This window comes from Rhyacophila brunnea, unplaced genomic scaffold, assembly GCF_057557595.1.
Source record: "Rhyacophila brunnea isolate RB1 unplaced genomic scaffold, BYU_Rbru_1.0 scaffold_7, whole genome shotgun sequence".
Classification (NCBI taxonomy): Eukaryota; Metazoa; Arthropoda; class Insecta; order Trichoptera; family Rhyacophilidae; genus Rhyacophila; species Rhyacophila brunnea.
Window position 1 is genome coordinate 17,083,737 of NW_028233339.1, and position 72,089 is coordinate 17,155,825.

General features: G+C 30.0%; 1 protein-coding gene across 1 annotated transcript; it reads left to right on the forward strand.

The window, feature by feature from the left end:
• Positions 1-24,166: 24,166 nt before the first annotated feature.
• On the forward strand, positions 24,167-36,680 carry LOC147064543 (trypsin-4-like). The gene is made up of 5 exons (XM_085957609.1): positions 24,167-24,228; positions 31,122-31,260; positions 33,609-33,725; positions 35,513-35,662; positions 36,534-36,680. The coding sequence occupies exons 1-5, from the start codon at positions 24,167-24,169 to the stop codon at positions 36,678-36,680; spliced, it is 615 nt and encodes a 204-aa protein (XP_085813735.1).
• The last annotated feature ends 35,409 nt before the right edge of the window (positions 36,681-72,089 follow it).

Genomic DNA, 72,089 nt, shown 5'->3' on the forward strand with positions numbered 1-72,089 from the left:
TTACTAAACTACATTACTGTTTCACTACACTATTATCATTAGGCTTAGTGGTCTGTTACAGTGATAAAAAGAATATATATACATTCGTAGACAAATATTTTTTCATCGGAAATAATATTTTTATATCCGTATAGATAGCGCTTACCACACACGTTTACTTTTTGGAATGCTTATTATTTTTATATAAAGTCTCAAACTTATATAAGTGTATTATAAGTTATAATATACTATATTAAGAGCTTTTAAGTTGAATTACTTTACCTGTGCTTTAAGTAGTTTGTTATTGTTGAGAACTTTTTTTGTTAAAATGCCAACTTAGGTACGCATCAAACTTAAACTTTGAACGGAGGTAAACATCGTGAGATTTAAAAGTTTTTTTTTTATATATAAATCTCATATTTTGTATTATAAAATATACAATTTTAAACCATAACTATATGAAATATTCAGTATTTTTATAACTAGAAATAGCCCGCGATTTTGTCTGCGTGAAATAAGGAAATATAATAATAAGACAAATAAACAGAAGAAAGAAATAGACTGATACGAAGTTATATTATACGAATAAATGAATGGATAATATTATGAAATAAACACAATGTTTCATATTACATCACCAAAAAAATGTCATCCACCGATAGCCTTAGGATAAAAACAACAAACAGAAAACTCTATGTTATATTTTTTTACATTAGAATGTCTAATATTAAATATATGATACATCAGTAACATATTATGATTTTGCCAAAAACTAAGTACAAAAGTATATTTATTTACCTTACAAGTCAAAGTAAATAAATTATTCAATCTTATTCCTTTAGAATCGGTTATAATAACAAAATAAATATACATATATATATATATATACATGTAAGCAGTATTTGTATTTCGTTGTATGACTTGATATTAAAATTGAACTAATAAGATATATTCTATTAATATAATTTTACAATGTTTTGTTATATTAAATTTACTTCAGCTGAATATGATTGTAACAAACTTTTATTTCTTTATAAAGTAACGTATTTCATTATAGAAATTGCTTATTTTCAAATCACTTAATTCATATTTAGAGAAAAGAGAATGAAATTTAGAGACGACGGAACGAAATCCAATTTCCTGGATCCAACAAATTTAAACATGTCACATAGTTAATATCCATTAATCATTGAGAAAACAGTTCTGATTTAACTAGAGCATTATGAATAGCGAATACTTCTTTTCCTTCATTGAAGCCGTGTCCGTAAGCTTGTACGTATGCAGTTCGCCGTATCACATTTCACCGCGAAATGTTGTATCGGTAATATATGGCCGTATATATAATACATTGGACACTAAAGACGCGCCCAGCGCGTAACGATTAAGGTGGCCATTCGATGTAATTAGCATGCTATTTAAATGTGGTAATTAAAAGTTATTATGTAGTCAGCAGTCAATGTGTTTAAAGAAAATCCAACCTCTTTGGGTCGTATAGTACTGACATAAAATTCATCTCTAAATAAAACACGGTTCTTGCCGGTTTACACTTTACAGGAAGCCAGCAGCAAACAAATTTTGAAAATAGCCAATATACTGGATTATTTGTTAGGTTAGGTTAGTGACACACACTTAATTTTCCGCCCCTGTGGGGGGGCGCTCCCATAAGGAGTAGTGCCTCCCAGCCGCTCGGTCTGATCCTGGTAGTCAATGTACCACCGGTTAGATGATTACGACCCTCGACAAAGCAGAACAATATTTAATATATGTAGAAGTCCCGCAGTTTGCTCTGACAAGTCCCACCACTTCTCAGGGTGAACTGTGGAGGAGATAAGTCGGTCACAGACCATGTACATATAGGTAATAAGATAATAGGATTAAATTTTGACTAAATACGAGTATCATATGCTTAGGTAAAGGGTTAATTAAGATAGATTAAATATAAAATATGATTTGGTTGTAAGATAATTGGTAATGTATAATTGTAATATAATGGTTAATGAAATGTAATATGCAATGGGTTAGCGAAATAATAAAGTGGGACATATGGACAGGCGTAATAGTATATGGTAATTAATGTTATTAAAGTAATATTAATATTAATCATATTATTATGTACATCGATATCACTATATGTTTGGTTGATAGACTGACATCCGTCAACCTTATATAAATGTGTAGCATATGGCGGTATCGGTTTGAATGGGTAAGAAATACGACCACCCCTAACGGATAAAAAGGCAAGATTCTAAAATCCGATCATCAGTCTGCTTTTGGATTCCGGGGGGCGTCTCTGTGACGCTTTGTTGCCCCGGGACCCACGCGATCTCGTCTGCATAACTAATTAGAAATAATTAAGTTAATGTTAAATAATTAGTTAATAATAATCAAGTTAATTTTAAAATAATTAATTAATAATATTCGAATTAATTTTTAATTAATCAGTAATAAATGTGGTTATTTTTGTGGACTTCGAGATATAAATAAATCAGACGTTTTCAAATGTATTTTTTTTGAATTTCGAGATTTAAATAAATGACTTTTCATAATTTACTTGTGAATTTCGGATGCGAACAATTCAGACCTTTTCCTTTTGGATAATTGTGGCTTGTAGAGGTTAAATAATTTTGACATTTGACTTATCGTGATTGTTTAACGAGAATCTAGTTATATATAAACATTATTTCACTGACATTTGATTATAAACTTTTGAATAAAGGGTGACCATAAGTTAAATTGTGTAACAACATTGATAATATACCAGTTATGAAGTTTAACCAGTGTTTTCTTGAGTTATCGACTTTCTTTCTCTACCGTAACTTCTTGGTTACTCCACGTCTATGAAATGTCTGCCTGTTCTTTCACATTAATGAACCTCCACTTCCAAGTGCCTGGGCTAGTCAGGAAGTCGGAGGCCTTCATTAGGCTAGGTTTTCATTCTTGAAGTCATGAATTTTTCCAAAATCAACTATGAAAATTGAGTTAATGTTCATAATATTGAATCTCATAAAATATATAGTATACGGTCATCTCTATCGGATACGAAATCTCACGGCGAACTGTGCCACGGTAAATATGTTACCTCATTGAAGCATGTCATTGAAACCGCACCTCACTATTTCAAAGCAATTCTAAACACGGCTACAACGTAAGCTTAAAAAACCTGCTAAACTTTTCCAAAATTTAAATCTTTTGATCACTATACTTTGCAGCTTACAAAATTATGAAGTTAACTTTACATGGAATGAACTAGTAAAAGTTATTTGGTTTAGATTCTAGGAAAAAATATAGTTTCTTCCCTCGTACAAACACAAATCACGACATGTATTTACAAACCAATCTGAAAATAATTTGATTTTGACCATATATGGAAATCATGTAATTATACCTTTGCATTTTCCAGTAAGCGAATTCCAACGTCAAACGCAGTCGTGATTGCTTTTGTAAATTGTGATTTGAGCCGTCAGCTTTACGGAAAATTAGTTTTCCTGAATACCCAATATACAATACATATTGGAATTATTGGATCGAGTTATATTTGGACTGAAAATGGTAAAAAGTAATCCGCCGTATTTTTTCAACAAAGAAGTAAAACTATTTTCAGTTATATTAAACAAACAGCTCGAGTAAATTAATGTAAATAAAACAATTAAATATTTTAAAACATTATTAACTCTCAATAGAACAACTATTTTTACCACAAATATACAGTGCTGGCAAAACAAGATTCAGATACTAAGGAGTGCCTTTCTCAAAATGAGACATTTACTTATAGACTTATTAAGCCTGAACGTAGATCTAGCGCTACAGGCTGTTATATTCGCTCAATTCTTTTCTATGCTAAACAATGAAATATCACAGAGAGTTGAGCCCTTACAGAATAGGCGTATCGTATCCTCAAATTTCCTTTTACTGACAAGTTGACTAATACTGATGTCTTCAAACGAATAACAAAGATCCAAGAAGTTCTGCGCCCCATCGTCAAAACTAGGATTATAGTAAAGTATTTCCCACTTATTGTTTATGTTTGAAATTCTTTATCGTTACTAATTGTTGTTTGTGGTTAAAGTATTCAGACCCCCAAATGCGCTCCATACCAATCTCGTCATACATCCTCTATCAATTAATTTCTGTTATCCGTGATAGGCATAGTTGTTGCCCCGATCGATTTACATCCCATTGATGAGGTTTTGGTTTTCGATGTTTTTATCTTATAATATTTTATCTTTAAACCTACTTTACGGATTTTATTTGCAAGCTCCTGCATACTATATATGATGTCTTTTGGGTATTTAAAGTATTATTAATCGAAAATAATGAACGATTTACAAGAATGTACAGAATAAAACATTTATAAAACATCCATTGATACTTTTCATCAATTTAAATAAAAACTTACGTGAATCTACGTTATTTAATTTCAAAATATTCTGTTTCATCTATATTGTCTAATGTGCCACTCTATTTAATATGACAAATACACAGAACACGCATTTTTTACTAATCTTAAGTTTGAACCGAGGGCCCACGGCTTCGTATCTATATAAATATGGCTACTCTACCCACTAGGCCAACCTGGGTACTAAACGACATATGGGTAGACATATTTACTATATTTTTTATAGTTTTCGTAAATTTATGAACATACAATCAATTAATATTAATACTATTGACTGAAGGTACTTGATGAAATTTGAATTCTAATAGATTCAAGCTCTGTACTATTCCATTCCATAATAATCTATTATTAGGTTTTGACGATTTATTATAATATGCTATCGAGTGTACTGTTATTAATAAGATAGGGTTTTTACAAATTAGGTTTTTTACTGACACTTCAACTATTCATAATTCGTTTATTGTATTTTTTGTAACCTTTGACTTGATAGGTAGGTAATGGAGTTTTTACCTACTTTATTGTATTGATTTATTATATAAGCTAGAGTAAAGAGAGTTCGTTGTCAGTGTGTGTTTACCTTTGGTGAGTGTACACGGCGCCTGAAGATGCCGAAAGGCGAAACCCGGGTCGCAAAAAACGACTTAAATGGAATAGTACAGAGCTTGAATCCATTAGAATACAGTAAATTATTTAATATCTTTTGTATAACTGGTTTGAAACTAAATATTTAAATAACCACAGTCTCAAAATAAATATTGTTACACTAAAATATCGTCATTCTATATCATAAAGTAGGTATTAATTATTGAACTTTCGTCATTGGGTAGGTACAATGAGGTTTTGTGTAGTTTATTAATATATAACGGTGGTGTCAAGTGTAATTGCTCTGTTAAAGCCTGGCGACTGGAGAGGATTTTGCGTCATTCAAACGATCTGGGTAAAATATTTTATTTTTATTTACTAGATTCGCTGAAAGTTAAATTCATGGTAAATTTCTGGCTACTCTTTTTTTGATCATTTTTATTTCTTAAATGAGTCGTTTTTTCAAATTCACCTTGTCCATTTTGTTTAATTTTGAAATATTCACAAAAAACTGCATGGAACCTCTACATAGAAAAAATAACCATCTTTTTCTTTGGGTGCTTTTAATATTTTAACAACAAAACTTTGCCAATCAAACACTTGAAAGTTTTTCGGAACATGATATTCTTTCCCGTATTGAGCAAAAGTTTTGAAACACTCACTCTATAACAATAGAAAAGATGCTATTTCAAAATTGCCACCAGACGGATAAGATGCATTTTGAAATTTGATGATATTTTTCAACTGTTATACTGACTACAAAAGACTAGTTATGGAAATGTTTATAGAACATGTGTGTGCCACTTTAAAGTGGAACACATTTATTAAGGACACATCACACATTTATTAATATTTAAATAAGGAATAAAATTGTATATTCAGTTTATTTTTGGTCGAAACTAGACAAGATAATTTTTGGAAATGGGCGACTCATAAACAATAGCAACATATGGGTATATCTATCCCTTAACACTGTTCGTCCATTTCCACGATGGCCGCGCGGCTTAAGCGTCGGACTATAGCGTCGTGGATCCCAGGTTCGAATCCTGTGTCTAGCAAGTACACATATTGTTTTTCAATTTGTATATGAGTCAGAGTATGGACCAAATAGGTTGAGTAAGTGGCTGACGTCCATTTCTCTTAAAAATAAAAAATATGTTAATACAAACCTCCACTCTGTGGAGGCCCATATAATCCAATTAGGATTGGACATGGTCGAAAGAAGAAGTGGCCTAGATACTGAGCGACTACTGGGCATCCTTCATAAACTTTATGTAGAGCTCTATATCCGTCGCATTTAGCAATGTGACCAGTCTATCCGAGTCTTAATATCCTAAAAGTATTAACTAAAACTGTGGACTGTAAATGTTTTAATAAGTCTTCCGAAAATTTTATTTTCGAATACTCGGATAGCCTTTATTTGTTTCTTCTTTGTAGAGGACTATTGGTTTCACTATCACGTTCTATATTCAAAAGTTTGCCTGCTTGGGCGGTAACTTATGAAAAAGAGAATTGCTTTTGAATGTCGAATTTCCCACCATATTGTTTACCGTGTATCTATTCTTCCTTGACATTCTTAAGAACTTGGTCTTTTCAATGGTATCCTTTAGGTTCATTCATTTTGCCGCATCCTCAAGAAGAAAATATCAGAAAGTATTATAAGTGGTTTTGTTTCCCCAAGCAGCACCAGATCATCCATAATAGTAATAGCCTAATACTACATGAAATTCGTTTAGTACGCCCTCTGCTGTGAGAACTCTTTGACAGTTTTCTCTGGAGAAAATTAAAAAAAAATATATTCGATAATAAGTCACCCTATTATAGTCGAGCTGTCATATTGAATATTTTGATATATTCCTTTTAATAATATGTTATATTCCGCTTCTGAATACTTCCGTTGAAACACGATTGAAAAAACCTCATATACATTTTACCCGATGTATAGTATGAACATGCAATAACAGATACCTACACATTCTACTGCTTGCTTTCTAAAGTAATCATTTTTAATATATTATTTTACAACGTTTTTCTTAGCTCGAATTCTTATTTGTCCAGTGGTTGTTTGTCCGGTACAAATCTTGCAATCGATTTTTAACTAACTTCCCGACTATCTAGATATTTGAAACTTTTAGAATACATCAGAACAGGATGACAATGCATTTTTTTTAATACTGTTAGCCATCTTTAAGTAGAATTGATTTCATTTTCAGTTAATTCTGTTTTGTATCAAAAGTTATTTCGGAAGAAATAAAAGTAAAAAGTAAAACAATTATTGGTTGCTAAGTGGGTCTTAGGAACTAAATTATTAATATTAATATATACGTGCGTTAATATGGAAATCAATATGATATTTCAGCATTATTTCTATCAAGTACAATTTTTTTTTGATCGTTTAAGCTAGTCAAGTCAAGTTTATATGATTCAACAGAAAATTTAAAAACGTTGTATATAAAAAGTTCTTTTTATCGTGTAATTATTTATAATTAAATAATTTCATTTATTAATTCGTAATAATATTATTTAAAGATGCTTATTGATAAGCAAAAACATATAGTTATTAGTATAATATACCTAGCCATAAAAATTAAATTAAACCAATTTATTATATATTATATTAGCTATACATTGAAAAAAATATTTTACTTCCCTTTTTCTCATATGACGCCGAGTATATCTGCTAGTTATAAATTGAATAGCATGAAGGTAGGTACAGGTAGCCTAGTCTTTGCTACACTAAAATTTCCAGAGCGTTGCTTTTTTGTGACAAAAAGACTGTGTATTAGGAGCTGTATTTTTTTCTGTACAAAGGAAACCGTGCAGCGTAATGATGGCCAATGATTCAGTGAAAACTTTTTCAATTCATTTTAAAAATGGGTCAAGCTTAATTTATGTATGGTATGGTTTAGCTTTTATTTTCCTTTATCGTGTTAATGCCAATTCATGGTGGAAATGAATTGTATTATCCATTTAAGTAAAATGCAAATTTTATCGTAATGATTCCGGTTAGCTTAATAAAATATTTAAATCTAAAATAGGTATGATGTCAATATGTGGTATGTAAATATGTCTTTTTTTTCTTAAAATATAATATTACTTTTATATCGATTATATAAAGCTAGTAAAAACAATGGTATAAACATACATAATTTTAAAAACTTCTGAGAAAATATATTATAAAATAATTACAAGATAAAAAGAACATTTTATATAGAACGTTTTAAATTTTCTGTTGAATCATATAAACTTGATTTGACTAGCTTAAACGATCATAGAATACTGAAAAGTTATGTTAACATTTCATTTTAATTTCCATAGTAACGTACGTATATATTAATAATTTGGTTGCTAGGACTATCCGCTTAGCAACCAATAATGGTGTCGAAATAACTTTTCACACAAAACAGAATTAACTGAAAATGAATTCAATTCTACTTAAAGATGGCTAAAAGTATTTAAAAAAATGCATTGGCATCGTGTTCTGATGTATTCTAAAAGTTTCAAATATCTAGCTAGTCGGGAAATTAGTTAAAAATCAATTACAAGATTTGTACCGGACAAAGAACCACCGGAAAAATAAGAATACGAGCTAAGAAAAACGTTCGCTAAGTTGAGCTAAGAAGAACAAATCTTTTTTGAAAAAAGTAAGACACCGCAGGAATCGAACCTGCATCTCTCAGAAGTGTTTTTAAAATAATGTATGTTCAATAATTAGAATGGTATATTATTAAATCTTGTGAATTGTTCGTTGAATAAAGAAAATGGTTAATGGTATAAACAATTTTTATTGCCAAAATTTTTTAATCGAAGAAAAAAGAATTACAAAATTGATACCAATAAAAATAAATGTCATTAAGTAGTACAGCAGTTTAGAAAGATAAAGTGTCAAAAATTTTCACTCAAATATTTAAAATATAAAGAATGCGCAGGCTGCGCAAAAGCTTTTCAAAATCACTGATGATGGCTCAACGATAAAAACGTACGGTTTTTACATATTATACGAAACATAACATGAGTACTAAATTTTTACATATAATTAGATAATTCATTTAACTTTTTAAAGTCGAGTAAAATTGAAAAGTTTAACAACTCTGGAAACTATGCAGCACTAGGTATTATTGTTCCACAGGCTCTCGTAGTCCAGTGTATAAGGCGATGGGGGCTCAGGGTTCGATTCCTGGTAAGATCAAAATATAGTTATATGTGAGTTTCTCAAAGCCTGGGTGTTAATATATTAATAACTACACTACTAGTTCACTGCACTACTGTCGATGGGCTTCATGACCTGCTGTAGTGCTAAAACAAATATATGAATACATGTTTAAATTCTAATACATGTTTAAATTCTAATAGGTTTATGAATTGTACTATTCCATTTGAGTCGTTTTTTGCGACCCGGGTTTCGCCTTTCGGCATATTCAAACACAATGCGCACTCACCGATGGTAAATACATACTGACAACGAATACAGTTAATTCTAACTTATATAATAAATAATTATTACAATAAGTAGATAAAAACTTTATATCAAGTTAAGATTCACAATAAAAATATACCATACAAAATATTATGAATAGTTGAAAAAATCCATAAAAATACACGTAAAATATGTATTTAAAAAATATATATAAAAAATTGAACTTTCTCTTTTTTTAATGTTGGCCCTTCTACAATATTAACATATCAGTGGGAATATTTTATATATTTAAAAAACAACAAAAAAATAATATTTTATATTAGGCAAATCATTATACAGAATCACAAACACTATAGAACTGTTATATCTTATTTTACAACGTTTTTCTTAGCTCGTATTCTTATTTGTCCAGTACAAATCTTGCAATCGATTTTTAACTAACTTTCCGACTAGCTAGACATTTGAAACTTTTAGAATATATCAGAACATGATGCCAATGCATTTTTTAAATACTTTTAGCCATCTTTAAGTAGAATTGAATTCATTTTCAGTTAATTCTGTTTTGTATGAAAAGATATTTCGACACCATTATCGGTTGCTAGTCTGGGGTCCTAGCAACTAAATTATTAATATATACGTGCATTACTATGGAAATCAATATGACATGTAAAGTACAATTTTTTTGATCGTTAAGCTAGTCAAGTCAAGTCAAGTTTATATAGTTCAACAGAAAATTTAAAAACGTTGTATATAAAAAGCTCTTTTATCTTGTAATTATTTAAATTAAATATAAACATCATTTTGAAAATACTAAATATAAGGATAAATCTTTAGGCCCATTGGGTACAATACAATATGATGAAATATTTTTACATTATGAGAACCATGATATGAGTGATATGACGTATACTAAAACAGAATGACCAATAACAACATTAATTGTAAATAAATTAGAATATGTGATATATCCATACATGAGTATACCGCAGTGAAATTAAATTTGTTGAGTATTTAACCTATTTTAAGTGTATTCAATTATTCAGGATGTTTGTTTGTTTGTCCTGAATCACATTATTTATTCTACATGAATAATTCATAGGTTAAGTTTTCTATTGTGAAAATCAAACAATTTATATTATATTATTAATTAAAATAATGCCATAGACATCAAATTTGAATTCTATTGGAACACAATATACCAATTATATCCCGGTTTAATAAAAATTATTTAATTTTCTATGTGGTAAATCATAATGTTCTATGTGGTAAATCAAAACATAAACTTGGAATGTTCTCTAGAATATATTCATTTAAAGGATTAAAATATACCCGTCTCTCTTCAGAACGTTTAAAAATAAAAATAAACGTTTTTTGCAGTGTTATCATATTAATAAATTTTAATTTCTAAGAATCACGACATCATAGATAATATAATTTATATGTTACATGAATCAGACATGGTATATCAAAGGACATATCCTTTATGTTCAAAGTTAGGGAAAGTTACGTGACCCATATTCACTTTGAACTAATCATATGGCCACAGAACATATTCAGAATTCAATTTGTAATAATTTCTCATTTCTGCAAATGCTACAAGTTCTTCAATTAAGGCTATTCCAGTGATATATTACTTAAGCAAGTGGCTTTCGTATCTATTGAAGTTTGCTATAAATTGTTAGTTCACAATTAACATTTCGAATCTACAATGATGTGTACTTACTATATAAAAGCATCAGAAATACGTCAAGTTATAATTATACAAGAATATTACTTATTTTAGCTTGCATATTACTTAATATGCATCAATCGACGAATTCAGTTTAATTCAAAGAATATCTTAATGGTTTTAGTGAATCAACCACTTCTCGTAAAAAAACTGTCAGAATAACTTCCATCATATGAGAGGGCATACCTTATTTCTATAGGAAAACAACTCACAATACTTTGCTTAGGATAATGGCATTTGAAAACATTGCACAAATTCTCATTTCAATGTTAAAAGCCTTGATTTTTTAAGAAAATGTGTTTATTTTTTTATTAAGTTCAAATGAACTTTGCAATGCACAATGAAGTTTTATAGTTTAAAAAATAATCAACTCAGACATTCCCGTTTATAATTGAATTAATAATTAATCTATAATAGGGTTAATTAATTTTATTACCCATTGAAGAAATTTTTGATTATTTATTTTTATTGAATTATAAAAAAATACCTTTATATATTGAATTGCAATAATAACCCAACACGTTGAAATTTTGTTTTAATTTCATTTTTAACCATATGTTATTGTACGTAGCTCTAAATATATTTGAATAATTGTAAACGTGGATATATTTACAAGCTTTTAAAAAAGTATTACCATCTGGCAGTAGTATATAAGTAAATTAATAATAGCAAAACAATAACTGTATAAAGACATTTTATTTCATGATAAATTCCAGTTACGGTTTAAGGCTCCAATCAATTAAGGAGTCCCAGAATTTAGTTCCAGTTCCATTTCCAGTTCAATTGTGCAGTAAAAATGACCTCCTCTGCTATACATTTAGAAAACGCCGCTTTAAAGTATGTAGGAATTAATGATATAATATTATATCAAATACCATATTAGTGGATACCAGAAAACCTGGACTGGAATGAGGCTATAAAGAAAATGTGGTAAAGTATGTGGATAGATTTTCACCATAGGGCATCATTAGAAAAGGGGAAATGGAAGTCTATTCTACCATCACCACGAGAGGTGCCCTGGTTTGTAGAGTCTTCTTTGACGAGGAATGAGCTTAAGTTAATACTGAGGCTAAGACCAGGGTACACCATGGACAAAAGATTTGATGTCCTCATGGGAAGAAGCGAATCGCAGCTCTGCAATGAATGTCATGTTTTAGAGGACATTGGACATATAGCACTACAATGCCCTAAATATGAACTTCACAGAGTACAGCTGCGAATTGCGGATATCTATGAGAATTTCGACGAATTCAAGGGTGTCCTGGTGGTGGGTAAGACGGAAGAGCTAGGCAAAATTGTAAAGTTATTTAACAGAATAGGATTGAGGACCTGATCGACGGATCCCCTTCTAGAAGAGAAGAGGCGATATGACAGCGAGTTGCAGTCAAAGCCTTGGTAAATTTACAAAAAAAAATATTATATCAAAGAAAAACATGTTTATACCAATGTAGTATTTTTCGTTCTTATATATTTTAACAACTTTATAAACTATGAAAAAACTCTGATTATATGCATTATAATGACACAACTTTCGTAACTTTTGTTGAAATATTCTCCTTTTACACTTGCTTTCTCAGGGGAATGTTAAACAAAGATAAAGTTTTACTAGCTTCAACAATCTACAACAGGGTCTGAAAAGTTTGGAAAGATATTTTCACATTTATTAGTGTTTTGTTGGTAAAGTGTTTCCGTTGTATTTTGATTAATAATGTGCCCGCAACTAGAATATATTTTACAAATTTCTGTATAGCCATTGTGCAAATATAATACTCACAAACAAAATATATTAGGCAAAAAGAAAAAAACCTAAATAAATAGCTAATAAGTGAAAAAAAAATATTCGATTTTGTCTGATTTAATAAAAATATATTACAACTTTACCAATAAAAGTTTGTATAAATAATTGAGAAAAAGTTACACACACAAAATTTATTGCTGACTTAGAATATCGATAATTTTATCTACTATTATACTATTTTGTAAACGTTTTACATTTAAATTTGAGAGACCTTTTAATGTATTCAATGAAGTATTGTAATATAAATAAACTTCAAGAAAATTTCTCTAAAACTTTCCGAGAATTCGTTAAATATTTTGTATAGGCTTTTATAAGTATCACAACATTTTTTAAATGAATACTATTATTGAACATATTATATAATTTAAAAATACCTCAGATTTATTAAAACTTTCTAGAAAAACATAATTGAAAAATAATTACAAGATAAAAAGAACTTTTTAAATACAACGTTTTTAAATTGTCCGTTGAATCATATGAACTTGACTTAACTAGCTTAAACGATCAAAAAAATTTGTACTTGATAGAAATAATACTGAAATGTCATATTGATTTCCATAGTAACGCACGTATATATTATTATTAATAATTTAGTTGCTAGGACCCACTTAGCAACCAATAATGGTTTTACTTTTTACGGATTTCTTCCGAAATAACTTTTCATACAAAACAGTTGTAAAAATCAATGGTACTTAAAGATGGCTAAAAGTATTTAAAAAATGCATTGGCATCGTGTGCTGATATATTCTAAAAGTTTCAAATGTCTAGCTAGTCGGGAAGTTAGTTAATAATCGATTGCAAGATTTGTACCGGACAAAAAACCACCGGACAAATAAGAATACGAGCTAAGAAAAACGTTGTAAAATACAACGCTAGGCAGGATGGTGCGGGTTCGACACCATTGATTTTCGGTCAATGTTCTTTAGCAATTGAGTCACCTTCGTCCTACTTATTAACTGACTGGCGCGTTTGCATTACCTGGCCATGTAGTAATTATATATTAATTAACAGGTCAGCAATGATTCGCTGCGGACCTTTTAATTAATATTTAATTACCACGTTAAATTAACATGCTAATTATGTCTAATGACCACCTGATGGGCAACGCACCAGTTGCATTGGACGCAGTGAATGGGGTATTACGATTTAAATAGACTGGTATTTATACATCTGAAGCGCATCACAAATTGCGTTAATATTAGCAATGGGCTTAAGTAATGTGAGTCAAACTGTTAGAAATAATAAGTACTAACCGACTTCAGTTACATTTGACATCTAGTTTATAAATATAATATAAAAAACCGTGAATCTGTTCATAAATTAATTTTCTCTGTATTTCTCCTTTCTCCAATTATATATTTCTACTTGGAGTATAATGATAATTTTCATAGTCCACTGAGATGCGCCGTTTGTAGTTTTCTGAAATATAACTAGGTACCAGTAGTGAAGGGTGGATGTAGGCTGTTAAGATCCACCATGAATAGTGCACATTAAACTTTGTTAGTCTAATTTTTTTGATTTTATTGAACTAAGCCAACAATTTACAGATACAGTATATATCCAATGATAATTACTCCGTATTCTTTCTCTATACTTCTCTAAATTTTAGAATACTTTTAAATATAAATGAAAGTTAAAAAACACTCTAAAGATAAGTAACATTTTTCTACAAAAATTTCTGCTAAATTTAACATTTCATAAATAAATAAACAATACATATGCATAGTGAGATACTAGGAAGTAAGTACCTTCTCGTTCTGATAGACAAACAGGGTTGACCGGGCTTAAAGTAAAGCAAGGTAAGAGCTTACATGTGACGCCCTTCTCGAGATCCTCGTAGAAGCCGCAGAGTGCCAGGTGGTTGAGGGCGGATGGAGGCAAGCGTCCCAGGGGACCTGCCCTCCGCAGCCTCTGGGCGATTAGCTCCGCGTCTCGTGCATTTCGGTCACCGGGCCTGCGAAGCAATATAAGTTCTCTCAATACCAACAAATCCTTATCCAACTAAAACTACGTACATATGAATATAGATATATCGTCAATACTCCAACTTCTAATAGTTTCATAAATAAAGTAATCCATTATCAGCCTATATATACATAATATAATATTCATAACATATAAACATTAATTATTATGTCAAGTACATTAAAAGTATATGAGACGTAGAAAATCTGTACAATAATATTATTATGTTGTTCCATGTGAAATAGGCGTATTGGTTCCATAAATAAACTATTCTGTTTATATATTTTAGTTCTGGTTATATATATATATTTAGATACTGCAAAAATGAATGTTTTATTTTTCCCCTGGCTATTCTGTTTCGTCACCGTTCTGTTTCTTCATATTCTGTTTGTTTATGTTCTGTTTTATCATGTTCTGTTTTATCCGGTTACCAGGCGTATTATAGCACATATCTCAGACTTCTCATAATTTCTGTGCAAAACTTTTCTATTTTTAATATCATTTTTAGGACTTGAAAATATAAATGTTTTTCATAGAAATATTTCACAGAAATATAACAATACTAGAGAAATCTATGCGAAACATAGCTATAATAAACTCATATGAAGGACAAACTCAATCAGGCATTGTGGCCAAGACAGAAACGCTTTGGAACGGTGTTACTGTCATTTTAAAGTAACGGTACCAATACATAAATAATGAGTCACTTATATACTGCCAGAAGAATCCGATACCATTTTACATGGCATGGATAATATATTACAGCTACTAAAAATGTCGAAGCATAAAACCAAAATACAGAGTTATCTATGTTCTGCTACGATTTCTTTACATGCAATAAAACCAGTGTTTCACGTACTGTATGGCATGTGGCCATATCTTGTTAGAACCACATATTTTCCAAATCTAAATCCTCTAGTTTCGTCCACAAAATGTCCGTTATCATTTGCTGTAACAAATGTCATTGCCCGTAATGGTCGCTCTATCGTCGCATCCAGACCAAAAACCGCACCAAACAGTAACTTTTGCAGCATTTAACAACCTCTCTTAAATCACTTGTAGTTTTTCCTTGCACCAATGTACCCATTGAGGTGAAAATGAGCCTCATCACTAAAGATGATTTTCCTTGAAAACCATCATCGGTTGCTTGCTTTTTCAAAACCCAATCGGCGAATCTGCGCCGCTACTTGTACTATAGTTCTTGCGTGAGCTGAATTTGATACGGATGTAAGTGAAGGTTTTTATGAAAATTCGCCGATAAGAGCGGTACGATAGGCCAAGTTGCTGCGATCTTCTTGAAATCGACATTTCTAGCTCTTCACCCACACTCTCATGTACAGCAGCAATGTTATCGCAAGGACGTGTTGGACGGGTTGTAAAAAGATATACAGTTATCAGACAATCTAAACTACTAACAATCTTTTAATTTCTTTAAAAATCAGCTTGCAAATGCGACCCTCAGTTGGGCGAAGATTTTTATGGAACTCTGACCTTAATTTTTGCGGAACGATCGTCAAAGATATGCCATTGATTGTACGATTTTTATGCATTGTGCAGTGAAGAAACGATCCATTATGTTAAACGGTAGACTTTCAACTAACGATATATCTAAAAATATTTGACAGGTAACAAATGACAGGATTGCGAAATTCATACGACGAGTTGGATAATAAGAATACTTTGTTTTCATCAATCAATAAGCAAATTTAGTTTTTTGAAGTTATACTTCTTTGGGCGCGTTTGGAAAATCAGATCAGAGTCTATTTTTGGCGTGTGACATGTAACACATAATTTATTTTTTCACACAAAAAAACACACTCGATTGGATTCAAACCAACGATTGTTTGGTTATCAGCCGAACGCACAACCATTATGCCACAGAATGATACTACAATCGTGACGATTATACAGTATCTCCTATATATTATATATTATTATCCTAAGAGATTTTGGAAAATACGTCAACTTTTTTATTTAAATACCACTTTGTTGATTATTAAAGGAATTCACTTCAACTTTTGCAGTCCCAAATCTGTTTCCATTTGAATTGGGCACAATCTGATAAAACGCGACACAATCACAGATAATATCGTTGTTAAATAGCGTTTTATATCCGTCACCATGCATTTTCGCTACTTTACTGTCTATCTACCGCAAATTGATTATAATGTCGCTTAATACTGTCTGTTTAAAAGAAATTTCACAAATCTAGATTAATATTCCACAAAATTATTCAAATCTGTAAGTAGCACATTGGCGTATTCTTGAGTTTTAACACAAAATAAATACATATTTCCTCACTAATTATTACGAAAATATAATCCAAAACCATTTCACTGCTTTTTATCTGTCAAACTAATAGACTGATGATTGTCATTTGTTTTCTTTCGCAAAACAAGTTCATTTGACGTGTCAGAATTCAAATTTAGAATTTGCAGAATTAATCGAAAAAATGTGACATTTCTATTAGCATGTTAAATAATCAATATCAATCAAGATGAGTTTTCTATTAATTAATAACAAATTTGATTTTTTAAATACTTCTTTGTGGCTGTTTACGCACTATTTTTTATTGAATAATTACCTAGGCTACTAATTTCTATAGATATAGTCATATTAAGTTGCCATTGCAAACAATGAAATAAATTAATACGAATTGTTATAGTTGACAAAAGTTGCTGGATGACGGCCTCTCTACGTTGATTGTATTCTTGATAGTCTTGAATTTCATCATCATCATCAATCCACTGCTGGACGAAGGGTTCCACAACGTGATTCTACGACTATCGGTTTAACGAATTTGTGATATTATAACTATTTCTATCATCCTTATCATCATTGACCTGAACCAATCCAATGCTGGATAAAGGCCTCCCATAGCCTGATTATTCTCCTTTCTGTCATATGAATTGCTGTATTTATCAAAATCGGTGATATTATATTTATCGACATATTCATATCGTCACCATCATCAACCACAATCAATCCACTGCTGGATGAAGGGTTCCGCTACCTGATTCTACTACTATAGGTTTAACGAATTTGTGATATTATACCTATTACTATCATCCTTATCATCATCGACCTGAACCAATTCACTGCTGGATAAAGGCCTCCCTAGCCTGATTCTACTCCTTTATGTCATTTGAATTGCTGTATGTATCAAAATTGGTGATATTATATTATATCTATTTATATTGCCATTAGCATCATGAGCCTGAATCAATCCACTGATGGATGAAGGCCTTTCTAATTTGTTTGTATTTCTGTCGATCATATGAATTGCTATATTTATCAAAATTGCATATATTATATTTACCCATTCATAATATCGTCATTATCATCATCAACCAAGATCAACCCACTGCTGGATGAAGGTTATCCCAACCTAATTCTACTCTTCTTAGTCACATAAACTGCCATTTTTTTTTTAAATTTGTGATTTTATGTACCTACCTATTTATATCGTCATCAACCTGTATCAATCCACTGCTGAATAAAGGCCTCTTTAAGCTGATTCCACATTTTTAGGTTTTATAAATTCCTGTTTTTTATAAGAATTGGTCTATTCTTCCCAGATATAATATGTATTGCTTTATTATTTATTAACATTTGTCTCAATATGAATATCCCGCACCGGGAAACTATATTGGCTAAGGTTAATTTTGAATTCAAAATTTGATTTGTAAATATTATTCTATTTTTTACATACATTTATTTTTTATAGACAATGAAACAAAACAATGTTTAAATTTGTTTTTTATGCTGCGAACCTTTTTCTGTTATGTAAATAGGACCCGAAAGAGATTAATATTTGGATATAATGGTTCGTTTTTTATGATAATCACATAATATTGCTGTATATTCGAATGAATGAGATGTATAATTATTTATCATATTTAAATGCACATACCTACACATAATATATTGAATTAAAATTAAAATGTCATTGGTAGCAATCGGCGATTGCCAGCTGTTCTGCTAGGCCTAGCAGCCTGAAGTGGTGTCAGATGATATTGTGAAGGCCAGACTCCAAAATAAACTACGCATATGACTCCAAATTTGTATTGGCAGTGACGACATGCAAATCGTAAAACTGACAAATCAGCAAAATGTCTGACGTAAATGAAAATCCATCCCGAAGGGAAAATTATGGCGCCGTCTATACATACTTTACAATTATATTAAAATCCAACACCATGTCATTATGACGAAAAGCTGTCTGCAAGACCTAGCGAGACAGACTGGCGAGAGCCAGCTGGCTCAGCTAGTAATATTAAAGATTAGAATTTTTCCGTTGCTAGGCAGCGAATTTATTATTGTCGGCCATTTGCAATTGCTGGGTAAACAAACTATTAAACATCATAGTGGCAGTTGTTACTTTAAAAATAAAAAAACAACGATAAACAATTATATAATTTAGTAATATAAGTTAAAGGGTATGGAAATAAACCAACGGCGTTCCAATAAGCGGTCCTTTTTCTTGAGTGTGTAATTTAACAAGATAATTAAGAGCTAGTCGAAGAATCTAGTTTATCACAAGTTTTGTTTTGTTGTTAAGTATAACTTCTAACGCGCATACATAAGTACACACACCGTTTTTTTCCACTAGGCAGTGAAAAGACATATTTTTCAAATAACCCAGTTTATTTCTGGTGACCAGATATTAATTCCATCGACTACACTGAGTAAGTAGATACAAATATATTATATTTTATGACTATATACGAGTATTATAATATATGTTTTAACAATATTGTATCTCTTGAGAGACTATTTGCCAAGCTTTCATTTTAATATAGCCAAGCTCAAATGACTTAACGTGATTATCTCAATTAACAAGCATATAATGATCACTGTTAATTACTATTTGCTTAATGATAACATTCATAAATATTTATCTCATGAATTCAATTAAATACATTTTAAAATATGATGAATAAACATTCCGTATTATTTAGGTTGAACACGGTCTAACTTTATATTGAAATCGAATATATACAATCATCCAGGGACCATAAATATAGATTTTTAAATATCGGAAATTCAAATATACACATATTTATTTCTTTACGTTTGACTCGTCTGATAAAATAAAATCAAATACAGCTTAAAAGTGATAATTTGAGTTTCATGTTTTCATATTTTGAACACCAAATTTATAGATTTAGTTTGAACATTGTTGTTTATATAATGTAGTTTTATTTTATTTTATAATTCTACATTTTAAACTTTATTATCACAATTAAAACTATTTATGAATATTATTTTATGATCCTTAAAAATACGTGTAGATATAAATATAAATATGTTATTTTATTTCAACTTTTTTCCATATCCGTTCCATAATAATTGGAGTTAGAGCTTGTGATTTCTCGACATTTTTCATTTCTTGAGATTCGAGAATTTATTCCTGTATTCAAAACCGTTATTTTTCTCGTGTTTTTTTATGGTTTACCGATTTCTCGAGAATTCTAGAGAAATATCCTTCTTTATTAAATTCATCCGGTCCAAATTTTCTGTTGCTACGCTTTTAAATGGCAAGTTCAGATGGTAGTGCTAGTTATTGCTTAACGTATGCAAATACGGCAATCTATTCTCAAGTAAATGAAGATTTTTCATCAATTTGATTCAAAATGACGCAACAAATAATTAACAATAACAAACAATTACTAACACTACGATCAAAATTCACAGTTTCCTACCGTGGCCTAAATATAGTAGGCCATGCATTCTAAGCTTAGAGCTTTACACAGTAAAAATTTCTCGAATTCTCGACATTCACTTTTTCTGATTATTTCTCAAGAATTATGGAGATAGAGATTTCTTGAGTAGTGTATAATGTACACTACTAGAAATAATTCTTAGAATTTATAGATGGACCGAAGGCTTACAGGACAGGTCACTCATCTGGAAAGTGAAAGATGAAAGCTCAAGTGGAACTCGGTTCAACTTTTTTTCAGTTCTAATATTCTATAAAATTGCTAAGATATTTGTAGAGCTTTCATTCATTCATTTTATTATTTATACATCCTATGATGATGATGCACACTAATATTATATGCTACAATAACAAATAAGTTATTACGCTATATTTAAGCATTAATAAAACAACGTAAATATTGCAGGATTATAGTTAATGAATCTTTAATCCTCACATAATAATATCGATTTCACATACGCAGTGTCAAAAATATTTGATATATTTTGTGAAGTACCCACACGAGACCAAGGATGGCATATTATGCCGGACCTTTTTAAGCATATTTCAATAGTCTCTTTTCGTGTAAGTAGCATTAGGGTTAACAACGCTTGACGAATAATAGAACCTTCTACAAATTTATACATGTAAACTCGCCGACTCCATATTTTATTTAAGTATATTCATTATTCATGTGCTACTGGTCTTTTAATCTGTTATATATTTTTATTGAACCCGAGGAAGAGATTTACAGTAATCTTACACTATGTACTTAAAATAATCCTTTTTTATCAGACCATCCATTTCAACGGCAATTTATTATAAGAGTATAATTTCATTACAATATAATATCTATAGCCGGCAGCATAGAAAGAAGTACTTATGCAGTTTTGTTTAAAAGCATGAAGCTTGGGGGTCATTTTAAAAGCTAAGCTAATTAAGCCGCTTTCAAATTTACCCAGGAGCACCTAAATTCCAAAATAGTGGAGAAAAAAATCAATTTTCGATAATTACCGTCTGATTTTATTAATATTAACTTTGGACATGTATTTTATAGAACTGAATACTTATTTAACGTTAGACTTAATATTTTTCAATTGACAGCCTATAAAATACCAAGATGGCGGTTAAAATTTAAATTATGTAAAATCACTATCCGATTTGATTAATGTTCAGTCTAGATACTAATTATTAGGTTATCATTTTAAACTATCAATAATTATGAGTAATTTGTAATTTGTATATTGATTTTTCATGCTCCTAGTAACATTACACTCCCTTTATGTTATTATAATATAAAAGTATTGATATATTTTTTTTTTCGACCATGTCCGATCCTAATAGGATCATATTATGGGCCTCCACAGAGTAGAGGTTTGTATTAACAGATTTTGTTTTTTACGAGAAATGGATGTCACCCACTTGCTCAACCTATTAGGTCCATACCCTGACTCACACACAAATTGAAAAACAATATGTACTTGCCAGACCCAGGATTCGAACCTGGGACTCACGGCGTGATAGTCCAACGCTTATGCCGCGCGGCCACCGTGGGTGTCAAATGGGATATATTATTAATAGTAAATTAATTGTAAGGTGACTGGACACTCAAGATTTAAAACACATTTTCTTCGATACATTTTTTCTACTCGTATATGTATTGAAAGAGTTCAATGGAATAGTAAATATATTGAATTTTTTAAATTAATAGTTTTAATATCGATACTTAAGGGGGAGACGCATGCCAGCAGAGAACCTAGCGGAAATATACGAAGCTTGCAATTTGAGATTTTTTTTTGATAATTTACAATTTCAACTGTATTATTTAATAAATATGTATCCGAAAACATCAAAAAGATTTTTTATTTTTTTTTAAACTTAAAGATATACTTACAATTGTAAAAAGATGTAATAAAATGTGAATTCGTTGCAGGGGCAAATCTTATTATTGCATTATATTTTATGGTCATAATTATCATTAAAATTTAGTTTATTAAATTTTAGATTTTATGTAGTGTAGATTTTTGACTAATTCATCGTTTTAATATTTTTTATATATATTTTAAAAAACATCGATTTTTATAAAAATATAAATGTGTATAACTTGAAATCCTTTTTATTTATATCAACTCGAGCTTCAATATTGTGATCATGCCTAAAATAAAATTTGATATAAATAAAAAGGATTTCAAGTTATACACATTTATATATTTTTTTAAATCGATGTTTTTTAAAATATATATAACAAATATTAGAACGATGAATTAGTCAAAAATCTACACCACATAAAATCTAAAACTTAATAAACTAAATTTTAATAATAAATATGGCCATAAAATATAATGTAATAATAAGATTTGACCCTGCAACGAATTCACATTTTATTACATTTTTTTACAATTGCCAGTTTATCTTTAAATTTAAAAAAAATAAAAAATCTTTTTAGTGTTTTCAGATACATATTTATTAATTACTACAGTTGAAATTGTAAATTATCAAAAAAAAACTCAAATTGCAAGCTTCGTATTTTTCCGTTAGGTGCCTCTTTTCGCCTCTGATAGTATAAGCATCCCCGTTAATAAATCCACTGCTGGATGACGGCCTCTCTACGTTGATTGTATTCTTGATAGTCTTGAATTTCATCATCATCATCAATCCACTGCTGGACGAAGGGTTCCGCAACGTGATTCTACGACTATCGGTTTAACTAATTTGTGATATTATACCTATTTCTATCATCCTTATCATCATCGACCTGAACCAATCCACTGCTGGATAAAGCCCTCCCATAGCCTGATTATACTCCTTACTGTCATATGAATTGCTGTATTTATCAAAATCGGTGATATTATATTTATCGACATATTCATATCGTCACCATCATCAACCATAATCAATCCACTGCTGGATGAAGGGTTCCGCTACCTGATTCTGATAATGACATTTTAAGAGGAAAATATAAAAATTTACTTGAGTAGTATATTTACAGTAAAGAATTATTTGGAGTCTGAGTACTGTTTTATTCATATGCTCCTCCATTTCCTTTCTTTACCATCTAATGATAATATTATAATAACATGACAACACGCATCTGCGAGTTTCCGGTCTGCTAGTCGAGCTGGTGACCAAATTCAAATACGTAGGTGTCACAATTGCCGATGATGGCAGTTTTTCTATTGAACTTAGAAACCGCATGAATATAGCGGGGTCTGCATTCAGCCAACTTCGAGTTGCATGGAGGTCATATTTTATGAGAACCAAAATATCATTTGCTCAATGCGTGCGTCCTACCTATGCTTCTGTATGGCTATAAGACGAATTACCAAGCTTAAAACATCTCGACTTTTTAGATATAAGTATCGAGTCTACGCGGAATTTTATGGGTTCATTGTTACGACCGTGTTACAAACACTCAAGTTCGTGAGCAAACACGGCAGCTTTAGGTAATTTAAATTATCATGAAGAGATGCTTTACGTGGTTGGAACATTTTTTACGCGAGAGAATGCGACATTTCGTAATTTTCCTTACCATGCAGCAGTCCTACAAAAATGAGCTTTGCGTTGCAAGTCTAACAAAGCGGAAGGTGCGAGACGTGGCAATGGACCGAGGGAAGTGGCATGACCTTGTGCTCGCCCTATGCTCCAATAAGGGCGTGACAGGGTTAAGTAAGTACGTAAGTAATATTATTAATTTATTCACAAATTCTTTTTTGCTTTTAGTCAATTACGTATCTACGCATAATATGTATTTTATATCAAAGGCTTCTGTACAATTTTTCAGATAAATGTAAACAATTTCGTTTTGTTTCGATTTGTCAACAAACGGGAGGTTGACACGGCTTATGATTCTCTGTCAACAAAACTTTTTCCACGAAAAAAGACCGCAGTATGAAAAGCTGTGTGGAAAACTATAATGTCTCTGTTATGCTTTCAAGGTGTTTGCTTCGTAAAAAAAACTATTCAGGGTGTCAAAAAACACCCAAATCAGTCAATATTTAGGTATCTATAGGTGCAATGCTTTTTGTTGATACTACTACTAAAAATGTAAATTTGTAGAACAAAAGTTTTTAAACATAAAATATCACATAATAATATATTGTCATATTCAAATAGATACTTGCTTATTAAAAATAGTTTCAATTTTATTACAGAGAGCTATAATAAAGAAAACAGAAACATAGAGAAGTATAGACAAATGTATCATAGTTTATTCTCCAATGCGTAAAAATACCACACTGTGGAGTATGGAGGTGGGAGAAAAACATATTGTTTTTTTATTGAGGCTTTATATAAATATTCCATTGTCGTTGAAACTTAAATATATGCACAATTAAATCATTATCTACGTGTGCATATTTAAATTTTCACCAATTAATAAATAATAATATAACAAATAATAATAAATATATATTTTAAAAGTACCTATAATTCACGAACGTCTATTTTTCTCGAATTTCATTCGAGATATATTGTTCCGGCGCCGAATCATCCTAGACGGAAATGTTAGTCTATGTGCAGATTTGTTTACAATTTTGATAGAATCGACTGTTTTAACAAAATATTCATTGAAGAAAATACACATCTTTCAACATACTTGAATCCGTGACTAATTTGTTCCACGATGAGTCAAAAAATTAAGAAAACAATGTCGATATAATGTAACATATATGCACATTATTTCTCACTTGCATTTAGTTATTAATATAGTCATTATTTCCAAATACATTTACCTCATGCCTTATCACTTATCAGTTAACATTATTTATTCATGTCAACAAAAATAATCATACATTGCAAGTTCATTACTCTTTTGTCATCATAAAAGTATTACTGTTTAAAGGTTTTCAAAGTGTAATAAAAATAAAAAAGCCTACTATTATGGTACACTGTATAAGTATATTAATAAAAATAGCAGATTTTTTAAAAATGGTGAAATATTTCTCGTCTCTTATAATATTAGATACTCATTATTTTGATAATATTAATAGACATTGTCAATTTCTATATCAAGACTAATTATTAAGCTGTTTTTTAAAGAATTTCATATTGTTCATATTCAAATCGTAGTAGTAATAGTAAGTAGCTCTATATTAGATTACTCAAAATAAAAACTTAAATGGTTCAATACAAATTTTACAAAAATAATCATTAGTAAGTTACTCACTCAAATATTTTTAAATAACCAATTCTTAGCAGTATCTGAAAATTGGAAATTTATTATTAACTTTCAAGTTTTTTTTTCGCTTCTTTCCATAATAATTTAACAATTAATAACTTACGGAACAACCACTACTTACGTAGGTACTATCAATCAAATATTTTGAACTATGTTAATATATAAGTGTATAAGTGAAAGCCGTTCCAAGGATGTATTAAAAAATATCTTAATTTTTGTTAATTGTTAGAAACGTTATGCTGACATCTATAATTTAAGAATAAGTCTTATATAAAATAACATAAAAAGATTGCCTAACATCCATACGTAACTGATTCATATACCTATGTTTAATACTACCAAGGAAATATATTTTAGAGTGCATTATTAACACAAATGATAATTAATGGGTCATCGAAATGATCAGAATATCTTCTAAAACCTTCCAATAAATATTTTTCATAATTTTCAAAGCGTTATCATTATTTTAATGAACCACCGTAACATATGCAAAATAAGCACGTCTAATTTAATGAACTACTATAATATATTGTTTACATATTATCGACTTCAAAATATTATTTTTAAATTTATAACTGCACAGAAAGTTTTTGGAAAATAAATAATTATATATAAGATGGTTAATATAATTAACAAATAACACTATAAACATTAAAAAAATGAATATTGTAAGAAACAACCACGATTTATAACTTACAGCCTTAAATTTTATCTACTCTGATTAAATTTAAAGTAATAAATTCTTTAGTTTCCGCCACGTTTACTCCTTCCTTCTTTCCTCGACGTTTCGGGCTCGTTGCAAACGCCATTATCAAAAGATATGTGTTATGATGAAGTGTAGTGTAGGTGTATGAATGCAAACGTCACTATAAGAATGCCAAAAAGGAATCCGATTAGCTAATTGCAAGCTCAGAGTAATGTGTCAATCGTTGCATTCACGCCGAATTGCAAAAACCACAAGAAAATAAGGAAGAAGTACACGCGCTGGAAAACCAAGAATCTATTACGTTAAAAAAACAACCATGTTTTGTCTAACTATAATTCATTACTGTAATTGTTGTAAGTACCTTTGGGTTTCACTTTATTTGTATTAGTCTTAACTTAGTAATATGTTCTTCTTATTTACATAGGTACTCTAAATATTTTTTCAGATGTTTAATTGCGCAAATATTCTAGAACCATACGATAAAATAAGATTGGCGGCATTACATTAAATAAAATGGTAGATATTACGTTGAAGATTTATATCTATATTTTAAAACGTACTTCTAAATAATAATTTTTATAATCGAATAGTTTGTGAATCGCTGTTTATATGCTATTAAATAAATGGGCACTAGCTCTTACGGTCAAGTGACTCGTCAATAATGAGATTGATAGTGCTTCTTGTCAATTTGATCACAGTCATTAGTGCAGGTATGTAATTAATTGAAATTCCTATTAAAATGAAATACTTTTACAATAATTAAAATAATATGTCTTCTAAATACGTCTTAATGTAGGTACTTATTTGGTATCCCCCAAATTAGTGTTTAAATCATCAAACGATTCTCATAGACAAATAACTATATGTGCATACTTGAAAAGGTCTATGAAACAAACCGATTTTTAAATATATTTTTTAAAAAATCTCCGATTTCAAAATTTTGTATGCACGTTTTTCACTTATCGGGTGAATTCTGGAAGTATTTAAGCTACCGACTCAATTAAATTAATTGTATTTAGTCAAATCAAGTAAATACAATAAATTTGAGTCGGAAGTTAAATTGGTTAAAGTAGGTACTCACCATGCAAGCGACATACATAATATGTTCAAATTTAGCTCGATATATAAAAGTTTTAAAGAATGCTACATTCTACAATCATATTCAGTTTTGACTATAAAATATTGTGTGTATTATTAATTGATGCTGTGTCGTATTATTATGTACTTATATAATTTCAATGTCATTGTATAATTTTAATTAATAAAAAATCTTCAATTTGTAGGTGTCAACATTGCCAATTTCACGATAATTATCATAATTTATGACTATAAATTATTTTAATCGAAATTAAATGAGGTTGCCAGCATCTTGTTGCCAATCATTAGACAATTTATTTTAGAAAAGAGTTAAAAAAAATAATAAGCGTAAATTTTCATTAAAAAAAAACATCTTAATGTAATATTTTTTAAGTAATTTATCACCTTCCCAGGTAGTTATTCAACATTTCAGTGATTATCAAATATATTGTTTATTTACAATTGTTTTCACATTTCCGAGAAAATTTTAGTTCTACAACAGAAAATAAACCATTTAAATTCTCCGGACTATGACATTGATTGATTTATACTAACATTTTTGTTTCACTGTTTTGAATTTTATCCGGATACCACAGTGTTTGCTAATAATTTATATTAAAATTTAATTCCGGGAAATATTTTCTTTCAAAATTTATCATATAATTCTATGAACAATATAATGTAGCACGGTGGTTTCCAAACTTTATGTCACTATGCCTCCCTTTCAAAAAAAATCTAATCTTGGCGGCTTCCCCCCTTTATTTCATTAAATAATACGGACACATTTTTAAATAGTCAACAATGTACTAATACAAAAATGGAAAAGGTGTCACATCAAATTGCAACGCACAACCAAATATTTTAAATATTTAATAGTCGTGAAACAAAGGAGCACCGCAGGCGACTTTTTTTACTGTTAATAAAATAATATGAAAAGTGCATTAGCAAACTAACCAAGAACTCAGTAAATGGATTTTTGTTTGCTTCAATATATCTGGTACAGAAATTTAAAAGTGGAAACATGGCAAACTTATTTTTTGTAATTTTGATTTCCAAAGCTCCAAATTTTTATGAATGCCTTCACTTAGTCTTTTTTAAATCAGTAAATGCATTAGTGTTTCATGCATTGATTTATTCACTCTTTTTTTAAATTTCAACCCAATAGACAAGTTTAACAACAAAATTATCGTTCCTAAATAAATTTTGTCTCAAATTTCAACATTATGATTTGACCTTTTTATTTCGTTTTCATGAGATAGCCAGCGCGCTTCACAATAGTATAGAAGTGAGGTATTATAAATTAAGTCTCCATATTTTCAGACAGGTTTGCAAACAATCTTTTATAGGACTGTTTTTTTATTAGGTATAAATAGCGGCCGTTTTATAAAATATGCATTTGCACACTGCAAACCTGTTTTTTTTCAAACTTTTTTCGCCTCCCTTTTCAACACTCCGCACCTCCCAGTTTGTAAATCGCTGATGTAGCATACTATATTATGTTACTATTAATGGCCATATTTAACAATTTACAATCAGTTTCAACTATTGCAAAGTCGAGCATTTGTTGTTAGCGTAAAATCTTTAATTAACCTTTTTATCAATGAATAATACCTACCTATATAAGATTTTGAAATGTATCATTATTACCATTTTATTTTATAAATCTGTACTATAAACAATACTTATTTGAACAAATGATAAATACTTTGTAAATTGTTTTCAAATATTTTTCTAGCTGCATTTAATCCCAGTGTTTTTTCGAGCAATCCCATAGTGGGAGGAGAAGATGTCAAAGAATTTCAATTTTCATATATGGCCTCTTTAAGAAAATCTGGAGCACACCATTGTGGTGCTGTCATTTTAAGCAATCAGTGGGTGATCACAGCGGCACATTGTTTTTACAAGTATGTAGGACCATGAATATTTTCGTCGTTATACATAATTTAATGATCCCAAAAAATAAACCAATTTGTATAGTAAATTTCTCTAAATTTCAACAATGGATTTTCTTAATAAAAAAAACAAGTTATGTGTTAGTTAATAATCATTGGCGAAATTATAATAGCGTTTTTTCTCTTACTTCAATTTTTGTTCACCCGTATAGCAGAAACTTTACTGTTAACAATTCTTTTATTCTGGCTCTACAAACTGGGGTGTACCTTGACCGCCTCAACTAAACTCCCTTATTCTGAGTATTTTTAATCTCTCATTTTTTAATTTATTACTTCTAGTGCTAGCAAACCTTGTTGTAGGCCATCATTCTTATGAAGTCATGGACTTCCCGCACTATATTTTCCATGTGGCTCAATAAACGTGACGCGCTTCGTCGATGCTTGATCATCCTGACATATCACGTGAATGAAATGGCTAAATGCAAGCGTCGTTTTTTGATAAATCTAACGACATCAGGCTCATCAAATCTCGTAATCATAGCGACATCACCAGATGCTCAGATGGGGCCAAAGATCTTTCAGAATATTCTACTCTCAAATAATACCTATAACTTTTGGGAATTACTGATAGTTGAATAATAATATTATCTAAGTATAATAATTAATGAATAATATTATTCAAATTCTAATTAACTTGTTGACTGAAGAGCATTTAATTACTTTTTAATTATCGTATTTAAATAACATGCTAATTATATCGAATGGCCAATTAATTAGTGTACAATAGGTGTTCCGTCCGCGTGGAAAGGATTAATGTATCTTCATCCATACAACTATAATTAGATATTTGTATTTTTGTTGAATATATCGTTGAAGGATGAAAGTTTGGAGGGGGTGCGCCTTCCATTGTTACTTAATGATATCACCAAGGCAGAGACTAAACTATCAATGAAATGGTTCAAGATTAAATAAGAATATTGGTAAAGCGTTTAATTACATCGTTCACCATCGCCATCTTCTCTTTCACAGTTGAGGTTGGTGATAGCTTTCAAATGTCTCATTTATATCTCTTCAGCGATTCTTCTACATAGCTGAAGGTATTAAGATACCCATAGTGTATTTCACTAGATCGTGCCTGTAACTTATGTGATATTTCTTATAATATCTCAATACCATCGATGTTACATATTGCTTTTTTTAGTAGGTAAGTTATACGCATGCAGTTCATCGTGGAACACTTAATCGTGCGCCGCAGTACGTGAAACATGAGTTCGTATAACATTTTTATCAAATGACAAGTTCTTCGTTGAACATTTCACCGTGGAATACATTTGTACGTATCTTACAAAATGCGGCGATAGTTTGCAAATAGTACTGTTCCAATTAGATTAACCCTAACCTAACCTAGTAAAGACATCTCATAAAATTCGCCACATGTTGTAGCATACGTACAAATATACTCCACGGTGAAACGTTCAACGAAGAACTCGTCATTTGATTAAATGTTACACGAACTCATGTGCGGCGCACGAATAAGTGTCTTGCTGTGAACTGTTTACGTACAAATTTCCGGATACAGCTTTTTTTAGGGTAGGCAGCAAAATATGTATTAGATTTATTTTTTACTTCTAACCTCTAAAAATTGTTAATGCATGATGCAAGGGAATAGTTAGTTATGATTATCGAAATAATCTTCTTTATAGCGAAGAACTTGAAGACTTTACGCTGAGAACTGGATCTTCAAATAGGCTATCGGGAGGAGTTTACCATGACATCAAGAGTGTTATAGTACATGAAAATTTTGATCCTGATAATATAGATTACGACATCGCTCTCATTGAGGTAAGTTTTTCTGATAATACAATTTTGTGTCAATTTAACGCAATGATCCCAGAATGTACATGTGCCATTCACGTATAAAATAATAAACAGTTTGTCTAAAATAACTATTATTAACCCTGAGGATGTGAAAAATATCAAAATATAATCTCAAAATACAGTTTAGTAATGGAATCGAAACAAAATATATATTATATATATAGATAATATTATGTATTATCTTTGATGTCATTTAGATATGTTGTCATTCGGAAATTGTGTAGTCTAGCCTGAGGCTAACAATGTCACGGGAACCTTTTTATAATCAATAGTTGGATATCTATTATTAGGCTTTTGTACAGATATGCTACAAGTATTTAGTGCGTATGTATAGTGAGTATCTTAAGAAACAATAACTTAATTGAAAATATATTAATATAATATTTTTTAATTGTCATTTTAAACACCAATTTAATAATGTACCTATAATCATTAATATAGACGACATAAATAATATTATGTACACTTTTAACACTACTCTTGACATATGAAGTCAAAATTGAGCGAAATATTTTTTTTATTTCCTCTACAATCTTATGTGCGCCTTCGTGTCCGGAAACTTGTACGTATGCAGTTCGCCGTATCACACTTCACCGTGAAATTTTGTATCGGAAATATATGACCGTATATTAAAGACCATCCAACCTCTTTGTACCATATAGTATTGACATAAAATGCATGTGTAAATAAAACACGGTTTTTGTCGGTTTACACTTTACAGGAAACCAGCGGCAAACAAATTTTGAAAATATCCGATATACTGGATTATTTGTTAGGTTAGGTTCTCGTGCTTGAATTCATGAATTTTGCCAAAATCAGCTATGAAAATTGAATTAAAGTTCATATTGAATCTTATAAAATTGGATATCGTATAGTATTCGGTCATCTCTTTCCGATAGAAACCTTACGGCGAACTGTGCCACGGTGAAATGTTTTACGTACAATTTACATATAACCGTGGGCCTTAGCCGCCACCCGAAGACTTATCAAATCAGATTTTTGCGTGAAATTATTATTGGTATCACACTCAAACTATTAGGTCTGCATTCTGGTTTGGAACACACATTGAATAAACAACACGTAAAGCCACGAACCCCAATCGTTCATTGCGTATAAAAGTATTGTTCTTAACACAATTGTACAATATAAGACACTGGACAAGAATTAGTTTGTTACATGAGCTATTTCACTGCGTCCGCATCATAGAGAACTTCCAAGAAATACTTCATTTGAGTCAATATGCTTATGCGTGAATCGGACGAGTGACACATTGCATTGCCCCTACAAATAAGTAGCAAAATTATTGTCAAAGATCGAAGATAGTGTCAATATTTTATGTTGATATAGGAATCAAAATATTATATTACCGTTCTAAATGTTATATTTTCATATACACCCCAGTTGGTACAGCGGCCGTTTCTAAAGCCAAGGTCACAAAATTGAGCGCTATCCAAAAATTACGTACTGACTGTATTTTTCAATATACCCGCGCAAGATCCGAATGGTTTGGGTGAATGGTTACATATTATTATCAAACATTAATATATAACTCCACATTTTTTTTAATTGACTTTACAATGTTATGTGGATCTGGGCTGCCTCACGAAGAGTTTTGTTTTGTCAGATATTTTGTTTTACCAAAAATGTATGTCGGTCACTTGCTCAACATATTAGATCTATAATCTGGGTGCAAATAGGTACACATTGAAAAATAACATTTGATTTTTTGCCACACCCGGGTTCTACCACATGTATATGTCAAGGCGTAACTGATTGGTTTCAACGCTAGTTTCTTTTTTTCCGCAATCTATCTTTAATTATTTTCATTTTCATTAGTTTTCTACCTTCTCCCCTTTTTAATAATTATAAGTGAAATAAAATTATGCATCGACATTTATTTGTACCATTTTAGAGTATTGAAATATTTTTTTTGTGATGTTGGCATGTTAGGTGACATTACAAATAATGTGGGTATGTACGATAACATTCAATTTATAATAAAATGTTCAATAAGTAGATAATATTGTATACTTCTTCATTAAAATCCTTTTTAAAAATTATTCAATAAGTTTTACCCAAGTTGAATACCAGAAAGAAAGAAAATACTTAATATTCATAAGAAAACTTAGACCTTTGTTAATAATTATGAAACGTATCTGAGTTTATTTAAAAATAGTTTCTTTTACTCAATCTCATTAAAATAATATGATTGCAAAAGTACACTTTCTGTTAGATTATAAGATTATTTTTCCCATTTTTCTCTCTCTCTTTCTCTTTCGCTCTCTCTGAAGGCTCTTCCAATTACTTTTTAGATGGCAGAGTCGATAGATTTCGATATGAAGACGACTTCCATTTCCCTACCAGCCTTAGGACATAATAACATCAGAAACGGAACTATGGCATCGGTGATCGGCTGGGGATACATATCGGTAAGGTAGCTAAGTCGAGCATACTTATAAAATATTCAATATAATGAACGTATATTTACTTGAGATGAATATATAATATATATTACATGAGATTAAATAAGTCACGTTATCTTACTTAGATATAATTTAATTTAAATTAGTTACAATATGTACGTTACTTATTATTAACCGTTAGTATCAATTAATAGTAAATACTGTATTTAATATCATTCATTAACAATAAATTATTAATTATTTTATTTAATGACGCAAAATCTCGTGTGTAATATGAGTAAATAATTAATAAATATTATTATACATTTAGATATTTGTTTAGTGATAAGTTAATGCTTAAATGTTTTAATTGCGCCTATTGGAATCAAGAGTAACAAAGTTATATATTATAGTCATATGAGATAGTGTTACATTTGCTTCTGGTATATTAAATCATTCAAAAGTTTCCAATAATTTATTCACAAGATATTTTCATTTAAATTTAAAATTGTATACAGTTTACATATTATTTAGCCACATAATTTTTTTTTCTAAATCTGGTATAACCTAATATATAAATGAATGTTCTTGTATTATATACCTTAATTTATGAAAATGAGATTAATTTATATAACTGTTTGCAAGTTATTTCACAAATTCATCCATACCAAAATCACACTTTTGTGATCTGAGCTTTATTTGCCAGGACTGCACTGCCATAAAAACAGATTTTCAATAGGACACTTTTTTATAGAAATAACCATCATTACTTTGAGCATTTACATAAAAAAACACAAAAAAATATAAAGAAATATACGTAGAACGTAATGAACCAAATCCAAACATTAAAATAATGATGGCATCGTCATAAATTGTACGAGTAGTAACATACAGTTCAAAAAACTCCCTCTAGTGTGCAAGTCTTAGCAGCAGCGCTTGAAATGGAAACTTTTACCAATCAGAGCGCTCAATAATTTTATTAAAAAAAATGTATTATATTTTTTGTAATATGGCCTACCTAGCTCAAATGGTCAAATTATTTTTTCCACGAGATGGAGCGATAATTTTGGAGATTTCATGAACCAGAACGCCCCTCCGGTCCATTTCGAGCCCTGATAAGTAGTCCAAGCTCTTTTGAGTACCTTATCCATATAGCTGACTTTCTATTATGCATGCTTATATGTTATAGTCTAAGCGGAAATATATATTTAATAAAGTATTTTGTTCCAACTTCTCTAAACAGAAAATCTGCCATTCTTTTTGGTATTAACCTGTGTGTCTCTGATACTATCTTAGAAACCGGGAGCATCAGTAAGTTGTTTTTTCTTCCAAAGTGCAGAACTAACTTGTTATTGGTAATGCCAATTAAGAGGATAATAACTATATTAGACAAAATTGCTTCGGATATCGATATATTCTTTTTACGTGAGGATAAGTTTAGTTAGATGTCTAAAATAGAATATACTTAGCTCATTCGGAGTACTTCCATGTAGATATTTCTTATGATACTTCTGTTTACTCTTTTAATTACACTTTTTTGTACTTATAAATATTGTTAATACTGTTACATATTTATATTTTTCACATGTTGAAAACGTCTTGAATTTATCATTTGTAAAAAAAAATAATTGTGAGTGACCGACATGTATGATAGCATTAAAATCATAAAACCAAAAACAATTCTTACATATTTATTTAACTACTATTCAAATATAAAAATGACAACAATTTTATATTTCGTATATTCGTAATAGTATATGGGATTTAAAATTGCTTATAATAAATTAACTGTGTAGATTTATATATATTTTTAGGAAGAAGGTCCTCTATCAATCAACTTACAAAGGGCATTTGTACCTATTGTCGACTGGTCGCTTTGCCGCGAATTGTATAAAGACTATAGAAATGTAACAAAAAGGATGATTTGTGCAGGATATATCGAAGGAAAAAAGGATGCCTGCCAAGTAAGATCATATCAATGCAATCATGATATACGTATATATTTACTAAACTCTTTCGTAGATTTGAGAATGTAACATTAATTTTATATATCAAACATATTATAATGCAATTTGATAAGCATTTCATGTGAGAACTACTTATTATTTTTTTCCAAAATAAGTAGGATGCCCTTACCTTAACTGTAAAATCACACTGGCGCGAATCCAGTGGTTACAGTTTCAAGTCCCGTTGGGTGTAATATTTTTTGCTAGTGGGAATATGCCTGAGATGTTTTAAAATTACGCATTTTCAGTTTATATTTACTTTAGCTAATTCACCTGAATTTATCGCCCATCGTAGAGTAGTTACATACCAGAACAGTTATCTCGTAGGCGGATCCAAAGTCGAATAACGTATAAGCTCACCTATTTACATACTTAGGACTATGCATATAACCCTTTAATACTTAGCATATTACAAAGTTACAAAGAATAATATACTGTGCGTTTTAATACAGACATTATGTATTAAGTACATTATAATTGGTATGTATAAAAGGTAATATTCACTTTTTTTCATTAAAATGGTAGATAGTCATATTTTGATCATGCGGTAAAATATTTCCGTTTTTATACCTTCCTTTACAAGTTTTTTCCGTGTTTTCCTGCGTTTAAATTTTTATGGGAACCTATTACTTACTCCATAACCCTGTTTGAGCGCGAGGTACCTTCATTTTCAAAACGTTTTATGGGGAAAATATTCACACAAAACAAAATGAAAAAGCTTATTAATGTTTTATCGGACAAACTCATCGGGCAATATTTTAAAATACGACATAATTCTCTGTTTTAGTAAGTATAATAATAATTAATAACCGTGTTTGAATTTTGTTAGTCTGATTCCGGTGGACCGCTGGTGTTTCAAGAATGCCTGGTGGGACTGATCTCCTGGGGACGAGGATGCGCACGACCATCTAATCCTGGAGTGTACTCTAGCGTTAGCTTTTTCAGACGCTGGATTCTAAATAAGACATCATTATGACATGAGGCAGCACCATTTTCAACAGATGGTGCAACTACATTAGACTACTCGAATGCATATTCCATCATCACTGTTTTGTGTGTAAGTCGGTATTTAAATATATATATCGACTTTTAAAAAGGCAAAAGGACTTAACTCACACTATTAAAATTTTCGACGAAGCACAAAACATTTTGTTATGGTTTATGTCAAAATTAATATATAAAATAGTTATAAACTTGAAGTGCATGATTTATTAATAATTTATTGTGGTGTTTTACTTTTCCAACTTTATATTAAGTATTGAAGTAATTAAAGAAAAACCAATAAAAATTTTGTTAAATCTTATTTCCCACTTCATCATCATCATCATCATGACGACCACTTCATATCCTTCGTTTAAAATAATACAATCTTAGTTTAGATAATAATTCGGTATTTGCAGCTTATATCATTTGGATACAACGTGTATTTCAAGGCCTGGACAAAAACGAACCATAAGTGCGAGTCATAAAGCATTCAGCACGCTTATATTCTGCGCAATATGCGTTAGAGTAAAATAGAATTTATACGGCTGAATTAAATATTTTTTACACGTCGCTGGTAAATATAGTTAGAATGACTCTATTCATTCAAAAACTGCGAGCACGTGTTGCTGAAATGTGTTAAATATAAATATGTTTGTGTTAAATATAAAGTTAGTGATAATTATTTTTAGTTAATTTAGTAGAAAATATGGTTAACTATGTTGTGTTTAAATTTAGTAGCTATACTGAAAAGTAACATGATGGTATAACGTTTCATAAATAAATTAATAATAATAAAATTGAGCTTCTACTGTGCGTTATATGCAAGAAACACGATTTCATATAGCTGAACAATACGCACTCTCTTTATATTATTACTCTGAGGTGTATTTAGTCGTGTACAGTATTATTATTAAATAAAACTTATTTTTTAATTAACTTACCGTTAAATCCTTTTGCCATTTTACAGTCGACACATTTAGTATAACGGTCTTTAAATTTGTAATAATACAAATATATTATTACACCCAGGGTAGTCAAAAAAGTATAGATATTTTTCAGTACCTATCAATACTTTTTGACCGATACTTCGGTACATTGGCATTGATAATTTTCAGTATCGAATTATTCAATAATTTTACGTCTAATTCGTGATGATTTATTGAATTCAGCATAACTAATCATTAGTAAGAACTCATACTCACCTTATGCAGCTTAAGTACATAAATACAATTATAATAATGTTATCTAAATAGCTAGGTAAATTTTATTAATTTATTTTTGAACAGGGTGTTACTTAGAATTTTATTTCCTTATTGTTCATATATTCAATAAATAATTTCGCCTTTTAAAATTTGTTAATATAAATATTTCGTTTGTGTTTGGGCATAAAATGTTAACTGCAAAATGTTAAATTTACTGGAGAGCAATTTTAAGCTTTGAATTGTCCAAATAAATTTCGGTTCATTTTTTTCTCTAACATTTTTAAATAAACAACTGAAAAAGGATATGACAATAATTAGATTGTCAATTATTTCACTACTCGTAATTTGGTAAATAATGTCACTTATCAGTGATCACTGATCAAACTATGATAAAGTCTTTGGTCATGTTTTGACCAAACTAACCGCTGTGTTTATTCATATATCATCATATCATTACCATAGCGTTTAAGGGTTTACCAAAGCGGGGCATTTCTAAATGGAAGATAATACTATAGTGACCCAAGTTTTACTCTTAAATTAATATTACCAAAAAAAAAGTTATCAGGTTATGCCTAAATAACAGCACTCTATTATTGTATATTGTTGACAATGCAAACTGGTTTTTATCATTATTAAACGAAGTGAAATTAGTACTACATAATATTATTGTATTGATTTAAAAAAATATATTGCATGTAACTAAAAAATTGGAAACAAAACAATCTGTGACATAGTAGTAGTGAAAGAAGGAACACCCGGAAATTGAGAAAATGACTTAGATCACTGCCGACACAAGTAGAAAGCCGATACATTCACAACGACTGGTCCTACTTTTTCCACCCCTCCCATTGTTGTCTATGTGTGGACTGCCATTCCCTGCCATTGTTCTATAGAGTGCTCATACTGACGCGTCTGTCGTGTTTTAATTGTTTGAATAGATAAGATACATGATAAATTTATTAACATTAATTAACACAACTTCTACAAATGTAATGCATAGATCAATGCTACATATTTTTTGTAAATCGATATTACCACAGGTTTTGTGTGAATGACTAGTCTGACTTTGACAGCTGATGAATGACAGTAATGTATATTATTTATTAATAACACTGATAGCTAATATATTTTTGTCTGAGATTTTTTTATAATTCAATTTGAAACGAGAAAGGGCGGATCAATTATGTCAAGCAATCTGGGATCTGATTTTGACAGCTGAAAGTGGATCACTCGTTGCTTGTGCAAAAAGTTATGCTCATGCTTTATTAATCTAAAGATGGCTGTGCTTAGATGCATTGTGACGTCACTGGGAAACGAGTCCGGAAACTACCCAGCACCTTGCGCATTAGACAATAAATATATACAATAAATGGACGAAATCTACATAGAAAGTTGAAGTTTCAGCATGACTACTCGATATTCATTTATTATCTATAATAATTATATTATTATTGTTCAACAATGACGACGTCTAAAAATAAAAATAACTTAGTTTATCGATAATATGGTTAAAGTAATTAACAAAATTGAGATGGAATTTGATTATTATTTGATAATAAAGTTTACGCTACAAGATGAATAATATATAAGTTCGGAGTTTTCATCGAATTGAAATAGTGTCGTGTAATAAATCAATATGATTTCAAAGGCTCCTCCTCGTCTTTATTTCATATTTCTTTGTGCTTTCTTTCCTTCGGCGTTCGGTAATACCTGATATTTGAATTTACCTCCTTTTGATAATATATTTTCTCATTCTATTTTCGATTCTCATGAACATTGGGAACGATAAGCTCCCCTTTATCGTTGAACATTAAACCCCAAAGTGAAGTTACCATAACTGCGTTCTAAAAACCAAAGCGTTGAATATTTTACAAATTAAAGAACGTTCTATTAACTGACTGGCGTTTATGTGGTGGAACTCCATTGTATTGTTTTTGAAACAAAATTATTTTTGTTAATTGGATTTTAACTGTGTCAATTACGTTGTCTGCTGTTTCAGGCTATAAAACCCATTAATTAAATTAAATTAATTTTAATTATGTTTTCGAATGTCTTTATGGCAATTTAATACAAACATTATCATATCAAATTAAAATAAGCACACGACATAATTATATAATATATAATTTATAGGTATATATTATATGATATGTATATATTATTTAAAAAATGGTTCAAAAAATATAAAATATATTATAAATACAAAAAGAAGTAATTTCTAATCGGTTTCTAACTCTATAGTTGAGTTTAGCGTTTATTGCAATCATTTAAAACTGGATAAAATAAAAAGTAAGGAAGAAAAGCGCTCACGACGGCCGATTGGTACGTGTTAGCTTATAATATCATGGGTCCCAAGAACGAATTTAGAACCTGGCAAATTCACAAATGTTGTTTTTTCAATATGTGTTTGGATCCATAGTATCGACCTCATAGGTAGAAAAGGTGACAATAATTTCTCGTGAAAACAAAAAAAAACTCTCGATATACTTACCCTCCAATCCTAGTGGTGGCCCATATGATCATCTGAGGATCGACTATGGTGGTGTATAATAATATTTAATAACGAGTGCTACATTCTTAAATCATTTAAAATCGTTAACGATGCATTATTGTTACTATTCGCCGAACCCGTTGGGTTACTGGATCAAACACATATTGTATAAAATAAATCGTAAGCCATTTTATCGGTAAGTTCACATTTTATATTCCAATTTCAAACACTTGTATTGTTTTTCTGAAACTACAAAAATACGATTTGTTAAAAATTGAGCTCAAAAGAAAAACTTTATTATTACTTATATTGCAATTTATGCAATTCGCTTTATAGTAGTCATCTCATTATTCAATAATCATCATAATCAATATTATCAGACAAAGATACAAATACCATTGGATCACATTCAATGTACTGTAAGATCGAAGTATTCAAAAAGAGTCACACGTATTCATAATATTATTGCGTTATTTATCGTGTACCGACGAAATACTTATAGAGTTTGCAGAGAGATAAGATACAAAATTTAAAATGACAAAAAATTTAAAAAGTGAATAAGTAATTTATACTAGAAATGAAAATATAATTAATATTAAATTCTACAGGTTTTTTTTTAAAAGGTTTGTCGATAGCTATTTCGGTTGTAACACCATTATCACAACCGAAATAGCTATCGACAAACCTTTTTAAAAAAAACCTGTAGAATTTAATATTAATTATATTTTCATTTCTTGTAAAATGGAATTCTACCAAGTAAATGCTAACTCAATTAATAATTTATACTATTTTTTAATGTCAGTGATTATTTTACTTTCATAGTTGTTGGATAAGTACTCCGGATTCAATATTTTGGATATGGAAAATGTACACAATGTCTTAAACGATTTTAAGTAAACCCTTTTTTTATTTTTCTTCGTTTACAGCATAATATATAATAAGCTTTAAATATGGATGTTTTATTTAATAATGTGTTTTTTTTACATTACACTATCATTGCTTTATATTTAAATGTGGATAGTTTTTAAACATGAACATTTCTCATTTGAATAGATTACAGTGCCATGAATTTTATTTGAGACGATGACTACAATATATATTATGTAAATACCTTTTTCAAGATTATAGTGTTATGAATATTAATATTTTATAAATATAAAGTTTATAATTTTCTTCACCAGGGACGCGACAAGGCAGAATAGTCGGTGGGGACATAATTAACATCGAGCAAGCTCCTTTTAACGTAAGACCTTTTTCGTTTGGTAGAAATAAGACGCATTGCGCGCGTGCCCCGTTTTATTCTCACCATAAACTTTTATTACTCGTAAATAGTGACCGACTTTATATACAAAATGCGATAAAATATCCATCTTTTCTTCTTTATTGAATCGACCATTTTGCTATTTTACTCACGAATAAATCTGATTCACAATAATTTAAATTATGTCTAAGTTTTTCATGAAATTTATTAACATTTAAGTTTAATGTTTCTATAAATTTATCTTGTATTGTATAGTAATACAATTATTTTATTCATAAAATAATTACAAGATAAAAAGAACTTTTTATATACCACGTTTTTAAATTTTCTGTTGAATCATATAATCTTGACAATCTATGTATTAATAATTTAGGACAAATAAGGCAATTGTCAACAAATCATTTTTTTTCCTATTTTGCAACAAACAAACAAATATAGAATACTGAAATGTCATTTTGATTTCCATAGTAACGCACGTATATATTAATAATTTAGTTGCTAGGACCACCCCTTAGCAACCAATAATAGTGGATTGGACTGCTTATTAAACATGGCTAAAAGTATTAAAAGAATGCATTGGCATCGTGTTCTGATATATTCTAAAAGTTTCAAATGTCTAGCTAGTCGGGAAGTTAGTTAAACATCGATTGCAGGATTTTTACTGGATAAACAACCACCGGATAAACAAGAATACGAGCTAAGAAAAACGTGGTAAAATACTAGGTAAAGTTTAATATTCTTTTATTTCAAATTAAATCAGAGAATATACTTTTTTAACCTTTTTCGGCTCACGGAAAATTGAACATTGTAATAATTACATTGTACCTAATGACTAAGATATAATCATAATATAAAAACTAAGAACTACGTTGATTTTGTTTAAGAAATAAATATGTAAAAATAATAACACAAACTACAAATGTTTTTATTGTAAATGTAACTAGTCAGTGAATAAAATATTAGATCATTACTTTTTTAAATATAAATTTAAATAAATTGGCTCTTTTCTTATCCAATTGGCGTTTTTTAACTTACTATTAGCATTTGTGGAACATTGGTTTGTGAAAGAAACACTAAAGTGTAGTATGTATTTGATTTAACTAACTCATTTACATTGAAAAAAATATATTCAGAGACTCACTTACACATTATGATAATGATATAATCAGATTTCTCTTATTGTATTTTTTCATTTGTTTTAGGAAAAAAGACGCAATTTAAATATATTATTATTATTAAGATGATTAAAAGACAAGAATTTAGGTCTAGACTTTAGTTAATACTTTCATTCCAAATATTTTCTTAAAATGTATTCTATAAGTATATAAATTACACTCTCATTTGTTTGCACGACACACTGTTCATCTACTTTCTAAAAAATACTCAATAATGTTCATATTTTCATCAGTATTAATTAAATTTCTTCGCCCTTAATAATGTTTTCATTAAAAGATGGACGAAGATAAAATATGTGTAACTCAACAATTATTTTTAAAAGAAAATCTATTTTATTTGTAAACAAGTATATAATTATGTCTGTCCCAATATTATGAGAAATATTAACATAGCTTATTAAAAACTTTGCAATATTATTTATACTAAGTAAATAAATATTTATTAATCGCTTTATCTTCTGTAATTCCTTCACGTAAAAGAAGTTTTATCACGTCTGACGATGTAAATTAGAATAATTTTTAGTCATTTATTTTCATTCGAATAGATTGTATCTACATATTTTATCATATTCATTTAAAATAAGTGCCTGTGTAAAAAAAAATTTATTTTAAATAATGTACATATCCATTTTGTCCCTAACAAAATTATATTTGATTACTTATGAATCTTTTATCTGATTTTAGTAAAAACTAGTCTGTAATATTAAAAACACAGAACTATTTTTAATTTTTCACGTTTAATGATGGAATCAAAAGGAACAAGTGAAAAAGTAATTCATTTGTTTCAAAACAAATAAAAATAATAAAAAGTGAAAGCATATTTTTAAAACAAATGAAAATGCAGTAAACTGCATTACCGTTCGAACTTTCATTTATTATGTTCGCCAATTGATGTCACTACAAGTCAAAACAAAAAAATATATTTAAAACAAAATGTGTCATTTTATGATTTCTTATAATATTACAATTATTTGTATTGTTAAATACGTAGATCGCGCTAGAATATCTGACGCGCCAGATCTGCGGAGGAGCGATCCTGAATGAAAGATGGACGGTAACAGCTGCTCACTGCTTTGGAAATGTGTTTTTGGTGTCTCAAGCTCTGGTGAGAGTTGGATCGGGGCTAAAGAAGCAAGGTGGAAGTGAACATTCGCTGCGACAGATTGTTAAGCATCCTCAATTCGTACTCAAAGTTAATGACAATGATGTTGCTTTGATGGAGGTAAGATTTGATTTATTAATTTCATCCATTACTAAAAGCGCCTGTACACATGCATGGAATTGCTGTCGGAAATTGTGCTTATTTGAAACTGCCATGACAATGACCGTTTACACGTAAAAGTGCTGACTATCTCTCCAATCTCATTCGTTAAGAGTAATGCGTCAATTACATTGAGCTACTTTGCGAGCTGTTTGTTGGCGAATTTACAATCTGATTGTAAAGTCGCCCAGTGTCATCATCGAACAAGCTAACTTGCAGATTGTAAACAATCTACCGAGAAAAGTTGAAAGCCAGTCAACTTCACACGCTACACGACGGTGTGTGGGCCTATTGCGTCTGCGCAGTATACCCTCCCGGTTTACACTTCATATATGTACTGTGCACAGTAATAATAAGAAAATGTATGGGGAAATATGTATTATCCTGCAGTTAGCAAGATTGCGTGCATAAATCAAACAAGATTGGAAGATTCCAAATTGTGATGATTTATTGCGCGCAAGTAAGATTATTTTCGATCTGCGCCTGCGCAGTAGAGCAATATAGAGCGAGATAGCGATAGAGAACATGCCGGTAAAAAAACGAACTACTCATTTTGAGCTCCGATTTTCAATACGACTTGTCAGATAGTAGTATAAAATGAAAACATCGCGCCTCGTTAACTCTTGAAGAATGAGTTTGGAGAGATAGTCAGCACTTTTACGTGTAAACAGTTATTGTCACGATATTTTAAAATAACCAATATTGCCGACAGTAATTCCAGGCGTTATATACAGGCGCTACAACAATTATTTTATGATAACAAAAATTATAAAATTCTTTTGTTTTTCAAGCTAATTGACACGTTGAATTTATAATTACTCAATATTCACTGTATATATTGAAATTTATTCAATAAAGCATTTTTAAATGGTTACTTATTCTGTAAATATGTCTAATAAAGTTACAACACAGTAACAAACTGAGAAATAATTAGTTCTGAACCAGATTTCATCAAAAAACTGTTATCCGAAGATAGGCTCTTGCCTTATCTAGTTGTCGTGGTTACAATTTCTCTTGCGCTATGCTCTATCCGTGAATCTCATTGCTTTTGGATATTTACGCCATCCAATTTCTACTAATTTTGCCCTACAAATAGTTATCCGACCAAACGGTTTTGTAACCAGAAACATATAATATTACCATTTTACTTTAAACTAGTGCATCCTATTCGATATGATTCGATTTGAATTATGTTGTATTCACAAAATTCTTCATAGATTTTGTGGTTGTATTGTATATACCACACTTCATTTGTATTTTTACCTGCAAACACATTCGAATTCTTTCTTTCGAATTTTCTTTACATCCATATGTAAAAACTGGATTCAATGGTATTTATACATCTGAAGTTTCGATTTCTGAAATAGCAATTTAGATTGAAAAGTAAAATGTCTTGTTGGATGTTTATGTTCGCCTTCTGATTTGTATTTCCATTAGGGATTGCAATACCTGTATATTCGGTATTGAAAGTGGAAACAAAATGTATTAATTAACATAACAAGGTTTAATGTGGTGTTTTTTATCGGATTTTGCGATGTCTGGTATACTTCCGTTGCCCTTCAACGCCCTTAGAGACCAGCAATGGCACGTGCTATAAAATATTAATATTTTAAAAACCTTGTTTAATAATAATATTTTATTTATTAGTAGATACTTTGCTTTTTCTATATACTTTAAGAATACCTACCGCTTATAATACCGGCATTAGTATTTTTATTTAGTATTGCAATCCCTAATTTTCATGTCATTGTTTTATAAAAGGCATTAGATATTCCAAATAGATTGCCAGAACAACAGGGTAAATTATTCTTCCCAAATTTCTTAATAACTCTTCTTGGAGTTATCTTACGATATCTCAATAAGTCATTTATCCGCATTCTGATTTATACAGTATATATTCTTGTGTACACCTTCAATATCTTTGAGAGCTCAATTTGTGAGATTAACATTTTTGAAACAAATTGCATCACTCACTAAAATAAACTTTCGCGCTTTTTAAAATTCAGCGAACAGAGTTAGGCGTTAAAATTGTATGAGAGTGTCGTTACTTTGTACAAAGACGAACGAGAGAATTTTCATCGCCATTTCACGGTTTTCATAAAGCACGTCTCGCTTGTAAATATTCGCATGAAAATGAAAGCAAAGCAATTCGTTTATACGCTTTTAGTGTGTTTGTTTATCAGCAAAAGCTGTGAATTATTATTCTCTCTCCTATGCATTAAAAAATGTTTACATTTTCAAAATAAAATATCTGTGAATTTACAATTACCTACATACAAAGAATAAAGAAAAGAAAAACTAAGTGACAGATTATTTTTAATAAATACATAAACTGAATATGCGATTATATTCGTATTGGTGACCAAATCTGTAGATTCCGCTTTATATTATTATGAAACTATGCTACTAATTTTGGTTTAGATTTTACGAAAATCGAATTGGACGAAAATAGTATTAGAGTTTGATTAAATAATACGCTTAATACCAACTAATGTATTTAAACTTTCTAACATTTCATAAATTGGATATGATACGAGTTACACGTATACGTACATATTAATCATAGAGTAATTTTTAAACTTTTTTTTTTCATCGCATCATTAGCGGGGTGGTTAAACTTATTATTAACAACACAGTTTGATAAACCTTTAAATCTACCTACTTTTATTTTTCGCTCCCAGTGACTTATTTGGCTGATATTAAGTACAACTACAACTAAAACCTCACCCTCATTGAGGTAAGTAATCGCAAATGGATTTTTTGAGGTCCGGAACTCTAATAGTGATATGCTCTGTTGATTTTTTAAATTTCCTAATAAGGATTTATTGAACCACGTACATCGATTATCATAACACATTAATACATTATTATATATTAAAATTTATGATAATTATTCAAACTGACAAATTGTATAATATTATAGTGCTATTAAGAATTAATTACGGCGCCCGAGGCGCCAAGCTACACACTTTGAAAACCTCTAAATTAGTTTATAGTGCCGGACGCTAGTCAACTATGTTTGCCAAGAATCGTAATCAAAATAATCCTACATCACAAATAAGAAAAATCATCGTCCAAGTTTACACGCTTATTATAGTGTTATGTACCTAAATAATAATATTTCTAATTTTGAAAAACACTTTCTGAGAAAATATATTATAACCAATAGAAAAAATCTTTTTTAAAAAAAGTAAGCCACCCCGGCAGGGATCAAGCCCTGCATCGCATGGGTTTACGCCCCGTCCGTTGCATTTACTTCTATGCTACAAGGTGACGTACTAATTGCGACAAATTTTAACTTTTGGCCTTTTTAATACCTACTCATCAGCGTTCTTCTAAATCAAGCTACTTTGGTTTTTCAAAATGATGTATGTTCAATAATCAGAATGGTACATTCTTAAATCTTGTGAATTATTCGTTGAATAAAAGAAATAGTTAATTGGAAGTATTATAAATAATATAGGATACTTATTGTATTCAATCGATTTAAATATTGGATAACAAGTGATTTAGTCTTATAAACGTACTTTTTTTCAGATATATCCTCCACTAACTTATTCCAGTACCGTGCAGCCTATAAATCTTCCACAATATTACTCCATACCAAATGTGGGGGATACGATGACTGTTTACGGGTGGGGATACACAAAGGTAAAATAATTCTGATGTTTTATTATCTATAAAAATGTTAACACCTAAACGTGCGATATTTTCTTATATGCGGCAGATACCTACAATATTATCTTTATATTCTTTCTTTGCATCTAGAGTCTGGAGAAACATGTTTATTAGGGAAAAACCGTTTAATGGATAACTGAAATATTGCCTCTCAAATCTCATTTTAATCGATGTTACTTTGATGAATAAGTAAATTTTAGTAATAGTTTAAATGAGTTATAGTTTCTGGACACCTGCCTGGATTAAATGTCAATAATAGCGTGTAAATAAAGTTTCAGTCACAATTCTGTTGTTTACACACACAAATTCTGATTGACATGTCAATCTCATTTTCCAACTATCAGCGAGAAACATTTGTTGTTGCTGCGTGCATGTTGCGCGGTATATTTAGTTTATTTCAATGGGTCTATTCTATACAAAGGCGGCTATTGACAGCAGTTTATCATATTTATGTATTGAGATATTATAATTGTTATAATAAGTTAGCCGTATAAGCTGTCAAAACTATCTATATCACTCTAAAAGTTAACACAGCAAAGTGAGGGGTTGTTGAAACATAGCACTTTTTGACAGTTTAGACGTTAACTTATTGTAGCAATTATAATAACTTAATACATAAATATAATAAACTATCGTTTTTTATCGATAGCCGCTCAGAAACCGCTAAACTTTTTTAATCATACCATGCAATCTTGTAACTTTCGCTACTAAAAGTCTTCACATTTGGTTTTTTTTAAAATTTTATGATCACGAAAATGCGCCCTGCTAGCAGTAAATCCATACACGTGGAAATACCTACGTGTTATTATAATGCAAGCTTTGTTTTAATAGCGGTTTTAAGATATGAGATTTCCTTATGAATATAATGTCAAAACGATTCGGTAACTAAGACAAGATAAATAAAGTAAATTAGAGATTACTTATATTAAATGTATCATGTTTGATTAAAAAAATAAGCGTAGCACGACGCAGTATGGATTGAAAAAAGATATATGACCAAATTATTAGGTGGTGAAAACGATAAACTGGATCAAGATGTAAAAATAAATAGTTAATCGATCGACAAATCCAGTATTACCCAATATATTTTAAATATCTAAAAACGGACAAAAAACCACTATATCGTGAGATTACCAAATATAGTGGAACGAGACAAAGAAATACTATTAACCAAGACTAGTTGAGATAACAGAAAGGGGATTTTATCTATTAGTGAATTTAGAGTAGCTGGCATGATGATAAGGACTTTTTTAATCAGTAGATAGATTTTGTAACGGTGGTCTGTGTGGTGACTTCAAAATAATTAAGACATGGTCAAGAGTCTGGGTTAGGCACTGTAACGCCGAAAATTTAGATTATGTTTGTCTTTAATAAATCAATTTAATAACGATTGACTCATAAAATATGCATGTCATGCAGCATGACGTGATAATATCTTAGCTGGCACAGACATGATTTGGAAATATAGCAGGCACTACCCAGTTAATTAATAATACGTTCACATACCTAAGTTAGGGATACAAACTTTTTTCAGGAAATTCCGGGATATTTTACGAAATTCCAACATTTTACGCCATTTTCATTGGTCCACGATGCGAGTCGGTTTTTACCGGGAAATTAAAGAATTTCCGTTTATTGGTTGGTTTTTCTAAAAAAAATCCGGGATGTTGTGCATCTCGGGTGAGCTCCAACTGTTATCCTAGACAAGTGCTTCAATTCCGGGATGATTTCGGCTAAACCGGAACTATTGGTAACAACATTTGGAGTACATCAGTAAAAATAAAAATGGTATAAGGTTGTTGAAGAAACAAAATATTGATTTAAAATAACTTTCAGTGACTTACCGATTCAACAACTTTATTTATGGAAACTCCAATGTCCTACAGGCATATTTCCGCCTTTTTTTCATTTTCAGCAACAAAATTGCTCAAATCTGAAACTACCCACTTATAAAGAACCTTTTCATATTAAAATGAGACCTTTCCACAAAAATCTTCATTTATAATCTCACGGAAGTAAAATTAAATAATCTTTGAGGATAAAAGAAAAAAAAGATGAAAAATATAATCTCTGACGTTTTTTGGTCATTATTCTTTGAATGAAGTCTTTTTTTATTACACACCAAATACTTTTAAAAAAAAAAGTATAAACATCACATAAGTATATATATATATATAGTAACAATACGTAAGACTTGAGTACTTATCGTTATCAGAAGCAAACGTTGCGATCTACAACTGAATATAGGCATCCCCAAATTTTATCCATGTTTAACAATACATAATTTTGTATGCGAAAGGAAAGATGACATTGGATTACTTTTTAGCCGAGCCAAAAAAAGATTCAATGATGGACTTATTTGTATCCGAAATTCTATGTTTATGTTTGATATTTATTTCATAATTAAAGGTTGATTCTAAGGTTTTTTTTTCACTCATGCATTATAGTTAATTTGGATAATTTAACTTATTTTTAAATTCAAATATCCATCTACATTTATTCTTCACACAGAATTATGTTGTCAATTCAACCCTTTGACTTATCTAAATCGCTTGATATAAAAAAAATAATAAAAAAATATATTTATTAATCTTATTAAGCACGATGCATTTAAATGTACTAAAATTCATTCAGTTTACAATAAAATACATAAGAGTATTTTATATACCTTTATAAGTAGGTACTCACAAAATACTTAGACGACATACTCATATTCACACAAAACATGATGGCACCTTACGAAATCTTTTTACAAACGATAAGTTAGTTATCCTTCCCTTTGTAAGGGTTTTTTTCCTTCGTATTATTTTCTATATTTTAGGTAAAAATAGACAACTTCCTGATATTTAAGAGAATGTATGTGACATTATTTTCTACATCGTAAATAGCCATCGGATGTGACGCATTTTGACAAATAGCATTTGTCGAAATATTTTCAGTACCTGACAAAGGGTATACACTTACTTTTAGCTGGAATATTAGAGTTAACAGACCAAGAGAATACAATTTATTTAATGTTTTTCATATGATTTCCATTCAATAAATACAATAAGTTATTTATTTTGATCCCTTTTTACCACGTTTTCATTAGCTCGTATTCTTGTTTGTCCGGTACAGATTTTTTCTTGTGTGTCCAGTATATTTTTTTTCTTGTCTGTCCAAGATTTGTATTGGACGATTGAAGATTTTTAACTAACTTCCCGACTAGCTAGACATTTGAGACTTTTAGAATATATTAGAACACGACGACAATGCATTCTTTTAATAGTTTTAGCCATTTTTAAGCAGAATTGAATTCATTTTCAGTTACTTAATTCTGTTTTGTATGGAAAATTATTAGTGTCTGTTGCTAAAGGGGTCCTAGCAACTAAATTATTAATATGTACGTGCGTTACTATGGAAATCAATATAAAATGTCAAAATGACATTTCAATATTATATAATACTTATTCAGTATTTCTATCAAGTACAATAAAAAGTTTTTATTAATACATAGAATATTGTCAAGTTTATATGATTCAACAGAAGATTTTAAAACGTGATATAAAAAAAATCTTTTTATCTTGTAATTATTCAATTTATTTTCTTCATTATTAAATTTATCGTTTTAAAGAGATGTTATAGGTTGATGAAACCAGCTACTTAGTAATTATAAATTATTATCATTTCTCGTGCAGGGGCTAGCGTTTCGCTATAGTTTTCTTTCACCGTATCACTTCCAAACTGATTAATTATTAAACTAAAAAGAGGTATTATAAAAATATGTCAATTTTTGTTGTGCTTATATACATTCAACCCTTATTCATGAGGTGAAAAGAGAAAGGAAAAATTATTCAACGCTCAAACACCCAACAACTTCTGAATAAAGTTACGCCGATAGTGTGCGCTAGGGTTTTTAATACCGGGATTCCGCTCGATTTATTAATTCCGACGTTCTTAGGATTCCAGTATATTTTAGATTTTCTAAAACATTACGATATTTAAGGTTTTTATTTTCAAATACCAATAAGTTCACAGTTCATTGAAATTGAATTCAATATTGATAGTAAACGACGTTATTGCGATTTATTCATAAATTGTTGGTTTTAATGTTATTTTCTTTTTTTTCAACGTATTTTAATTTCAATTTAGAACAATATTCTCCCTTTTATTAGCTGATAAGCCTTAGCTCAAGACAGTAATATAATTCAACGGATATATTGGCATTTATCATTTTATTTAATAGTATACTTTGGGGTGGGATTTAGGTTGTTATAGATTATTAAATATTGTGGTAAATATCATATAATATATGCACTTGTAATTTTAACCATATATTATGGGTTAATCAACAGATTTTAGTCATAGCAGGGAAAATTTGAATCAAGTATTTAGTACGTATTTATTTATTAAGTATCGACAACTTTTTTTACATCCCTATAAAACTTCATCATAACTCAATCATTATGAAAAAATATGTTTCAGTATGATTCTTTTAATTGTGTAGATGGGAACCTACTTTACCAATAAATACTGGATATAATGGGTATGGATCTACAATACTTATCCCGATATCCCGGGATTTAAACCCTGTAATCTAACCAAATTATATTATTGTCGTAGACTAGATATATTTTTTATAGTATTTTTCTGGTTATAATAAAATAAGATATTATACTATCCATTGGATCTGACGTTAGCTACGTGCGCAGGAAAGCGGAGATCCGTCTGATTACCTGCGAGCTGTCGGGCTTCCGGTTTTCCCTCATGGGGAATGTGTTGCGCTCTACAGAACCATTTTGAACGTCACTGCGCAGATGTTATGTGCAGGAGACAGGAATGGCGGAAGAGACGCTTGCGTGGTATGATACTATTAATTTTAAATATTTTTATTATCTATTGTTAACTATATAATTGAAGTGTCTATCTGTGATTTCGAAGTATCTACCTTTTGATACTATAATACAAAATATATTTTTTCGTCTGTCTATTATTTGTCCAATATTAATGAAACTTTCTGAGCTTAGAAAATGAGAAGTAACAAAATAAAATTTCTCGAATGTGTCGCATTAAATAAAGTATTCAGATATCAGCGATAGATTAGTCAGCATAGGTGCGGGCAGCGCGATGCGCGCCTACGTCCAACTGTTTTAGTTCACGCATGCTCAGTTGAGTGTAATACTGACGTGCGTGTTCTAAATAACTGTCTTTATACCCATATAAATATAATCCCTAGGTAGAGGAATTGCGATAGAAAAACTGGATATGTAAAAATAATCAAAGTTGATGTCACAATAATTATTTTATATAATTATGTTAAATTAACATAATACCATAATAACACTGATAGAATGTACTTCAAATTTAAAATACTGAATTTTTTCACACATTCAATTTAAATCCACTCTAAACGCTGTAAAAGTCATTTATTTTGCGTACCAATAATATTAGATATTTTTTATTTTTTTTATCAAATAAAAATTTAAGTTTTATAAAACACTAAATGATGCTTTTATCTGCATTAAGTTGGACTCTGGGGGTCCTCTGGTATGGGGAGGAGCACTCCATGGCCTGGTATCTTGGGGATATGGCTGCGCCAGAGCTATGCAGCCAGGAGTATTCACCAATATCGCAACACCACCAGTGAAGGAATGGATAACATATATTATTAATTATTCATAAATATAATATCATTATTTTTTTAATCGTTGTGTTGGTATGTATCAATTATTTTTTTTATAATATATTAATAATTAAATTTCAAAAAATATTTTTCTCTTATTACTAGTGCTAATCATTGAACGTTATTTCTAGCACAACGTTCACTCAATGAAATAAGGAAACAAAAAAATTTCCGACTACACATAGGTTTACCAGAAGTATTTTTTTTAAACATTTCTCCCAAAACCCCCAATAATAATTTATTAACTAACACCGTATAATAATATAATATGTATCAATGATTTGAGCTACCCCATCTCCACCCGTCATGTATATATGCAGCCGTGAATAATATGTGTCAGGTGATATTATTTCGACAATTTAAATACCTAGCCCAGGTTAATTTTATTGTTTCATACATATATTCATGTTTTTTTATTTTCCACACTATATTGAAAAGACGTGTAAAAATACTGATAAATAATCAAGTGTAACCACGTAAGGGATGTTTTAGTATTCTATCGGAAGTGGCAACGTGTGGTTTAATTTGATTGTAATGTTTGGAGGTCCTTAAGGGGGGACATGCTCGTCGAAGGTCAAAATTGAGTTTTTATTGTATTTTCAAACCATGATCCTGGACACTCCTTAAACGTTGTAGATGATCTATTTATATAATTTTGAAGCCTTATTATCCTTTATAGTTATTTTAAACATTTGATGACTGCATGAAGTATTTTTGTTACATAAAATAGTATTCTTTTAAACCTCTCGTTCTAATGTTTTAGAATATAGTCATATTTCGGTACATAACTGTGCAGTGGTGTTAAGATTTTTTACATTTATTAATTTTTAAACGCATTTATAAAACCATTAGTATAATTTATTACGAGATAATTTTTGTAAAATATTCACGATAAAAAATTATTTTGATAATCTCTGTGATCCCAAATTTGACAAGAATTAGGCATTTTATTAGTCAAAAAATCGGCAAGATTAACACATTTGAAGATGATTCTAAGGATATTTATTATAAGCTATGTCTTTGACCATTCAAGTGTGATAAAAATCTTATGAATAATGATTGCTTTATAATAGTTATTGACCTAAGAATAAGGTAGTGTTTTTTTGAAATACGCCATTTCTTTTGTCATTCCCCAGTAGTTAAGCTACAACATACGGCCGTAGCCATAAATTGACAAACTATAATTGAAATAGGGAGTAAAATGATATTGACGCGCGTGTTTGAACATGTACCGTTTAAAAAAAAATAAAAAATAAATCGGTTAGGTACATGTTCAAACACGCGCGTTAACATAATTTTACTCCCTACTTTAATTATAGTTTGTCATTTTATGGCTACGGCCGTATGTTGTAGCTTAACTACTAGGGAATGACAAAAGAAATGGCGTATTTCAAAAAAACACTACCTTATTCTTAGGTCAATAACTATTATAAAGCAATCATTATTCATAAGATTTTTATCACACTTGAATGGTCAAAGACATAGCTTATAATAAATATCCTTAGAATCATCTTCAAATGTGTTAATCTTGCCGATTTTTTGACTAATAAAATGCCTAATTCTTGTCAAATTTGGGATCACAGAGATTATCAAAATAATTTTTTATCGTGAATATTTTACAAAAATTATCTCGTAATAAATTATACTAATGGTTTTATAAATGCGTTTAAAAATTAATAAATGTAAAAAATCTTAACACCACTGCACAGTTATGTACCGAAATATGACTATATTCTAAAACATTAGAGCGAGAGGTTTAAAAGAATACTATTTTATGTAACAAAAATACTTTATGCAGTCATCAAATGTTTAAAATAACTATAAAGGATAATAAGGCTTCAAAATTATATAAATAGATTATCTACAACATTTAAGGAGTGTCCAGGATCATGGTTTGAAAATACAATAAAAACTCAATTTTGACCTTCGACGAGCATGTCCCCCCTTAAGGTGCGTTCAGTTTTAAAAAATTCAAACAGTGGACTGTGCATGGTCATTCGAATTGAAACAAAAATGTTAACTTACCATTTCTATAACTTTTTCACACACATATGTATATTAATCTGGGTTAGGTATAATAATATTTTTATTATACATATACATAATTATACTATTTATCACAATTATTATGTTTATTTTGTTTTTTGGGCCACAGTTTCATAGCCAAAAATATGTATTATAAACCGTTGTTAAATAGCACAAGTATTTAAAAAATAAACAAAGTTATCAAAATAATTAACCAAATTAGTAATATTAAAACTTCAAAGTAAGATTAATGGACAAAAATTTGACGTGTACTTTCAAGGTTCCCTATTAAAGCATTGTTTTGTCATACTAATTAGTCTTGGATGAAATATATTTAAGATTTAAATAAAAACGTAATAAAATTATAAAAGACTTGTTATCAATGTCATTTATTTTATTATCTGTCATCTGTCACTTCCATACTTGACAATAATATAGATCTAATTTATTTTACTGTCAAACACGTAAAAGGTGTTCTTACCGCTTACTGTCATTATTTTATGTAGGTACATCTCTATAATTTATCTTTTATAAATTCCATCTTATATTATTGTCATTGGAACACTTGATTGCAGCACGATTCATATAAAATTATTGTGGTTTCCTAATGAGTTTGTACTATCTTGAATACTAAGCTCCATAACAATTAAAATTGTTCAGAATATTCCGACGGACTGTTTTATATTTTAGTTGTGTTTCCCCTTTTCACGACATAGCCGTTGATTATTACTTCAGTTTCTCTGTTTGAATGGAAGAGTGAATAAAATAATATTATGAACCACAAATTATTTTATTTAAATTGAGTGAAAAACAAACAATTTAAACCAAAAATGAAGAGTTCTCATATCTTTCAATTAGTTTTATATCTAGTGCTATATATTTCTGTATGTAATGGTAATTTGTATTTTTTATTATTTTACGGTGATTTTAAAAAGGTAACATGATCTATAATATAACAATAGTTTTTTTAAGTCTTACATTCAATCGTACACTAATATATGAAAATCATTCGCAGTTAGTAGTAGGTTGAATGCCTGCCTCTAAATCCATGCGTTGCGAGTTCTTTTTCAATTCGTGTTTTGATTCACAACATAGACCAAATGATTTTAGCGAATGACTGATAACTATAACGTAAAAATATATTGTTTAACTAGAAATTACGTCATACAACTTTATTATAATGGTTTTGAATTATAACTTTTATTAACTGTACAATTTAGTATCAGTTACCTGTGTTAATGCATGTTTCATTGTACTATCTAACAGTCATTGACTAGAATTAATTACAGAAAATAACAAAACGTCGTTTACGATTAATATTTTAATTTATTAAATTAACTGACGTTCACGCGATATACGTCCGAGATAATGATTTCTTTGTTAATTTTACGTTATTCAAGTGATTTATGTTGACAGTGATGTTTTAGGCTTTCAACGTAATGTTAGAATAATAATTATTGTAAAATAACATTTTTTTGTAAATCCACACTGAATACTTTACTAAAATATAATGCTCTATACTTCATAATATACCTACGTTCAGCTAATTTGGTTTTGGCTTTAGACTAATTCTATGTTAATGAAATGTTTGATTCGTCATAAAATGTATCGTTTGTGTGTTTTTAATGAAAAGTCATAATAATTAAGACAATAAACAACGATAATAATATCATGTGTAGTTAAATCACAAAAATATTAACACAAAATTTTGTTTTCTAAAAAATGCAAATTTGGAAATAGTAAGTTTTTGAAAAAAACCTCATATGTGCCATGATGCAATAAAGGTTGATAAGCAATAATTGAAATTATTGAAACAGTTTAGCTATCAACTATTGTATAAAATGTGTCTTTCCAATTCCATAATGTCTATCTTTATTTGTATGTAATATAAATTTTGACAGGTCGGCGGCAACGCAGAATTGTGGGTGGAGATATAATCAATATTGAGGAGGCACCGTTTAACGTAAGTATTTCGATATCTAAATAATAATAAATTAAAAGTAAAAGTATTCTTAGATAGACACACTTTAATTTATATGAAATTGAATCCGCTGAGAAAATGTTATTGATATCGTAATAACAATAGAAATGAATGACAATGTAAAAATATAAATCACGCAAAATGTAAACTGATATCTTTTGGATATATTTATAAAAGTGCCTGTTGATATCATTTTCCCATTATATTTCATATAAAACAAAATTATCATCTTATTAAGCAGCTTTTGGGAGGTCGTTACTTCATTAAATAGGTAAAGCGGTGTCCACATTGGCAACAGGTTACTGGCAACCTCATTAAATTTCGATTAAAATTATTTATGATCAATAAATTATGATAATTATCGTGAAATTTAATAAGGTTCACAGCAACTCGTTTACAATGTTTACACGGCATAGTGGTCACCTCATGGACCTCATCCTGAAGCGGGCCCCCAGGCCAGGATCTTTACCGGGCCTCAGACCTATCGCAAAGATTAAAGACAGTATTACGCTCTACAGTAGCGTTAAGTGTCAAGTAACAGTGTGTCAAATGGTGTTCAAGGTCAAATAAAATGCATTGTATTTTTTAGCGTTTTTTAACACATAGAATTATGGAGTTGTCGAGTACTAACACACATCAACCAAAAATTACATCATACAACGATACCTATATTTTAAAAAGGCAATCTGAAAGAAAATAGCGCCGCAGGCGACTTTTTACTTTTTTGCTATTAAAACAAATGTTGGGCCATGGGTCACCTATTAAGCACATTTTCACGTACCTGTTTGAAAAAGTCATTAAAAGAAAGTTTATGGCAATGTTCTTTTAAACGGATGAAACCAGTCCTTATCATTATTAAATTATATTATGCATTGATTTTATTTGGTTTTATTTTTATCAATAAAAAGGGTTGTACAGTTATGCCATCACTTATTAGCAATACTACGAGTAGGTCTGTCTATAAAATTAAATTCATTTATATCCTAATCACCTAATATTAATGAAGTACATCAATGCCTAACAAAGATGTTTCGACTATTTATTTTAAGAAGGCAAGAAATATAATATATAAACATACTATTATACATTCTCATAATGACCATTATAAATTTTCCAACAATTTATTCAAATTTCATACGTACACATTTTGAAAGATTTTTTGTAGACCTGCTGGTTTTCCCCATCTCGTCTCAACACTTTAAATGCGTGTACCGTAGAGTAACGATCATTTGGTGACCTTCAAATTTATGCCGATACTGTCCCAAAATTAGCGGTCGAAATGGACCAGAACGCAAACCGAAAAAACGCAAAACGTGAAAACCTCGAGACTATCGCTCCGTTTCGTGGAAAAATTAAAAATAGTGCTCCGGTTTGGGCATTTATTATGACAATCGCTAATCGGTCTGGCAAGTACACATATTGTTTTTCAATTTGTGTGTGAGTCAGGGTATGGACCTAATAGGTTGAGCAAGTGGCTGACATCCATTTCTCGTAAAAAACAAAATCTGTTAATACAAACCTCTACTCTGTGGAGGCCCATATGATCCTATTAGGATCGGACATGGTCGAAAAAAAAATGATGGAAAAGTCGTCTTATAAACCAATTCACAATCAACCGGCCCAACCGAAAAGCTCCTCTCTTCTCAACTGACTTATGTTCATATGATTGGCATTCTATAATTTGCGACACAATAAGTAGGAGATGAGTCATTGTATACAACCATGCACTTAATAATAACAATAATTTATTCCAGGTGGCATTGCAATATATCAACCGTCAGATATGTGGGGGCGCCATTATGAACGAGAGATGGGTGGTGACAGCAGCCCATTGCTTCGGCCAGACCTTCAACAAAACGCGGGCTCTCGTGAGAGTAGGAACGGGCCTTAGGGGCGAGGGAGGGACGGAGCACCAATTGTTGAAGATACTCAAGTTCCCCGGCTTTGAATATAGCGTCGTTAACAATGATGTGGCACTTATTAAGGTGAGGATTAAACTTTCACAATACATACTAAGGTTTGTAACTCCGAGACCCCACTCGACTTTCTGATCGCGCATTCCATTTTCAAATATTACAACCCCAAATTTTTCAATTATCTTTTACTTACATAATATAATATTATTTGTCAAATAAATAAATTTAGTTTGAAAAATACAGTAAATATTAATTATGAAATACAATAATTATTGGCTCAGAATTTAGAGATGTTCTAAAATATCTCACTGTACCTACAACTTTTAAAAATACTCACCTACTAAACCATAATACGAATATTATGATAAGCAGCAATTTGTATAGGTATATTTTTTGTTTGTACATAATATTATATGTACTAACAATAACAACTGGTAATTTCCGGGTATTCTGCTAGACCTGGCAGGCAGCATTGCGCTAAATCACAATTATTAAATCCTAAAAGTGTGTCATTCTAAGTTATAACAATCTAATTATCTGTCATATTATTAAAATCAGCTGTTGTATGACAGCGTTCTATTACCGAAATACGTATTTGCACATTTTCCGAAAATACAATTCAAATATTTACCGCCAGTGAAAAATCTAGGCAGCGAGAAACCTAAATAATTAAAATAAACTTTTCAACTGAAGAAAAATACTGCCATGTTTTTATTTTCATTTGACGGAAGTATTGACATATACGAAGGTTTTTTTTACAGTTGAGTTTCTAATGGTTTACAATGTTATAGTTATTTTTATATTAAAATTATGGTTTTTATGAGTGAAATTTATTAATCCTAACTTGGTAAGTATATCATGCAGGTAAAACATACAAAAATAATTAATTATTCTTGACTTTAATAAAAAATACTGATTGCAAACTTTAATATCTATTGATTGTGGGCATTAAAATTGGTCAATAATCAATGGTGTATAGGTTTATAATCATATTATTTCCCTTACATAATAATTAGAAATTATTTCCTATTGAATACGACAACAATTTAGAATCTAATACATTTTGTCATCGTTTGTATTTAACAGGATCTCAATGTTTGCAATTTTACCAAAACGATGGTTAACATATTTTTCAAATTATATGTCTTCATCACGCTATCCAATAACGTGAAAATATTTCTATAACATCAATATCGTCTATTATAGTGACGATTGACTTTGCACTGGATACAGTTCGTCAAAGCACACAAAGCCTAGGTTGTTGATATATCTCATAATATGAAAAAAACTTTGCTGTGCGGAAATTAAAAGTCACACCTACAATCATATGGACATTATCCACCATACCAGATGTCGGAAAATGGCAGCAACCGAGCCACGGGTGGCTCTTCATTTAAAAAATAATAAAAGTTTTATTATTATTTTACGTGCTACCTACTAGATAAATATTCTCGAAATTCGTTCTTGACCCAAAGAGCATAAACCATTCACTAGTTGTCCCTTTACAAAAATTATCCGACTCCTGGTCTAATTATCATATTTCTTTAATATTTACACATGCTGTCTTTTCCACTTTCTTGTCATATTAGTTGTTATTTGTAATTAAGATATTTTTATATATTTGTATGTATTATGTATTATGGCGCATTGGCCAAAAGCTGTAATGCCGTAATACTCTTTTTTTATAAATAAATAAAATAAATAAAAAAATAAAATAAATACAAACAAAGAATGATTAAATATAAAATATTTTATGAGTTGTTTGTATGTTATCAACTACGCATTCAATGCATTTTCACTTTGAAGATTTTTTTCCCACTTATTTAGCTAAATCCACCACTGACGTATTCTGCGATGGCGGCGCCGATTGGTTTACCTGATCCTTCAATCAAACCGCAAGTCGGAGATATGTTGACAGTTTACGGATGGGGTTACACAAAGGTAACAATTTCAAACATTTTATATCGCTCGCGCGATCATTCATAACCTCCTCCCTTGCAAAACGTAGCTACTTTCTATAACATAATAATATGTATACGAGAACATAATATTTCTCAAAGTCATTGTTAATGGTATAATATACCTACGCAATGATATTAATTTTGTTTTTAAAATATCATAATAAAATGTATATCGTCACCAAAATATGTTTCATATATCTTCATCATCATCAGGTCAATCCACTACTAGATGGAGGCCTCCCTTAGTTTCCTCCTTTATTCTCGGTCCATAGTTATTTCCTGCCAGGTACATCTACTGAAATTTATGAGTTCGTCTATCCAGCGGATTTTAGAGCATCCATGTGGCCATTTAGTATCCCTTGAATACCACTGTATGACGGCATTAAATTTGTCAAGCGGTTGTTCACTCACCAAGCGACATGTCCAGCATATTGCCATTGTTTGCCTTATCTATCGGTTTCTTTTATGATCTTTACGCGTTATGCCTAACATGAACCTTTCCATGCCACGTTGCGCTACTCGTATTTGTTAATTTCTCTTATATTAATAGTCTATGTTTCACATGCATACGGGAGCATTGGTAGCACACATTGGTTAAATTACATTAAATTCTACAAATTCGTTTATAATCCGATAGTCAGTTTGGCTACTTAGCAGAACTGTAGTCTTAATAATAATGGTGTGACAACCGAAATATCTATTAACTGTTACTATCCTTAGGGTTTTATATTTTAATTATTATATTAACTACCATTTTTAACATGGTAATCTACTATTCTAATGCAAACTCAAATAAATCAAAATATTCTAAAAATACTCGTATCGTTAATCATTTGTAAGCTTCCACTTTGTATAGAGTATAAAAATTATATTTTTTTTTCTTCGTAGAACCTGCTATTTTTTCTTTCTAACCTAATGATATAAAATATAATTTCCACATTAAATGATAAACTTGCAATAATGACATTATAATATCACCGAACTCTTCTTAGAGATTTTTCCATAAATGATTTTTCTTCTGTATTTCAGTATATTTTCACCTGTTCACTTTTTTTTAGCATTTTCTTTTTCTTGAGCTTAAATTTACTAAAATGATTTAGTAGTCATATTATAAATGAAGCTATCACATTTTTTAACTTAATCAAAAAAAATACATCGTTATTTTATTGAATTTTTTATAACAAAATGTTATAAAACTATAAATTCAAAATGTATTGATAAAAAAAACAATAAAAAGTACCTTTTCAAAAATCATAAAGCAAATATAAAAACTGTAATTCAATAAATAAAATAATACTGACTATTACTCACTGAGATACTAACCTATTTTCAGGGGATAATTGTATTTTTTTTAAACTGAGAATTCAGATTTATAAAATACGGTTTTTTTAGCACAAAGCGTTTCAAATATCTTGTTCATAAATCATTTCAATCTTTATTCCGGAATCCAGGCTACCCCTGGGATAAGAAATATCCGTTATTTGGATAACGCTTGGTTGCAAAATGGCCACTGTCTAAATATTTCCGATATGGGCCGGATTATTAGAAAGGGATACAGGTCTCGAATAATCAAAAGCGATATTTTACTTACTAAATGGCTCCATTTCTAAAGCCTGTGACCATTTGAATACATTAAAATATACTCTTGCCTATTCTAGTGTGTCCTCGTAGATAAGAGTCTCATTTGTTTTAATTTTTGTAAGTAAAGAAATTTATTTCTTTATTTTTTTTACTTGAATATATATATATTTTTTTTTTAATGTCAAAGATGGTTATTTTTTTAAATTTTGTAGTACTGAGAGCATTAATATTATAAATTACTTTTCATATAACATAGACTATTTTTATAACATTCAGCGTATCAGATATTATTACATATTTTATGAGTTAGTAGTTATATAATATGTTATGTCAGTATGATAATATACACTTCAATGACATGACAATACAATTATAATCTTGTTTATGATGTGGCAACCGAAATAACTATCAACTAACTAACCAATACTCGTATAAAATTTAACATAACTTACATTATCCTATTTGTAAAATGATGTACTACGATCTAAATTTTGACAATTAATGCTGACATACTTTTATAATATGGTTTCCAATAATTTATGTACATATTAAAATCACATGGTTCATGCATATTTTGTCATGGCAGATATTTAAATTTTTAAATTCATTATTTTAACTTAGTGCTCGATGATAGAAGATTTTCAAAACAAATGAATGCGATATTGTTAAAGCATATTTTTATTCGCGTTTCAATGTTTATTTAATGTTTTCACTAAACCTCACTACCAAATATCTGCCGTACACCACATCACATTTAGTTCTCAAAAGAGGCAGTACTAAGCAGCTGTTCATTTATATCAAAAACATAAGGGAATTATAATCTAACATTTTTTGACACACTAATATTCCAATTATGAAACATATTATTTATACCTGTGCAATCGATGAATTCTAACAAATGAATGTAATCTTACTATCATTAACATTACGCACTGAAAAAAGTTTACCATCTAATTATATGTGTACATAGTTGAGGATACTTTCAAAATAACCAGGAATTGTTTGCAAAACATGAAATATTAATTTTGCCATCAAATAGCAAGTACCACGCCTCAACACTTTTCCCATGAGGAGATTTAATTATCCAGTATTATCAATTATATATTTTTTGATCTATGGAAGTGTTACAATCCATCTGCATTTAATTTTCAATTTACTACAGTTGAATAAAATCTTTCAATATTTCGATTGCCCGTAGTCGCACTTGAAAACGAAGATTTTCTAAAATTCTATTTATATCTAGGAAAAGGGTGATCCTTCCCGTTTCCTACGATACGTGAACCTGCCAATGTTTCCTCATAAAGAATGCGTGAAAATATACGTCGCTACTCTAAATGTCACCACTGAAATGCTGTGCGCTGGATTCCAAAATGGCGGACGTGACGCTTGCATTGTAAGTTTTATTGCAATATATTATGTTTTAGTTTGTTTTAATGGTAATATTATAATAATATATCTATAATCATGAAGTAAGTAGTGTGGCCGAACAATTGACCGCTCGAACAATTTCACGCAATAAATTATTCAAATCAACTATTACCTACCTGTACTTACCTTACAACCGGTGTGTTGCAAGTACGATTTTGCCAAATATGTTCATGGTCAATTCACCTTTTCATTTTATTCATAACAGAAAACATAAATGTTATTAAAAAAACATTAATCTGTGAGTACAGTAACATTAAGGGCACGCATTTTCCGAAATGCGTTCTTTTTGGACTTATAATATACTCGTTTTTAAGTACAGAAATAATGTCCATAACATTACAAAAAAAAATGTTTTAAAAAATCTAGCATTTATCTAATACGTAGGTATATTTCTAAGGTTGTTACGATTTGTGTGTGTTCAATAATAATTACTAAGTAAGTATTGACTACTTAATTTCACAAAAAATAATATTGAATAATAAGATGGGAGTATCTCTTTTATAATTCGTAACACCTATAGTTTACATTAAATTTAGTGCGTTTAACTGAGTTGAATTACTGTGTGATTGAGAAATAAATGGTGAAAAATCATGATATTAAACAATATATTGTTTGCATTTATACGAGTGGTCAATTTTTCGTAAACCACAATCATTATAGGTAAGCGAATATTTGCAACCCCTCGCAACGGCGATTTTTTTACGCAGATGATACAATCGATTCATTTGTCATAATGTTAAAAGGGGACCTATAAATAGTTCAAATCATACAATTTGCACACTGAGATCTATAGGGTCATAACTGCAAATAACATGGTCTTGAGTAATTTGAGTTTGAATGTTAAATAATTAACTACAATTGCAGTAGACTGCTGAAAAATAGGGCGGTTTTGCACAATAAATATTGTACCAAAGATGAAATATTTTTTGGCAAAATGGCCTCATTTAATTAATGCTTCTACATAGCTCTAAATTAAAATTTTAAATATAAAATAACCATAGACACAATTGTGTAGGAGGCCACTGCTTTCAAGTAGCAGTTAATGCCATATAGCATTAAAAACTAGTTTTTTTTCTATCGAACTGCATTCATAAGTCATTTTTGGATTTTTTTTTTGCAGTTATGACCCTATAGATCTCAGTGTGCGAATTATTAAATTATACCAAAATTTAAAAAAAAAAAAAAAAAAGTACATATTTCTCACAAACTGAGTATAAATTAATATACTTAACTCAAAGTACAATAAAATCAATGCAACTAACACCAAATGAGACTATACATAATATAATGTACCTACTTGTGCATGAAAAAAATAAACCGCTAACACTATTATATATTGTCATCTTCAATAATAATTATGTTTATTTACTGAATGTGATTTTTGCAGGAAAGAGATACATTGATATTTTTACTAGTTCGTAAATTTTATTTATTTTTATTTATTTATTTTTTTACTAATTTATTTTTACTAATCGGTAGTTGGAATTTATGTGTTTTATTTTATTTTTTATAGTAGGGAGTGCCTCAAAATTACTCAATGTCTCGTGCTTCTAATTTCCTAAGCCCAAAACTGACCTCTCTTCATAATATAATTATAATTACAGACTTCTAACAGTATCTATATAACGTCTTTCTGTTTCCTTCTTTTTATGTTATCAACAATGATTATAACTATACATACAATATTATATAAGTTTTATTTAAGCTTACATTATTATTATTTAAGTTTATAGTGATTGCTATGTCTCATGGTGGTGCAGTTGATATACCGTCTGTTTCTGAAGTCGTGGGAGCTGATTCGACTCCACATCTTGCAAATGCATGTATAATCTAGACTAATGACTCAATCAACCATTCCTAGTTTTAAAAAATCTGTTAATATAACCTTTAACTGACATTGAGTAACTGAATAATACGCCACAGTTGTATTTAAGGTAACGCACGCTTAGCATTAGATATGGCGAGTCGAATCCTATAATTTCCTTTGGGACATGATACGTGATGCTTAAAATGATGTATTACGCGTTTTCAGTACTTGGGTACTGAAAAATCCTGAATGCGGCCCGTTTATAATGAGGCAAAGGTGGTTGTATTATAATATTCAACTTCTGTTCTTGATATAAAGAAATCTTTATGACTTTCTAATTTTATTTATACCAGAAATAAACGACAAAATTAATATTCGGAACTTCTTGAGGTAAAACTTTACGAGATAAATGATATGAAACGTATATCTGGAATAAGAACATAAAAATATAACCAATTCAAGAAGCGTGTACCATGAGATGTTGTAAAGAAACCGATAGCCGTATAGCATTGAGATTGAAAACCACCGGAAAACAAGGGAAAGACAGAAGAAAATAGGTACCTACCTAGGTAATTAAATTAGACATGCAATCATATTATATAAAATTTTGAATGATTCAAAAGTAGGTGCTCATAAGTATCTAGTCATACCTATGAAATATCTGATAATAATGACAGATAGTGGATACAGATCAATATCCAATTAATGTTTTTAATGAACCCAATAAAAATATCAAATTATTGTCTGCAGTGCTCCACGAACAACGCGTATTTTTTTGATCTCAATATTACACGGTACATCTCTTACCGGTACAATAGCTCATGTGGCGAAATTTAATATGTACAATTATTTATATATAGCCTCCAAGAAGTGCCACAGTATACATAAAATTTTATTTGAAATATTAGCTACCTACCTGATAAATTATGTTACAGATGTCTAGGTCTATAGTTTACTGACCTATCCATATATTATAGAGTTCACTACATTGTGATCGAATATTACTAAGACCGAAGTATACCAGTGGTTTCCTAGCGTTTGAGAATAATTTACGATATCGATAATGTTTCTCTTTTACATACATACTCCCTTCAGGTGTACCCACATAACTAAAGTTCAGATAAGAAAATTTATGTTTGCTCTAGCTACGTGATTGTTTGTATTTTAGTTGGACTCCGGGGGGCCGTTGGTGTGGAAGGGGGCTCTGCAGGGGGTCGTGTCGTGGGGTTGGGGCTGCGCCCGACCCGCTAGGCCCGGAGTTTTCACGGACCTCTCAGCTGAATCCGTCAAGCAGTGGATCTTGGAGAATATACAAGGCTAATCACCGCTTGTTACACATTCCCATTGTATATATTTTATTGTTTCAGTGTTTTCAGATTTACGAGAGAATTAATTGTTACAGTACTACTATAATGTACTTAATATTTGTAATAAAACAAACATTCTTTATAGAATATTATGTGATTTATTACTATTAAAAATAATAAACGCTTAGTATATAAGTTATAACTTTTTTTATTTTTCGTACTTACCTACCTACATATTTCCTCCATTATTAATACCTTCGAGTCCATCGACTTGGGGTAGGTACTTGATGGAATTTGAATTTAAATTGATTCGTGTTTTACCTTTCATCTCCAGGCACTATGCGTACTCACCAATGGCTACCTACTACGGTATTTCCATACACGTAAAATGTACATCATTAATATTTATACTTGTTTCTTTACTTAGTAATAAGGGTTTTATCTTTTTTTATTGTATTCATGTGTTATATAAACTGTATTTTGTGCCAGTGTGAAGATGCCGAAAGGCGAAACCCGGGTTGCAAAATAATACTCAAACGGAATAGTACAAAACTGGATTCAATTAAAATTCCACAATTATATTTATTACAAGAACGCTTTCGTCTTTGTCACATTATTTCATTTTTATAAATATAATTTATTGTGGAAATAATTACGGACAATAGATTTCAAAAATATTTATAGCACAATTATTAACCCTTAATTGCGTGGTGTTGCCTTTCACTAAAAAACTGTAGTAGGTATGTATTCTTTGTGAGAATGATTTTTGTATTTAAAAATTTGCAGTTCATAGTGGACAAAGTGTGCAGACAAAATATTTAAAGTTTATTCACAAGTGCTACATACCGTTAATTTATATTAATATTAAACATTATATTTGATCGATTACAAAACCAATATTATGCAAGTTGAAAGCATGCATTTAAGGGTTAATGACTAGTTATTTATCTTTCCATCAATTAATTTAAACAGTTGAAAAAAAAATTAGTACTATACTTTTGAATGTAAAATTAACATGATCAGTCATGGATTCTGTATAAGACGGAAACTTCAAGTATTCATGTATCACAAAATTTATAAGCACAACTAAGAACAAAAAAAGGATGACAGGAAGCTTTTTCATCATTTTAAGCATTTTCTATTATCCCTAATAAGATGTATTTTATTAAATTTCTGTATTTTTATTTATTTTGACATAATATTTTATTTCGCTACCAGAGTATTTATTATAATGTAAAAAAGTCATAAAATTAATTATGAATAACATTTAGCAGCCTTCAGAAATGCCGTTATCCGACCGGTTGAAGAAAGGGTAACCTTGACCTAACATAATATAATATGTAATAAGTGGCTACATACTTCGTTCTCATACCACGTTATTACTTTTAAAGTCAACAATTCGGACCCAGTCAGCGAGGTTACAAGATGCTGACATGACTTTAGAAAACGCAAGATGACTGGCCAACAACGAGAATTCTTGGAAGCGCCGCGTAGTACCTATCTATTTTATGTTTTTTTTCTAAAAAAAAATTATAAATTAAAAAAAAGAAAATTAATTATTTTTCTAAAATTCTGTATTATTTCTACGCGTATTGTATCTCTTGCATCTGACAGTGTGTTATTCCGGCATTCGCAGTATCACTTAGCACCCTGAAAGTTTGTTTTTTGTTAACTGGGTTAGGGTTTTAGGGTTGTTACTCGTCAGGGACCAATACATTATTCTTTGTGACCTTTTTTGCGGCCCTAAATAAATATTGTGGGGTGCGATTTTCGGAGCATGTGCTACTAACACACACTCTCGCTCGTGAATTTTACATGTCCTCGGATTTCTTCCATTGTTTATTGTCAGCAAGCTTGCTTTATTCCTTTGATATTATAAGAAATTGGCACAATTCCATGCTTGATTTACGCAAATTGAGACAGTAATATTTTAAAACATTTTTTGTTACCTATCTCATTCTACTATAAAAATTTAATAAGAAAATTTAATTAAACAAATTATTTAGTTTCTACGAAAAAATGCCACTAGAACATAGGTATTGTAAAATAATATTATATAAGAGAAACCTTGATTATATATATTCTCACAGTTTTAAAGTACAAGATCTAAATATATAGGTTTTGCCTGCCTTTCCGGAATTGGACAGCCACACCCTAGAAAGATAGTTACAACTGTTAATTTTAGTTTCTTTTTATTGTGACATCTTCCTATCAGAGGTCGGCAACCCTGAGGGCGATCTTTAATCTATCATATATTGCCGGAACAGTTCGGTGGAGCTGCACTCATATTAATCGAATTGAGAAATGCTTATTTTTCTAATGCCTTTGTATTGGTTTCCAATACAAAAAAATAAACTTAATATAAGAAATGTATAGCTAACTCCAATTATTGCTAGTTCAACGCTGGCAAACGGTGGTTTGGCTTGTTTTCAGAGGATGCCTAAAATGTAAGCTATTATAAAACTTCATGATAATATCTTGTTTGTAAGTGATTAAAAATTTGTTGACACTGAAAATTCTTGTGTAGATAATTGAATGGTAAAATGTTATTTTATTATAAATATTGTAACAAGTAAGCATTTTTTGTGTATGTAAGTAAAAAAATTGGCATAATTGGCTGATTCGGCGTCGTTCTGACTAAGTGAGACTACTGAACAATTTAATCATTTAATTTATTCCAATCTCTTTGAGAGAAAACCTCAGTGTTTCGTTTTTTTATTAATTTCACGGAAAGACTTTGTAAATTATTCGCGAAAACAATAAATGAATGCTTTTTCAAGGAATGTAAGTAATATTAAGGCCAAGGCTTAATTAGTATTCAGATCTTTCACGGGGCGAAGAAAAGACGACGTGGTTTGGTCGAGTTTTCCGGCCCATCTCCGTGGATTATAATACCGCAGGGAATGTTTTTCTGTATGAAAACACCAACAATTTAACAATTTGCACCAAGCAAAAATGAGCCTTAACGAGTATGTGGTGCTGCATAATAATTGCTTCAAAACAACTTACTGCGAAAAGGCAAAACCACCCAAGTAACTATTAGTACTAACATTTAAGTAGAGCAAAACAAAGAATTTCCAACCAATTTTTTGATTGAATTGTTGAAAATCAAATAATAACATCAGCATAAACCATAAACCAGTGACTTAACGTAGCCCTACAGGAAATAGTCCGGAAGTGTCAAATTGCAGGTCCATTTCTCGAAAACAACTTATCGCCAAATTTTAATTTCAATAAAACGATGGTAGCGGATGCGGATGGTCCGGAACAATTGCATCTATATTATATTTTCAAAAGAAAAAAGCATTTATCCGGTAATGATCGCCATTGACCGTAACGCGCACTTCGACCTCATTTTTGTAGAAATAAGGTCCAATGATGCCACCAGCGTATAAACCGCACCAAACGGTGCATTTTAGTGAATGTAATAGAGTCTGTAGGGTCTTTTCTGGATTCGTCTCACTTCAATTTTTGTTAGCTAAAAATGAGCCTCATAGCTGGACTATGCGGTAAAACAACGTATGATTTTCTAAGTAAATTTGGATAACTTGGTAGGGTTGTTCTATCGAGACTTTATTTATGATGATTGGCCCAGACTATACTGATCATAAATGTCAAAAAATGGCACAGTATTACAGCTCTGTTTGACAGTTAACCTTTTCATATGTTATATCTAAGAAAAAAAAAAACATCGTCTATTAGTTATCTCATGACATGTAGTTTAAATGAGAACATATTTTGTAAAAGAATTGTCGCTGTCTCTGTTATCATTTATTAACACATTTTTATATTTTATTGTTTTTACTATCTGTCTTGTAGATGCAAATTGTATTGCATAACTATAATAAACTATAATATAATAGATCTGCATTCAATAACAGCCAAACACGTAAAACGTCTACTATTCCATATTATGACGTATAACCATTTAGTATCTATCTTTAATGCCTTTATAACTTACATATTACTAATAACATCTTATATTTGATTGCAATACGATTCATATACAATTGTTGTTATTTCCTAATGAGTTTTTAATTTCTTGAATATTACATTATCCATTATAATTTAAAATTTTCAGAATATTTCGACGGACTGTTTTGTATTTTCGTTGTGTTTCCCCTTTTCAAGACATTGCCGTCGAGCACTTAGTTTCTCAGCTCGAATAAAGGGCTCCATAAAACATATTCTGACTTATAAATTTCATTTAAATTAATTGAAAAATTATATTCTGTCTGTACATAGCTTGCCCGATCCAGGCGTCAGTTTCTTAACATTGACAGAACATTTCCTGAAATTATAAATATAATTCTAAAAAATGAATAGCACTCCAATTTTCCAATTATTATGTAGAGTGACGTATATTTGAAATGGGACAACTGGACGCCAGGATAATTGGGGGCTGCACTCTTGAATGAAATAAATAGACGTTTGTTACGATTTTATACAGAAAGTAAACGAGGAATTTTAATCAGTTTCTATCTACTACTTAGTAGTTTTAATTCATTTTGCTCTTAACAATAATGTTTTTATTATTGCGGATTGAGAATTTCCATGCCTGAGGCCTTATATAAAAATAAAAAAACTCTCCTTTCGTTAGAACTTAAACCTATTATTATTATTATTATGCACAACTAAACCATTATTTACGCGTGTCTACTTAAA

Coding starts and splice junctions, on each gene's coding strand:
- LOC147064543 (XM_085957609.1), top strand. CDS start 24,167: ATGGACCGAGGGAAGTGGCATGACCTTGTGCTCGCCCTATGCTCCAAT. Junction 24,229..31,121: donor TCCAATAAGGGCGTGACAGG/GTTAAGTAAGTA, acceptor TCTTCTTTATAG/CGAAGAACTTGAAGACTTTA. Junction 31,261..33,608: donor ACGACATCGCTCTCATTGAG/GTAAGTTTTTCT, acceptor ATTACTTTTTAG/ATGGCAGAGTCGATAGATTT.